This window comes from Drosophila persimilis, unplaced genomic scaffold, assembly GCF_003286085.1.
Source record: "Drosophila persimilis strain 14011-0111.01,24,50 unplaced genomic scaffold, DperRS2 tig00000652-arrow-arrow-pilon, whole genome shotgun sequence".
In the NCBI taxonomy this organism is placed as follows: domain Eukaryota; kingdom Metazoa; phylum Arthropoda; class Insecta; order Diptera; family Drosophilidae; genus Drosophila; species Drosophila persimilis.
This window is the reverse complement of record NW_020825329.1, coordinates 627,102-688,049: the sequence shown is the minus strand read 5'-3', so window position 1 is coordinate 688,049 and position 60,948 is coordinate 627,102. Positions and strand designations below refer to the sequence as shown.

The window sequence follows — 60,948 nt, the reverse complement described above, 5'->3', positions numbered from 1 at the left end:
GAGGACTTGCCAGTTAATAGTTCCATTTCTGTAGTTCGAAAAAGAAAGGTCAGGAGCGGAGAATTGAGATGGGCTCCTGGAGAAGGTTGGCGAACCGTCGTTTAGGCAGATAAATCCGGCCTCCCGGGTGGAATTCTCAACGCTGCGGCCCTTGCGATCACAGATCGGACTTCCCCAGATAGAAGACCTAGCGTTGAAGTCCCCGCCCACTATTGAGGGTATGTCAAGCGAAGCCGCGAATTCGAAAAACTTTTTTGTGCCCGATTTAAACTGTGAAACTGTTGTTGATGGCGGTGCATATATGCTAAAAATATTGAAATTGCTCTTGAGGTTTAATGTTTTTATTCCTAAAATTTCCAAATCGTTCTCTATTTTTAAAATGCTGAATTGAATGTTTTTCCTGACGTAGATGCCAACCCCGCCGTAGCCGTCCACTCTGGGCCTGCAGAAAAAGTTATATTCTAAAATGCTGCAGTCCGCGTTGTTCAACACCCAAATCTCTGAGAGGATGGCAATATCTATTGCGTTGTTGTCTAGGAACATTGAGAGGAGCTGTTTGTTGTTGTTGTGTGTCAGACTTTGAATATTTAGCTGAAGAATCTTCATTGTTTTGAGAACCAACTGCCATCCCTTGGGCAATCTGACGCCTATCTAGTTCTGCGTTGGAAGCATTGACAAATTCTCTAATTTCCTTAATAAATTTATTCGCTAAAGAATCCCCTTTAATGATGTTGTTTGGATCAATCAGGAACGCTGTGAGTTTGGCTCCTAGTGCGTTTAGCTTATCCTGGGCCAGAGAAGATGCCACATATGAAGATCTCACAAATTTCTCGCTCAATTGGACGTATTCTGAGTTTATTGAGTTCTTCCACTCTGCCATGTTGGCTGCTGCCTTGGCCGCCACTGCGTTCCGGGCGGCAACCCTATTGGATTTGGTCACTTCCGCGAAAGATGTGACAGAATGAATTTCCCTGGCGGACTCTAAGCTGTTATTCAAGGATTCAGGGGGGCGGTTAGATTGCCAACTGGGTCTAGGAAATTCCCTTTGATCCCTTGGGTTGGGGGCAGTTCTATCAAAAAGGATCGGATATCTAGCCCTGAACTCAGCTCTAGTTAGGTTTTCCAGTGTCATACACTTTTGAATGGCGAACGCTTTTTTCCTGGCCTCACACTGCGGGTGGGTGGCAGCATGTTCCCCCTTCCAGTTAGCACAGACCAGCCCTGAGCAGATAACATCTTTGCTGTGATCTTGTCCGCATTTGAAACATTTCGCTCCACTCTTGCAATGCTGCGCCAGATGGCCAAACCTAAAACACCTGAAACATTGATTAAGCTGAACAAAAGGTTTCACTTCTACTTTAGAATATAGAAAATTGATTTTGGTTGGTAACTGCTCTCCTCTGAACCAGAGTTTCACCCTGCCAGTAGGTACACGTTCTCCCGATGCTCTATCCCTTCGCGTAATCCGAACTATCTCCTCAATTGGGATATCTGAGGTTACAAGCTCCGCTAGCTGTTCCTCCGAGTAGTGCCCGGGGATCCCAAAAATTAGTCCTGCTTTTTGGACGAAGTGCCTAAAGATTCGGGTTGAGTACCCTTGAGCAGCGAAAACACTGTTTTCCACTAGCCCGTTTGCACACTCCGCCGACCCGCACACAATCTTGCACCTGCCATAGCCCATTCTAGCAACCTCCTCGATATCGCTAATGCCTTGTTTCAGCAGCAGATCGGATAGATCAAACTGGTTTATAGCAATTCTGGCATTATTCGCACTCATTTTGTCGATACAAACAATGTATGGACCTTTATGCCCCTCATAATACTTGTTAACGATGATTTTGCGGTTACTTCCGTTATTCGTACTCACAGAAGCCACACAAACCGCGTCAGTCTTCTCTCTCTCTTTCGTCGTAGAGATGTTTGATGTCATGCTTGTTGTCGTGTTCGTGGACATGTTTGTCGACACGTTCGTCGACAAGTTTGGTTTCTTGCACAACGGTGCAGAAGCCAAAAGCTGCGGAGCCGTTTTTGCCGCCATTTTTACTCCTACCCGCATGGCGGATTTAGCTTCTCCTTCCCTTTTCTTCAGCGTTTCCGTGCGAATTTTAACTCCAGTCGCCTTCTCCGTGGCCATCCTTGTCTTTCCTCTGTTTGCCATGCTTCTCAGGATCCAGGTGCTTAAACTGATTTCATGAAAATGCCGACTACAGATTTTGTTTGTGCTGCTGCGTTCCCGCGTTTTTTGTTGTTTTTGTTCGCCGAGGGCGATTTGTATTTTTTGGTGGTTTGTTGTTTATTTCGAGATATTTCCACGCAAAACGCGATATGACATACGTCTGATCGGTGGTATTTTGCTATTATTATCAAGTGCAATTATTATTAAACTTTTGGTTGATATTTTTAATAATGAATTTATTATTTAAAAATCAGGAGCGCACGAGTCGGTGCCAGTGTGACCGTGAAATGTACAAGATGATTCTTAAAATGAATTTAAAAAAAAAAACTTTACAAACAAAATTCTTTGTTTTAGCCTTTTATCATTTTTTTTTCCAATTTTTAGCAAGTGTGATACCGTTTGCTTTCGTTGGGAAAAATCCCAAATTCCCAAAAGTCCTCAAGCCCAAAACAACACTACCACCCCACAAGCTAGGACAATCTATTAAATTTTATTTTCAACGGTATATAGAAATCCAATAAAAGCAAGTATTAAGAATACACCAGTTAAATAGAAAATTGATCCATCAATCGTATAAAATTGTGTGGGCATGGCTAAATGTTCTATCTGGCTTATTACGAAACATTAAAATTAAGCAATATAAGTTTCCAATCCTTGATGGAGAACGATTAACCTATTATAAGGGGATATTTAAATTTTCCACCGAAAATAATGAAAATTTAATCATTTTAGCGTAGTTCAGGTAGAGTTCGTGGGGTTTTTTGCAAGTTAAAGGGAAAGATAGGGTGGATCTACAAGAAGAATTTACAATCGTCAATAGTTTTCGCCATTTGTCTCAAGTAGCTGAACTATTTAAATAGAGGGGGCATAAGTGGGATAATTTCGGTTTTTCAGCATACGAGACGGTATATTGTAGTTGAAAAGCATAAACAGCAATTGCCGTAGCAAGAAAACAAATCAAGTATTTAAAACAAACCAGTCAAGTAGAAAATTGATTCCTTAATCGGATAAAATTATGTGGGCAGTGCTAAATGTTCGTTTTAGATAGTAATATTCGACGGAATATCAAAAACGAGGAATATGTAAAATAGAACTGGAATTCGTCAGTATATTTACGGTATATTTTTAAAATGAGACGGTATATTTTGGTATATTTCTGAGGGTCGGACGGTATATTTTACACTGCACCCCACAAGCTAGCACACAATTTTCTAGTTCTCGCCCGAAAAATGTTCGCGTTACGTGCTGCCGCTAAAGCCGATAAGAATTTGCTTCCATTTTTGGGGCAATTGTGTAAGTACCTATTATAATCATGGATATTATGTACTAAACTTGGATCGGGCCACAGTGGTGACGAAGAAAGCAACATAAAAGAATGTGTAACATAACGTAACATTAATGCGAGATGGACATAACCTTAATTTGCGATTTTTCTCTTACGATTGAATGGAAAAAAATGATTGCATAATAACTGAATGTTTGAAATGTTTCCTGAGAGACAATTGTCGTAGTTTGGATTAGAGCAATCATTTCATTATCATGTTAGATTGTCAATCTTTTTGGTATTTCACATATACAGTTATATCCAGTTTTATAAATTTGTAGTGCAGTTAAAATACATACTTCAAATTAAATGAGAATTTTGCTTCATGGAATTTCTTAAATGAAAAAGGTTTGAATTATTGATATATTAAAAATTATTTAAATTTAATCGTTCTTGAAGAAAGTCGTGACGTAATCTTACACATCCATGTACATATGTATATATATATATGTATATATTCCTTGCGAATATTTCATCCAAACTATCGTTCATAATAAATAATAGTAAATAATTCATACATATCCTGAAGAGATTTAATTTTTGAAACCATCTTTTTTAGCTCGCAGCCATGCCGCTAAGGCAGCTGTCAAGGCAGCCTCAGTTGCTAACGGAAAGATTGTTGCGGTAATTGGTGCTGTCGTTGATGTTCAGTTCGATGATGACTTGCCACCAATTTTGAATGCTTTGGAAGTTGACAACCGCTCCCCACGTTTGGTGCTCGAAGTGGCTCAGCACTTGGGCGAAAACACTGTGCGCACTATTGCCATGGATGGTACTGAGGGGTTGGTTCGTGGACAGAAGGTTCTCGATACTGGCTATCCGATCCGTATACCAGTTGGTGCTGAAACTTTGGGTCGCATTATGAACGTTATTGGTATGTTTCAAATAAGTCACTCATAGTTTATAGATCGAACAATGTAATGTTGAATGTTTTTTTTATTTTAGGCGAACCTATCGATGAACGTGGGCCGATTCCAACTGATAAGACCGCCCCCATTCACGCAGAAGCTCCAGAGTTTATTGAAATGTCCGTTGAGCAAGAGATTCTCGTCACCGGCATTAAAGTGGTCGATCTTCTGGCACCCTATGCCAAGGGCGGTAAGATTGGTCTGTTTGGTGGCGCTGGAGTCGGCAAGACTGTGCTGATTATGGAGCTGATCAACAACGTAGCAAAAGCCCACGGCGGTTACTCTGTTTTCGCCGGAGTAGGCGAGCGCACCCGCGAGGGAAATGACTTGTACAATGAAATGATTGAAGGTGGTGTCATTTCCCTCAAGGATAAGACATCTAAGGTGGCTCTTGTCTATGGGCAAATGAACGAGCCCCCAGGCGCCCGAGCTCGTGTGGCTCTTACTGGTCTCACTGTGGCCGAGTATTTCCGTGATCAGGAGGGACAGGATGTGTTGCTTTTTATTGACAACATTTTCCGGTTTACTCAAGCTGGCTCTGAAGTGTCCGCCTTGTTGGGTCGTATTCCATCGGCCGTCGGCTACCAGCCCACTTTGGCTACTGACATGGGTTCTATGCAGGAGCGTATTACCACCACTAAGAAGGGATCTATCACCTCTGTACAGGCTATTTATGTACCAGCTGATGATTTAACTGATCCCGCTCCAGCTACAACTTTCGCTCATTTGGACGCCACTACTGTACTGTCACGTGCTATTGCTGAATTAGGTATATATCCTGCAGTCGATCCGCTTGATTCCACTTCTCGTATTATGGACCCTAACATCATTGGACAAGAACACTACAACGTTGCTCGTGGTGTGCAAAAGATCTTGCAAGATTATAAATCTCTTCAGGATATTATTGCCATCTTAGGCATGGATGAACTTTCTGAGGAAGACAAACTAACAGTCGCGCGTGCACGCAAGATCCAACGCTTCTTGTCGCAGCCATTCCAGGTCGCTGAAGTCTTTACCGGACATGCTGGTAAACTGGTTCCATTGGAACAAACCATTAAGGGCTTCTCACAGATTCTGGCTGGCGAATATGATCATCTGCCGGAAGTTGCTTTCTACATGGTTGGCCCAATTGAAGAAGTAGTTGAGAAGGCTGATCGTCTGGCAAAGGAAGCTGCCTAAGTAATTACACTGGAATACGAATAATAAAGTGAATTATGCATTGAAGTTTTAATAGACACTGTAACATCAACTTAAATTCTATAAACGAGAAGAACTCAATAAAACGTATTTAAATCATAGTCATTTCCTTATACTGGTGCAAGTTCCTATAATTTTGATCAGGTGTTTTCAGCACACGCAAGGAAGCACCGACTATACTAAAAGGAGAAATGTAGATTTCAAGGGGTTCTAGCTATATTGTGGGTGCGACACATTATGTTGAGACCCATCTGAATTTTCCATTGCGGTCTTGGTCTCGCCCTCTTGCTCCCTCAAATCGGCAAAATGGTCATATCTATGTTACTAGATTGCAGAGATACTTTGCGATCGGAGAGAAGAAAACCATTTCCCTCGGCTGACTACTACCAAAGACTATACAATACCAAGATGTTGCATGAGGAACAAATTCTTTTTCAATTTTCGTTTGACGCTCATTGGTACGGGCGCGCGGGGCTATTACTTCAATTCTCTTTTACGCTACCTTCGCCTCCGAAATGCTACTCGGCTTCGTCAATGCCTCGGTCAGCGTCGAGTCGGTGTGTCTCGAGAGAAAGAATACAAAAACAAAATATGAATCGTCTGCGTGCCGAAAGCGTAGGGCAGCGTGGTCGCTGATGTCTTTGGCGCGGCACAGTGGGGACTCAGCAGAAATAGTAAAAAAATTGTATGAGTGCTTTAGATAAATTTTCAAATAGTTTTAGTTTAGAAGATATAAGCACTCAAAGTTTAACATTTTTTCAGTGTGCAAATATTTATTGAACTCATATTCACTAACTAATTTAGCAAGCTGAGACGGCCAAAGGTCCCTGTGCCGCTCCAAAGATATCGGCGATCCGCGACCACCGCCTCGACGGTGCTGAGGCTCGAGAGTCCAGAATTGCCGAACAGACGAAACCGATGGGCAGCGGGGTCGCGGTAGAGACGAAGTACAGGCGAAAAGGGAATTGAAACCCCGCGCGCTCCCTCGTGCCAATTGGGTTCTAATGTTAGGACCCGCCATAGAACAGCTTTTTGGTCGCTCATGCAACATCTTAGTATTGTATAGTCTTTGCTACTACCTTGTCTCTATATCTTTCTCTCCATCGTTGAGTGTGGCGACCCCTGACATGCATTCATATGTACTGTAAGAAGTTACCCCATCTCATCCTTATAATGCTCTCATAACATTTTTTGTCTTCCTGGGTCATGTTTTGAAAATTACTTATAAATCGACCATGAAGGATATCATAGTTTTCTTCTGTAAGAGCTACCGTCTCGTTCTCATCTCTATAACTACGGCAGAAATTATTGTAGTCGTTAAATTGTTTGAGTGTAAAACACTTCTGTCTAAATCTTTGAACCCTGTTGTAATCGATCGTTCTGGATATGTATATATTACAAACGACTTTCAGTAAAAAACTACATCATCATATATAGAATTACATATGTGTTTTCCGCGTTATGTCATCAATTTAAAGATCCACGAAGGTATTTGGTATAATTTTTATTAAATATGCATGTGTATTTTATAAATCATAATTATGGAATAATTTATTAATATTAAGAATTATTACTGTTAAATTTTCATTATGGGTTGGCTCTAATTGTTTTTAAATATTGGGGACATCGACGTCCGCGAAAAATGTATAAAGGCAATTTTTATTTATCATATCTCTTTACGGGTTTCGAGAGACGCATTCCATCAATTTTTGTAATTGGTAAACATTACTGGGTTTACCTTAGGAGCTTTTCGATAAATTTAAAGTTTCAAGAATTATAATAGATTTTCCTTTTATATAAGTATATATTATATATATTATTTATTATTTAAGAAGACGTTTAAGTCCTAGAAAAATTGATCATACAAACAGCATTTATTTGTTGAAATATATTCTTTTTTGATTAAAACTGATAACCATGAGTGATTTTTGGAGAAATAGGAAAAGTAGTGGTATTAGTAATCTATTTAACCCATGATGTAAAATCAATCGAAAATAATAATGTGAATAGTAGTAATAATATTTGAAACTCTTTTACTTTTCTTTCAAAATTTCATAATGTATTAACTCCTGTCTTTTAAAAGCATTTACCTATAATTTGTTTAATTTGTTTTCGTGGACAAATACTTTAGCAGAGGAGGGATCAAAATGTAAGTACACATCCATACATACATACTTATGTATATCCAAAGTATACGTCCCGATTTTATGAGCCAAGAACATATGCTCTTGTCCTAAACAAATGTGCATACATACTAAAGAATCCATATCCCACAAAATATGACAATGTAATAGGTGGTTTCCAAAAAATTAAGAGGATTGGATCAGGGAAAATTATTTTTATCATTATGTGTGGATGCAGTCTCAGAACATACAATTACTCTACTCCTGCCCTGCTCACAATAAAAGATACACTTACACATGATATACATACATATTTAGAGGCTTAACCTAAAACACTTAATTTGATCTAAATTCTGAACTGGAAAAAATCTGAAAATTATCTCATAATATTATCTGTAATGTAATTATCGTAGGATAAATAATCTCGTCGCTCTGCTTTTTAAATTGTGTTGTAACTTTTTTAAAATTTTTTATGATATTGAAATTTGCATATAAAATTTAGATAAATCATATTACTTATTAGAAGACCATTATTTTCATTTATGTAATAATAAAACCTCTATTTAATTCTTGTCTTGTCGAAGATGCACTGCATCCCCAGACGCATGAATCATTAATTCATATGTATAAGGTACATATGAAATGGCTAGGATGCGGACAGACAGGCGATGTATGATGTATGTACGTAATGGTGATGTAATGAATCATGAAAAGCATCGCCAAATCATTTCCATCTAAATTTTTTATAACAATTAGCTAATTTATTTGGATTTAAATTTATATATATTTCTTTTCTAATTTTTAAATGCTATTTTGTAATTATCTAATGCTTTACACTTTCGTGATACATTTTATATTAAATTGTGTTATTAATTTTTGGTTTTATTCACACATTTATTTGCGATTACATATAATCATACTTATGTATGCTATATATTTGTGTTTATGTATTTTACGAACGTGAATAATTAAGTGCTTATGCAGATAAACAAATGATTATAAGTATTCAGATACATACATTAACAATGTTTGCAGGCATTTTTAGAAGAGTAAGTAAAGATTTATTAGGTTTTTATAGTTTTCGTATTTTTTTTGTTTTTTGCCAAAGTCTCTGATGGTCAGTACGACTTTGCATAGGCAAACCAGGCCATTCTAGAAACACATTCCCACATTAAGATTTACAAACATGATGTTCTCCAGTTACATATTTTACTCCCACAGATATGTTGGCTACGAAACGTAGTTTTCATTATATACTGTTTTTTATGTTTAATCTTTAACTTTCTGTGGAATTTATAAGCCTTGACTTGGACTTTCACTTTTCTTCGACTTAGATTGTATTTATAAGAATATAAATATAAACATAAAATAAATATTAAATATAATTTAGACAAATTATCAACTTTACAATAAACTTTTGTATATGTAAGACACCATTTTTGTGTCAACTGCAAATGAATGTAGCACATTCAACTGCTTGAACTGCACAACTAGACTTTTTATCTTTGGTGAGATGAATGCAATCCATATTGATGCAACTTATTTCTGTGGTATAAAATCGAATGTAGTAGCTCCACTTATTTTTCCTGATGCGCTTCGGTGAAAGTGAACATTTTGCCATTTGTTATCGCGTTTATGCCAGACGCGCGTCTCCTCTGACTGATGGGTATGAGCATGTCCTTGTCTGTGATTATAAGTGCAGAAAAAGACAATTAGTCTGTGAATACTTAGTGTAAAAATTCAGCTATACTTACTTATCAATGTACTGTGTTAGCCTGACGTATGCGATGCAAGCGGCCTCTTCACCCAATAAGTGTACATGGGGATTCAATATTGTTGTGTTAATGGCTTTACAATTCTTACCAAGAACTGAAAGTAAAAATGGTGTCATGTAATATTGTTAAATGTGTTCCCACTTATGCTTACCGTTTTCAAAGTAAAATTTGTGGAAATCAATTCCTTCGACTAGGTTACCTAATGCTTCTGGCTCGAAGGCAGTTAGATGAGGGTCACAAATTTTACTGAAAGTAATTTATAAAAATAATAATCATGTCATGGTCATTGTAATCCAGTACAATTATTAAACAAAAATCATAAACTTACGTGTATCCATCAAAGTCACCACTATTTATTGCTTCAATCAGCTGTTCAGTGATCTTTATTATCTCTTGTCGTCTAGCTGCTTTGTATATAGTTGAAAGGTAAATTTGCAATTATTTTGTATCATACATTTACTTATTTTATTTATTGTTTTTAAAATGTATTTAAAAAAAAGACCTGTAAACTGACTGACTGACTCTCGATTAGGTTCGTTAATTCTTTCGATTCTTTTCTTTGCTTTCTATGAATATTATAGATATTCGATAGGATGAAATTAAAACTGGATTGCTTTAAAAGTGTATATCATACTATTTAATAATATTTTTTCTCAGGAATAAATGAACGCAACTAAAGCCATAAAATGCATACAAACTTTCGCATATTAATGGTGCAGAGGACTTTTTTAGGGAAAATGTAAGGTTAATCCCGACTTAAAAGAAAACTTAAACATTATGAAACCAGAATAATTGATTATACAAAACAGTTTTTCTTGCTGGTTTGTTTAAAAAACACAAAATAGTTAGTTATTATCAGATTTTTCACATTGATAGTGCCAGTTTGTTTCCTTTAGGGGCAATTCGATTAGATGACCCGACAACAAGTAAAGACTCACGACATTTGTATATTTCATGCATTTCCTTTTAAAATGTTTTGAAAACTTTAAAAATATATCGAAATAGTTGTATTTTTTACGCATGCAATACCCTATAAGATATAGAAAACTTATATACTCAATTATACCTATTCTATATGCATATAAGTGGTTTGTACATTATAAAATATTATCTGCCTTCTTTAAAACTACCATCCTTGTAGCAATTATACTGCGTGTCAGACACCAGAGTCCATAAATATACATAATAAAAGTTCAAAAAATATCTTACACATTATCTACATATACGGTTTCGTTGTATTGTATTCTTTTTTTTAACATTAGCTACGTACTTTAAATAACCTTGCCGGAATGCTTACCTTTGCCTGTTACATGCATATTTATACTATACATGACTCTACATTTATACCCGACACTCAGTCTCACTCAGTATGACTACCGCCCACCCACCAAAGGGCGCAAACATTCACCACGAAGAGTGTGTTAGAGAGACAGAAAATAAGTTAGCACGTGGACGACGTTGCGTAACCACTGAAATTTGATTTTTTTCTCTGGCTATAATAATAAATTGAACAGATTATAAAATAGTCTGCTAGATAGCTTGTTCTCTACGATTCTGCGTTTTTGGGTTTTTCGTATCTTTAAAGTTGTGGATTCCACATATTTTCATCTTTTGGGTTGAAAGAATCTTGATTCAGTATGACATCACACGAGTCTGGGTACAAAATTTCGTTGCTCTAGAACAAGATGGATGGACAGACAGACAGACATGGCTCTATCGACTCAGCAATTGTAATATCAGTTATTTTACAAGGTCACTGTAGAGAATTAGAAAAACTTACATTCCGGCAAATTTTATGCAATTTTGAAGCTACTTATCTGAAGCTGTATCTGGGTGCGGTTTAATCTTGAAGCGGACAAAGAACCTTTTCCCATATTTGCTCTTTGGGAAGAGGGCTTAGTTTTCAAGATATTTCAACCAAAAGAAACATCTCTAGTTTTATGTTACTAATGGTATCACAATCGAATGACTAGATGGCATAGTTACGTTCGATCACCACAAAGTCCAAGATAAGATCTAGCTAAACCATCTCCCATTAAAAAGGTAAACGAAATAATAGGACGAAATTTGTTCGAACCTTTTCAGTACGCCAGCACAAACCTCTCGAGATAAACATCCAGATTAAATACCGAAATTAAAATATTCCAGGGTAGCGAAAGATTGTTTTTAATTCTTTGGATAATTTACATAGTATTACAAATTTTGTCTCGTTAACAATAGCATTATTACTTGCCATTTGTTTTACCCAATATGTATGTATGTACGAGGATCTATGTAGGTTCAGGATAAGATTAGATAAAGGAAAGCAAAAAACATTTTTTGTTGAAGATATTCGAATCTAAATGTTTGCTTGACTTGATGTGTAGTCAAAATTTGGGGGTTTTTTACAAACTTAATTTTCGATCAGATCTGCTCTTTGAATATATTATTTTACTCATCCTGCTTAAAGTTTTATTTTAAATAAATTAAATATTTTTTCACATGCATTTATACAAGCATAATGTCTATTAAGAATTATGTATATCTTAAATCATTGATTGTTTTTACGGAATATTTATAGGTGTGGAACCAGTCAGCTTACGTACTCATTGAAAAAGCGAGTGGTGGCTGGCTTTAACATTTTGGGCATACACATGTACGTACCTGAGGAGCACTGTGAGTTTCCAGAAATTTGCTGGCAAGTTTTAGCAGGACACACTATCCTTATTTCTAAAACACACATTTGTATTGTTTCCGTGAAACACGTAAAAGTCAATATTTCATAACATATTTATTTTTAGAAAATGAAATCATAAAAAAATTATTTAGGGTGTCATTTTTTAACAATGATTTGTAGAATATAAATGGAATCTCCTAGCCTAATAGTACATGTATTAGAATGGTACCCCCTACGAGCTGCCAATGTTTTTGGTATATAAAATCCACTTACAAATCTATGTGTGTATTCGCTGTGTACTTTCAAAGAAAGTTGACCCCTAGTAGAACAAATAATGTCTGAAAGAAATTCGAGTAGACGGACTCGATGCAAACTCGTAAGTCCCAACCTTAATCGGCATAAACCCCAAAAACTAAGCATTGATTTGCAGAGTGATAGCAATTATTAAAAAAATTTGAATGGACGATTCAATTCCCTCAAAGGTTTGCACTGTTTCTAATCTTGACGTTTAAAAAAGCTGGCATAAAATGGTATGCACACTAACACTGATTGGACTTATCGTATAGTTGGTCCTGGTGTGGCGGACAAAAAACCACTCTGCGAAAATCCTTTTTGTTTTGCTGATCGAACTGCTTGGGTATCGAAAGCTTGGGATCCTAAGGTTAATCGTTCCTTCTTATTAATTCTCGTATTCCACCTCACTTCAAGTACAATCCAGACTGCAAGACAGGGATAGCATGACATAAAACGGTAAACTAGTATTGGGAGCCGTCCCGTATCCACAGTGCTATCAGTTGAAGAGCTCTGGCACTCTTTGTGCCAAAACGATGTTCTAGCCAAATTATACTTTCCCCGACTTTCCCGACTTCAAAGTCAAATACATATGTCTATCGCTATAGATTGAAGTCTGGTGGAATACGACAAACAACACCGCGAGCCCAAAAACACCGTAAAAAGTGTATGCGGTAGTGTTATTACAAATGGAGTACATGTAAGTATTTATTTGTATACTCTTTCAGATGGTTTTATAATTCAAAATATTCTTTCAGTTTTTAAGCTAATACTTTCCACTCGCATTTTATTTCACTGCACGAAAAATAACAAAAAAGGACTAAAAGAAATATTTTTTTTGTATCTGAAGATAATTTATCACAAAAGTGAAATAACAAATTCATATAAACATCTCAATATCGACAAGGACTGATATAGGTATTGATTAAAAGCGTCGACCCAAAGATAATTTTTTTGTAATGAGTTACATATGTTATACGTAAGCATTACTTTTAGACATTATTTTTTCTGCGTTCACCTTTCCATCATTTTTTGTAGGTACATTTTGCACATTTTTACGTAAATTCATGTAATTAATTTCTATTCTAGTAAGTACTTTCCGAAGAAAAAATATTGTTTCCGATACAAACTCCGACCCATCTTTACCAAATTCTTTTCTTAGTGTGCCTCCGCTCAACACTACTATTTGGACCATTGATTTGTCAGCCTCTTTGTCCATATGTCGATCAGAGAAGACCGTAAATTACGCAAGTTCGTAATTCTGGTAATTTGTATGTACATACCATACACTAGGTGCAATATTTAGTGTCAACAGGTCAACCCCAACAGCCATAATAGTGTAAAATTAGTTTGAGTCGGAGTATTTTAATATGATAAACCGACATAACTTGATTGCGAAATGACTAACGACCGGGGTAGCCTTTACCGAGGTTTAGTGGTAGAATCGACGGAGTTAATTGTGTTCTTTATATTTAAACTGATATTTACAAATGTCTGGAGTATTCGAGACGGTGCCATTTTGCTAAATTTCGAATACAAAGTTCTTCGATTTTTTTTGACTCTCGACTCTTGAATATCTGCAATGTTATACAAATTGAATTTTTATGTAATATTTTTCAAAATGTTTTTAATATACATATGTATGTTTTTAGTTGATAGATTGCTTGGTGGAGTTTCATACACAATACAAGTCATAAGATCGTAGGGGGTAACACGATTACGGGTAGGACACGCGCAAAAGGAATACTCGTATATGGGCATTTCATGAAAGGACGGAAAATATAGTTCGGCAAGCCAAAATAATTACATATTACACAAGTATATTTATATGAACATTTTTTGGTTTACTATCCTTAGTATTGAGTCCAAAAATGTGGATTCTGCCCAAGTCAGTACCGTTCAGTTGAATTATTTAGATTGACGTACTTCACATGTACGGTATGAGTACGCTTATCACGTTCTGTAAATAACTGATTTAAGTATCTCTGATATTTAAATAAGAGTCTAATCGACTCGGCGACTAATGTATGTAGTTATTTAAGACGTGTAATTAAGATATGTTTGTATTTAGTTGCATTCAAACTTCAATCCAAATGCAGAAGATACATTGCTGAAATAAAAATCAATATCAGACCATTTGGGATTGATAAAAAATTCTTGCGTTTGAATTTACATATTATATGTACGTCTGTACAACATATGTACATATGGAATAACATCTGAGCATGTTGAAAGGTTTCATTCTACAGTTTTATTATACACTGGCAAGAAAGGATCTTCAACACTAAATACATATTATTTCCCTATTGACAATACATACGAGTAGTTGAAGCTCTACGAGACATGCCGATGCATGGCTTCCTAACAAATTAGCCTAAGCCTAAGCCTTGATTAATGCGAAATAAACATATGATGATGAAATTATTAATTGTACATATGTATGTGTCAAAATTTTTGAAAAATATTTGAAAAACCCAAAAAATGTGTGTTAACATTTACCTTCGGGCTCTTTCGATATGACTGTGGTACTGCGATCAACGATTCCTTTTTTATCTTCTAGGAAAAACAAAAAAAAAACGAACAAATTTCATATTTGAAAATGCAACTTGATTTGTTCCAATATTATGTAATTTATGTGAATGAGTTTGATGTGTGTTTTAGATTTTATTGTGATTGATTCTAGCTAATTATTACAAGTGGATTCGAGTTTCGATGAAAAGCAATAGCTAAACAAATTTAGATAAAACGATATTTTAAATTATTATTAGTTTATACTCATTAAGTATCACAAGTTTTTTAGTTAAACAAATATAATCGTTTGATAAAACTTTTGCAAAAATTTAATCATACCGAATAGTGACAGAAGTTTTCAAGGTTAAGAAGAACAGGTGCTCCAAATCACCAATTGATTTTTAATTATTTTAAATAATGAATGACGATACATGCATAGTTTAAATTAAAAAAGATCGGTTCGATTTTATAGGAAGACAAAATAGTTTTGTACCAACTCTTATTTATGTATTTATCTAGCTAAATTTTCAATATCAGCTGCAATTTGTTTTCTAAATGAAAGTGACATTCAATCTGAATGTCATACCGCTAGTTTCCCTTATTATTTAAGAATGTAAAAAATTACGTTGAATATGGTGAAATATTAAAAAAAGTTGTTATATTGATATCAAATTTGAATAAAACCATTTTGTATAACAACATAAAAACTTGCGAAAATATGCAACCAAAAAAAAAAAAAACAATCCATACACATCTAATTTTGGGAAAACTGAAATAATTGAAAGTGGATATACACTTTTGTCAGATTCTGCACCAAACACATATGTATACCATATACTATTTCAGAGATTTATTATTTGTTAGCTCCCCTGATAAAATTTGTACATGTAAGAAATTCTATGTAAAGGATTATATGTATATCTATATAATTCGTTTTTCTATAGTTTACACTATGTTTAGCCTTGAGTAATGCACTAGCGATTTACCAAAACCTATTATGCTAAACGAGATATCATGTGGCTTTCATTCACAACATTCATCGCGTTATATGTAAAAACAAAGTAAATCTAAGTTTTAATAGTTACCCTTTATGTCGTCGTCTTCAAGGGTGGTGCTAGAGGAGTCAGTTGATTCCTTGACTTGAGATCCGTCACCCTTTTTGGTTATCATGCTTCTGCCTGTAAATAATAATAGTATAATACTAGTATTCTTCCGGAAAAACCCTACTCTCTACAGTTGGCCCTATGTTGAATGCCTCTCGAGTCTCTAGGACACTATGCGAAAATGGCAGCTATATGTTAAAGTTGGACATCATCAATTCCTACTTCCTTATGTGAAAATATAAAGGGTCACAGTTTACTTTTATAACTGTTTGTGCCCATAATTTTAGATATTTTAAATTCAATTGCAGCGCCACTGCGTGACAAAAAGCAAATCAATTTTTACCGAAAAAATCTAAAAACTTCGGGGCGATGAAAATTGTGTTCGTATTTTTATACCCGATACTCAAAATGAGTATTGGGGTATATTAGATTTGTGGTAAAAGTGGATGTGTGTAACGTCCAGAAGGAATCGTTTCCGACAGCATAAAGTATATATATTCTTGATCAGCATCAATAGCCGAGTCGATTGAGCCCTGTCTGTCCGTCCGTCCGTCCCCTTCAGCGCCTAGTGCTCAAAGACTATAAGAGGTAGAGCAACGATGTTTTGGATCCAGACTTCTGTGATATGTCACTGCTACAAAAATATTTCAAAACTTTGCCCCGCCCACTTCCGCCCCCACAAAGGGCGAAAATCTGTGGCATCCTCAATTTCGATGATACGAGTAAACTAAAAACGCAGAATCGTAGAGGATGACTATGAGTTCAAGGATCTCAGAACCTATAAGAGCCAAGGCAACCAAATTTGGTATCCACACTCCTGTGATATCGGACCTTGACCATTTTGTGTCAAAATTTCGCCACACCCCCTTCCGCCCCCGAAAAGGACGAAAATCTGGGGCATCCACAAATCTCAGATCCGCACTTTTGTTAGATATATATGTATATAATATAATATAATATAAAATATATATCTCAGAATTTCGCCCCACCCCCTTCCGCCCCCACAAAGGACGAAAATCTGCTGCATCCACAATATTGCAGATTCGAGAAAACTAAAAACGCAGAATCATAGATAATGACCATATCTATCAGATTGCTGAATCTGGATCAGATCAGATCATTTTTATAGCCAAAACCGACGTCACGCTCAGACTGATTTTCTGTCTCTCTCGCACGAACTCTTTGTCGTGTCGTTTAATATTAGAGGCGTCTGCCGGAGGAGAGCCATACTGACTTAGTATCGGGTGTAACTGTAGAGTTGCAGTGTCCGCAGCAACTCACAACGTTCCCCCTCGTTTTTTTTTTTTTATAAAATTACTTACTAGAAAAATTTCTAGTAGCCAGCATTGTCGTAAGTATAGCTCCTTTAAGCTTGCGACGTGCATTAAATTTCTTGAGACAGTCCACGGTTTCTTGACGATGCACAACAGATGCCACACGTTCCCTTTGCTGAAAATACGGAGATGATATAATATATAAAATATAGATACGTATGGGCGGCCACTTACACAAATCCATGGGTGCTTCAGAGCCTCGGATGCGGTTATTCGTTTATTTGGATTCACAGTTAGCATTTGATTAATTAAATTTTTTGCTTCTGGTGTTACTGTATCCCATTCTGGCGAGGGATACTAAAGATATTAATAATAATTAAAATTTATTGACATGAGATAAGTAAAAAAAAAGGTACTTACATCGTAGGCTCCTGCTTTTATCTGGGAGTATAATCTATGTTGGTCTTCATCCCAAAATGGTGGATAGCCCACCAACAGTATGTAAAGAATTACTCCTAAGGAGAAATAAAAATTAGTTACTGGACTTTGTAAAACAACTTATTGTTAATCTTGTCATGATGCTTATACGAGTATGCATGCGTAATTAGCTTCAGAAGAAATTCCATTGCTTACCACATGCCCATATATCTACCGATTTTCCGTAGGGCTCCTTTTTTAATACCTCCGGCGATAGGTAACCCGGTGTGCCAGCAAATCCAAACCAGGCCTGATGGTCGCCTTGAACTTCAATGGCTAGACCAAAGTCAGCGAGTTTCACAGCTGCACCCTTTGCCTTACTAGCTAATAGTAAATTCTCAGGTTTCAGATCTCGATGCACCACACCGTTTTGGTGACAGTGATTGACCGATTCCAATATTTGTTGAATACAATGTGATGCATCAGCCTCTGAATAAAATTCGCGTGCAACAATGTCTTCGAAAAGTTCACCACCAGTTACACTGAAAATGTATGTATGCACAGTCAATTTTGTTGATTTCTTGGCTTTTATATTATTTTTAAATTTTAATTAAATTACTTATACGAATTATAGTAATTAATAGAGCTTAAAGCTCCTACATCAATACAAATATTTTTGCGTTCACTGTTTACATATTCATACATAAATGAACGTAGAACTCGGAGGGGAAAGGATGAAGTATGAATCTCAATAAACAATAGTCAAGTCATTTCTTGAGAGATCCGAAAACATCTACATATCATACGAAAAATGTTACAATACAATAGTTTTCGGTAATAGACAACGGTAAAAAATTTGGAAATTGTTTTAAGTTTGAACTTTAATAATGCTTACAGATCAAAAACAAGATAATGATAGTTCTCCTCCTGGATACTGTCATGCAATCTCACTGAAATATATAGTTAAATTATAATACACAACTAACATTAATTATAACATGAGACATACCAATATTTGGATGGTGTAATTTTCGGCAGATCCTAGCTTCACGTTCTAGTTTTTGAAAATCTTAAAAAAAAAAAATATTTTATTTATTAATATATATTAACCTTGTGAACATAAGAACAGTCTGCTCGGTACTCTTTACTCCATGACCACATGGATGGCTGAGATAAATGTACATATTCTTACCTCTTGCTGTCAACTTTTTGGTATTTATAATCTTTGCAGCAAATTCAAATCCAGTTGATTTTTGGACACATCTTTTTACTATTGAGAAGGCACCCCTACAAAATCGAATAATTTTGTGTACAAGTGCAACATTACAATAGTCAAATGAACTTACTTTCCTAGCTCTTCTTTGATGTCGTAATTGTCCGAAAAACGCGTACAGGCTGCTGGAGCAGCCATCGCGATGGCACACTTAAGAAAATCTATTTCGGCAATAAATTGTCAGCAAGGCGTTGTATAAAATTGCCTCAATCTCTGTGATTTTGCAGTTTGGCTATATTCCACTTTCAAAGTTGTTAATTTTTGCCTTTGTAGTGATTAGAAAATATAAATACATTAATGGAATTAAAGTTCGAGTTTAATACAACAAATAAAGTACAAATCAACGTACATATGTATATGTATGTATAAACAAATTTATAATAATAAGACAGGTTAGACTACCGGCACAGATCTCAGCTCTCGTTAGTGTTTTGTGTTTCCGCTCTATGACGAACATATGTATATATTTATATACATCAGTACATTCATAGACCGGTTCGGTTCCTTTTGAATAATAGAACAATGGATAACAAAAATTTAAGTAAATTCTTTAATAGTTTTATGCAAAAGATATTTTTTATGCAATCTTTGACTTGTTATTGTTATCGGAACTATACAATTTTCTCTCCCATCACTAGAAGTAGAACCTCAATGAACGCAAGAAACAAATAATTAGTTTTCCTACGTTTTGATTTGGAGGCGGCATCGTTTGTAAAAATAAAAATTAAACTGTTTTTTTTTTTTGTTTAGACTAGTGACAATTATTATTTTTAAATAAATAATTGCTCCGCTCACATGTATTTGCATACACTACTAAAAATATGTATATGTATATTCATAAAGTTACATATGTATGGATTTGTTCTTTCAGGCACAATGAGACTATTGTTTTAATAATTCAACTTTTTTTGGACCATCGAAGTTCGATTAGAATTACATACATATGTACATACATATATGAAAATATGTCTTCGGTAGCAATGAAATATCACGTACATGTACATGTATACATATATGTATGTGCATACGTTTGCATATTGGGTCCTAAGGTGCATTGCGAGCTTTTGGTCAAAATCAATATGCCGATTCGAGAATAGAATACATGGCGATAAAATTACTAACCAAGCTTAAGATATAAACAAAACCTTCTACATCCAACTAGAAAAGTTTTATATTTTCGACCTCGCATATGTACATATGTTCTGCATGCTTACATGCATAAACACGTGTATTATATGTACATATGTTCCTTTGATAGCTGGTTTCCAGGCACTAGGAAAATATAAATCAATATTCAAGTCCCAGAAAACTTTTAAATAAAAATAAACCGGTGCAGATTTCACATCAATTTAAAATACACTGGTTCTTATACATATACATACATATGTACATCTAAGAAATGTATCATCTATAATTAAAAAGTATTAACTGTGCAATGCTTGTGCGTATTGCTATATAAAGTAATATCTCTGAATAGCACATATTATATATGAATATATTGAATATTTAATGTATCAAATTTACCACTGAAGCGACAGGTGTCTTAGAGCAATGTTGATCCATTACTGAAAAACGGCACCGCATCATGTCAGAATAGCTACAATTCGGTTCATAGTAATGCACATCCATACATATGTATGTATGCATGTGCATACTGCCCAAGAGTTGATATTCGGGAGCAAGTTTATGTATCCTGATTTTCTTGCACGGGAGCTTTTTGATTGAGCTTAATTTTAAGACGCCCCGCCCCCAATAAGGATGCCACATGGATATCTGTGAGGACATTAAATAAAACTTGTTGCGATTCATCTAATTTTTTAAATTTTGTTTACCACAAGGGTTTTTACCAATGAACATACATATGTATGTATGTATATAAATATACGGTATTTTAGGCCTTTAATCATGTTTAAGAATATTCCATCGTGAGTTTAATTTGTGTACAAAAGTACATATTTAAAGATGTTGCTATACACACACACACAAACCAGTGTATATAAGGCTGTTTCCTTGTGACAAATGTCCATATTGCTTGCGCATGAATATTCCAAATTTTCCAACCTCCGTTGCATTTATATTTCTAAGCAATTCTATTTATTACATTTTGTTCTATACAGGCCTGTGCCAGGTTTAAATAAACATATTTTAAATTGAACTCACTGGCATATGTATGAAATATGCAATTAATTTACATATATGTACGAGTATACATACATACGTACATAGATACATAAGTATCCTTTAAAATATAGGGGCGAGGCAACTAAAGTTGTGTCAACCGAATTGTAACTTGGTGGACAAACACGGTTATATACGTTTCACATGTATACCATAAATATATATAAATATATTTATATTTTAGCCTAAAATAAAACATATAAATATATGTACCTACATATTTGCATATGGTTATATTTTTGAATTTGAGATGTCTTATATATATATGTCGGTAGATGAGAATAAAGCACATAAAAATGTGTGTGTGTATAAATGTATGTACACATGTTCAAATCTGTATAAATATTATATTTAAAATATACCTTATAAATGAACGTTATGATGTATTAATTTGGTTCACTAAAAACAATGTATTACGAATACATATATTAGTGAATCGGGGAATCAGAAAATGTTAATTATGACAATAGTTAAATGTCAATACGAAAAATAAAAGTTCCGATATGCGAACATACATATGTATGTCTATGTATAAGTTTGTATGATATAGCGAACTGAGAACACACGACGAGTAAAAATAGATATAGAAATTTAAAGAACGTCCGTTTGCTTGAAATTCGAATTCAATACTGAATGACGAGACTTTACAGTCTCGTTTGGTTCGATTAAAGTAGAAGTGCCGAGCAGAAAAGCTTCGTGCTGAATTTTTTCCCTGACTTTCGTGTAGCAAAATTAAGACTTACGGCCACGAAGGCCATATTTGCTGCAGACATACAATGCTAGGAGTATGCGCAGTGATGTTTCCATATTCCAAACTTTCTTTACGTCGAATGCAGTCGCTTGGTTCTAACAAATTCAAATTGGTGTCGAAAGCTATTTTTTTGACCAGACAGAAACAAGACGTGGGCCGGTAAAGCCTCTTTATCGGGATAAAATTAAAACAGGAATTTTGATTAAGATGGATAGATAATATATTTGTATTAACGAGAACTCATTAAAAATGCCAAAACAAATTTTGTGATATTTTTTTTTTTTAAAACAATAATTGCGGTATTAATTTTTATATACATATTTGGTAGTTGGTACTGACTGGTGTCACAGCTTTCAAACGAAATAATTTGAAATGAACTGGAATGTTATGGTACTTAGTCAGCATATATGCGAGCTTATGATATATGTAATTTATACAATATTTTTTATATGTAATCATCTATCGCTGTTCGCAAAAGGGAAAAATTGATTTTTTGGCAAAAATAAATTCGTACAAATCGATCGATGGGAGATTGGGAGATTTAAAAATGTGTTATGTGTTTGATTTTATCTGTTTCCATTTTTCTTTACATTTTTTTACATCTGTCTCTTTTTTTCTATTCTCACACCAACATAGCGTTTTATCCCACTCCTTCAAAATTGTGGATCCCACAGATTTTTGTCCTTTGTGTGTGGGCAGAAGGCGCCGGGGCGAAATTTTTAAATACAATACAATACAATAAAATTAAAAGACCAAGCGACGCGATGGTCATACGCGCGGAACCCAGATCCCAAATATCGATATCAGATTGAAGGGAGCAGACGCAAAACGCGCGTCGGTTAAACTGCGGTGGAAAACCAAACCAAGTTGTGGAATTGGCGCCAATATTAGTGTGGAAATGCGAAATTTCCCAAAAAACATTTGGCAGCCCCGATACAAAATCCTAACACATTCTTGCAATAGGCAAGTGTGCTCAAATCTATTGCATCAAGCAAAAACGCAAGAAAAGATCCGGACTTACTTCCGACTTACACATATACACAATCAATATATTCAGCAAAAGAAGTTAGACACTAGACAAAGTAAGAAACGTTTGAAACTTGATTGAAAAGTTGGTATAGAATCAGATAAGGCTAAAATCGTGTATTCATATTTTATCGGGTTGAAAATGATACCTTCATTCAAGAAAATATAAAATACCAAAAAAAATAAATATATATATATGTTTGCTATGCCCATTAACGCAAGAAAATTGTTTAAAAGAAAACTTTAATTTTAGAATCACAATTGAACCATTTTACCTTTTTTTTTAAGTTAAATTTTTGTTACAGGGATCGGACGTATAAAAATTAAACTTCAGCACGTTTCCCTTCTTTCGTAAACGGATTAGGTTTGAATCGGAAAAATTGATTGGAAAAGTAAAATATTTGTGTTTTTTTTAGCCACTCAGGTCAGAAACTGAAATAGCGTAGACAGAGCGTAATGAATCTGCTAATATCTGATAGCGCCGTAATGCTTCCCTCCCCACCTTCACTTAACATACAAAAATTCGTTTTAGTTTAGTAAAAAAAGGCATCGAACTTAAGATATTGTTATATTTATTTAAATAATTGCACATGGACAAAGTTGCGGCGGGTTTAATTAGTAGGTATATACGCCTTTATGAATAAGTACGAATATTTTTGGCTTTATAGCTTTGCGATACAATAATAACGAATAAGTAATGCGCATGGAATGTAATAAAATTCGACTATTTGTGTATCAGTGCATAAGACATATTTCTCTAGACTTAATGGTCCGTTGTCATCCGATTGGTTAAAACTTGGACACGTTGTGCATTGCAGCTCTTACAAAGGATATGATCATCTAAGGGGTAGCATCCCCGACCATCAGCTTCGGATGATAATAAGAGCCCACAGTCCTTTTTGAATATACACACTATTAATATTTCATTACGAGTATGCATCATTAAAACATTTTACCTCGCATTTATAGCATTCCAAGTGAAAACTACGGTCCAGAGCCACCACTCGTACAGTTTCTTCTTGCCCTGGGTCAGGCATAATTGGTTCCTTGCAAACGCAGCAACGCGGTGCAAATTTTCTATATTTAGCAATAAAATAAAGAATCAGTAATGAGAAGTGCCCTTAAATCATATCTCATACTTATGGAAATCGGTAATGCAATAATTTTGATTAGTGGCATCAACGGTGAACAATAAACCATCCAAACTTTTCCCACATACAACACATGTAAAGCATTGCGGATGGTACGGCTTTCCTGTAGCTCTGAGAATTCTCTCCAAAATTGGCTTCATGCAAACTGAACATTTCTCAAGAGTTTGCAAATAGTCATACTCGCAGTATGGTTTACCCTCCAGGGCATAAAATGGTTTACCCTGCAGGTTTATTTGACAGTTTGTGCATGTGAAACAGGATATATGGTAAATTTGCTCCATTGCCGTGCAACCACTGCTTTCTCCTAACACTCGCTCATTGCATTTAACGCACCGACCTAGGTGCAGAATCAATAGTTATTATTTTATTAGTTTAAAATAAGTATTTGAACATTTTTGACGTACCATAATTTTCAAATTCATGTGTTTGGTGAGTGGGATTGACAGCACAGTGTCCTAAACCCCCATCATTCTTATTTTTATTTTGATAAGTATTTTGGTCTTCGTAACCTTCAGCCAGAGCACCGCCTCTGATATATAGCCCATTGTGCGAATCAATTGCTATCAAAGAATTGACATCACCGGATCTACTCGCAATATTGTTATCATTAACGTATGTGTCATACATATTATAACTTGCACGGGACAGCAAATCTCCAGGTGAACGAGGATTTATAGGCTCATATATTGAATCATATGTCGATGAACTCTGCAAAAAAACAAAATATATTATACATTTATTTAGACCTATTTGGTCTGAAAGTCCCAACTGTTCTTGCTCAAACATCAAAACAGATCTATTACACAGCCACCCACCTAAGACTCCGATGACAAAGCTTTTCCGTCTCTCGAAAGTCGATAGGGAATGGTGCTTAACATGAACATGTCGTCGGGCATTTCGTGGCCACTGCAAATTGATTTCTTACTTTTGGCTATAAAAATGATCCGATCTGATTCAGATTCGGCAAACTGGTAGATATAGTCAATCTTTATGATTGTGCGTTTTTAGTTTTCTTGTGTCTTTAATAGTGTGGATGCCACAGATTTGTGTCAGATATCAGAGAGGTCCGGATACAAAGTGTCGTTGCTCTAGCTCTTATAGTCTCTGAGCACTAGGCGCTCATATGGATGGACAGACAGACAGGTCTCAATCGACTCGGCTATTGATGCTGATCAAGAATATTATATGCATATAAATTATGGGGCCGGAAACACTTCCTTCTGGACGTCACAAACATCCACTTTCACTACAAATCTAGTATACCCCTATACTCATTTTGAGTATCGGGTATAAAAATGTGTTCGCCAACGTACGCGAAATAGAAATCTACTTTGGCTTAATCTAGCAAAATGGTAAAATCTGTGAAAGGAAGATTAATGTAGGTTTCTACCGAGGTTTCTACACACAAAATTGTCTCTATTGTTACTTGTAGGCGAATACCAGGCTCGCTCAGAGCCCGCCACACTTAGGTCGGTTTCGGCCCGTTATGATACCGCTTGGGATCATTTCCTTCCTGCGATGTGGGACTTCATGTCAGCAATTGTGCCAACCAGATGCTCTTACAAAGTAAGCGATCTTCCTGGGACATAGTGTAGACATCTCCGAAATGTCAGTTAGAAAGGCTGAGCCTAAGTGTTGTAGCCTTCTTCTGCTGAGAGCTGGACAGGGGCAGAACAGGTGTTTTACTGTCTCCTCCTCTTCATCGCCTCTGCAGCTGTGGAAATCATTGTGAAATAATTAAAATCATTATGTGGGGAACCTAGCCTGTTAGCGTGGGCCAATGTCCCGTGAGGGAACGTACGACTGCGCTGCAACTTTTCCTGCCTAGTTTGCATAGCTCAGAGGTGCGCTTCCTGTCTATGGTCGACCATGTTAACCGAGTTATGCGACATCGTGGCATTATTTGCCACATATCGTCAGTCAGTCGCTTGTATTTCTCTTTTATGATAAGCTTGGAAGCTTATCTTGGAGAAAGGGGGTTGTCGTGCCAGATGTAGTGGCTAACTCGTCCGTTATATTTTGTTATATTTTGTTCACTAGTTCATTTTTGCTTACTTGTTCGCTAATCAAAGTTCTCAAAAGGGCATTTTGCGATCTGGAAGTTGTTGCTCATAATTACTTCACACTGTCTGTATTACCGGCAAAGCTGCTTACTCTTTTAAAAATTCAGTATTTTTTTATACCCGATACTCAAAATGAGTATTGGGGTATATTAGATTTGTGGTAAAAGTGGATGTGTGTAACGTCCAGAAGGAATCGTTTCCGACCCCATAAAGTATATATATTCTTGATCAGCATCAATAGCCGAGTCGATTGAGCCCTGTCTGTCTGTCCGTCTGTCCGTCCGTCCGTCTGTCCGTCCCCTTCAGCGCCTAATGCTCAAAGACTATAAGAGCTAGAGCAACGATGTTTTGGATCCAGACTTCTGTGATATGTCACTGCTACAAAAATATTTCAAAACTTTGCCCCGCCCACTTCCGCCCCCACAAAGGGAGAAAATCTGTGGCATCCACAATCTCGACGATACGAAAAAACTAAAAACGCAGAATCGTCGAAGATGACTATATCTTACAGAGTGCAAAATCTGAACCAGATCGTATAATTATTATAGCCAGAATCACGAAAACAATTTCACTCTTTCTCGCTCTGTCTCACTCTAACACACAGGTTTAATGGTCGGTTTTGCCAATTGCAAAATATGTGTTCAAGGATCTCAGAACCCATAAGAGCTAGAGCAACCAAATTTGGTATTCACACTCCTGTGATATCGGACCTTGACCGTTTTGTGTCAAAATTTCGCGCACCCCCTTCCGCCCCCACAAAGGACGAAAATCTGGGGCAACCACAAATCTCAGAGACTTTAAGGCTAGAGTAACCAAATTTGGTATCCGCACTTCTGTTAGATCCCACTATAAAACGTACATCTCAGAATTTCGCCCCACCCCCTTCCGCCCCCACAAAGGACGAGAATCTGTTGCATCCACAATATTGCAGATTCGAGAAAACTAAAAACGCAGAATCATAGAGAATGACCATATCTATCAGATTGCTGAGTCTGGATCAGATCGGATCATTTTATATAGTTAATAGGAACAAATCAATTTGCACTAGCTACGCAGCGCCCGACGTCATGCACAGACTGATTTTCTGTCTCTCTCGCACGCACTCTTTGTCGTGTCGTTTAATATTAGCGCCGTCTGCCGGAGGAGAGCCATACTGACTTAGTATCGGGTATAACTGTAGAGTTGCGGTGTCCGCAGCAACTCACAACGTTCCACCTCGTTTTTTATTTGTGTGCGAAGACAACTGGTATGAAGGCACACTAAAAAACATTAATTTGAAATATTGCACAGAAATTTTTTTGCAGCCAACAAAAGAAACAAATATTTGTTAAACATTTGCTAATCATAAGAGATTATTATTATAATGTATTTATGTATGCAGATTCTTGATCAGTATCAATAGCCGAGTCGATATAGCGATGTCGGACGGCCTGACCGACAGCGTCTAGATCTCAGAGACCATAAGAGGACAACAGCCGCCCCACAGTGGTCGACTTTGCAATTTGGCAGAAAATAAACAAATTAATATTTATTTCCCGCTGATAATTATTCCGATTTTTATATATTTTTCCCTTTGATAGTCAAACCGCGCGAGGGTAAATACCAAAATAAAAATGCCGTTTTAAGGTTTGTTGTTCAGCTAAGTCAATCTTAATGTTTTGCGTTTTGTATTGAAATAACTGTTTAACTTGATCATACTTGGTATGTATTAAAATAAAAGACATGTGTGTATATTAGTGGTAAATCGTTGTAGAACTTAAAATTTCCTATGGAGAGCTTTTACTTACATACCAGAGACCTTCGTGGAATAGAACTTTTGACATCCGTCCCCATCCGCCTTCTACCTTTTTTTTGTTTGAAAATAGTCATTGTGAATCGTCCGTGTTACAATGAACTACGACATGAATGATTTCATAGGTACAAAACCACGGTCGAGAATCACGCTTTTCTCAATATGGCACAATGGCACTGTGCAAAAAAAAGTTTAAGTGTCAAAAGTTGAAAAGTCATCAGTATTAACTGATTAATTAAAATTAATTAAAAACAACGAACAATTTTTGAAAGAAACACTAATATTAACTCAAACAGCAGCAAGTACTTCTCGGCGCCCAGAAAAACTATTCTCTGACTGCAGAAATCAACCAAACTCCTTGCGAAGAATTGTTGATGCATGGTAAACTGCATGGATCAAAATTGTTTCCATGTTACGTTTTATCTAAAAGGCATACAAATTTGATGCAGCATTAGAGCTCAAAATTCAGCCCTACATTGAAAGACTAATTTAAATTTGGCTGTGATGGGAGCAGTGGCCATTTAAATTACCGTCAGCGCTTTAGTGATCCTGAGATTTAAATGGTTGATAAAATGGTTCCATTTACCTTATTCCACTGCAAATACTAGATACTAATGCAGTAATTTGGCAAAATTTCATCAATTTGGCTTAGTCCGCACATAAGTTGCAAATATAAAGCAGAAAATTCAACAGATTCTTCATACAACCTTTAATGTTTTTCAAATAAATCATGAATTTTATTTGATAATGATTGATGGAAAGGTCTTAAGCTCGAGTGAAAAATCATCTTCGTAGGTCGGAGGAATTTGCAATGCAATTCCATCAATATTAAAAAATGTGGAACTAGTTCAAAACTACATAGATCCGCTGTTTTGAGTGCATCATTCATATATCACATCGGCTTCCAATAAAAAAGTGACAGGTTCGGACGGAATGTAGAAATATATTTTATAATTTACATTAATAATAAAATCATAGATTAGCAACTGTTTTGAAATTTTGTGTATGTTAAAATTATCAGTCATTAAAAAGAGTGAACAAAATGATACGAATGCTTGTGTAATTAACCTCGGCCGTTCACTCAAATGTCGCCAGGGAAACATTATAAATTTGTTGCAACAAACCCACAGACCGCAGAGTCTAAGCTAATTTCAGACGGCCAACGGGTTCGTTTCAAGGTCAATAAGGAACAATACCTTGAAAACACAAAATAGGCAGATTTGTGGCATTACATTCTTTTTCATAACATATTGTAAAAATTGGACCACCGTATAATATAGACGGCATATGGCAGCGTAACAAGATGAGATTGAAAACATCCACCACCAGGCCATTGTGAATTGTTTATTTATACATTTACCTTAAGCATTGCGTTATGTTGCACCGAATATTGACTTGAACAGTTTTTTGTAGCACTGATGAATGTTTTGGGCGGTGGCAGAAGTTTTAAATTATTTTCCACCAGGTCCATTGGCTTGTTGAACAAATTCGTAGCACGTCTTAGCTCGCTATATGAAGAGCTAACAGCACTTACAGGGCTAGGTGGCGGCATATCTTCTTCTCTTTCCTTCTCTGACAATGAGTTAGTACAGACGGAAAGCATTCTAGGTAAAGAACGCAACGATGACACAATATCATTAGTGTTTGCATCTGAAAGGTTAAATTCAGTAAGTACTGTCATTCAGAAGGGCAAGTGAATTTTACCTGTTGAATGTACATTGGAGTAAAGTGTGGAGGGTTCGGTAGACGTGCGCCCAAATATTGACGGTATATTTTCTGTTTGTAGGGTACTATCAGACGGGGTTTTTATATTGCTGTAGATTATACTGTTGCCCAAAGAGTTAGATGACAACTTTGGAACATTTATGTTAGATTTTGCCGATTGCATTTGCAGTCCTAAGAGGCCTTTTTTTTCCATTTGAAGCTTGTGATACGCCAGAGCCTCTAATTGCTGTTCCAAAACAGCCGGATTGTCCAAAGTTGATTTACTATTACTGGGTTTTCCGGAAACTTCACAGTCAAAGTTTTGGTGCTTACGAAAAAGAACGGACGCGCCAAATGGTTTCTCCGAACCAAGTAGGGGCTGTGAATAAAGCGGTTCCCGTGAACAAGTAACTTGCTTACTTAATGGAACCTTTAATTTGTTTAAGAAGCAAATTACTTTAGAAATAAATACAAGTAGGCAGTCATATTAGTGCATAATATAAATACAAAATAAAAGCTAGTTGGAACGTTTTTTTCGAGCCTCATACACTATATACATACATATGCATTTATTTATGTATGAATTGAAAAATTAAATTCAAAATATGTTAATATTCCAGAAGAAACGTAAGAACGGAAGACAAAAAAGGCCGAGATCGTGGTCCATAGAACGGAAATTATCGCAGGAACAAGGCATATCAAAAATATTGGACTAGACTAGACCTTTGAGACAGATTTGTTAAACTTTAACGAGTCGGCACAGAGGGGCAAGGGCTAATACGAAGGCACATCCTACGAGCTGTCCCACAATTCTCGTTTCCCAGTTGGAGCGAATATCGAAGAACGTTGTGGATGTAACCGAGCTGTTACTAAGTTTGGACACAGGTGCATCTCATTCTGTAATCAAGAGAATGGTGGTGAAGAAGTGGTGGAGAAGCACGAACAGCAGATGCAGCAAGTGGAGCATCAACTATCTGAGGTTAGACAATTGACGAACCAATAGAATCAATAAGTCTGACGACCAACAAACAACTCGAACAGGACAAATCCTCTATGGAAGAGCGGGTGGCCGTCCCAGCTCAAGGAAAGCAGCCAACTCAATGCCCAAAAGAATCTCCAGCTGAGCGAATCATTCGCATTACTGAGGAAAAGCCACTTGACCGTCGAGCAATAGGAACAGAAACTGCCAGATGTCCAAGTGCATTCGGAATGAAGCAAAAATGCCCAACAGACTATCGAAGACGAACTGAAGCGCCTGCAACAGCAGATGGCTGACTCCGATGAGGAGGGCAGCATACAGTTTGCCAAGCTGGAGGAGAAGATTGCTGAACTGATTGTCCAGACAAGAAAAACTGCAGCAGCTCTCGTCTCCAGCCAGGCGAAAGTGGAGTGAAAGAATCTATCGTGGACGTTGACATGCAATGACTGCATCTTTCAAGAGGCGATGCAATTACTGCACCGTCAAGTGGCCCGTGTGACACCAGCAGAAGGCTGTTACGCGAGCATGCAGGAAAGAAAGCTGTTAGACTAATATTCGAGGAAGATTAGCACTAAAGTTCCTAAGAGAACTAGGCATGCATTCAAAATATAAAAATCATAAAAAAAATACCACTACAATTACTAATTACTAATTACTAGGAAGGTGTGTAAGGATTAGTAATTTAACAAGAGGAAGAGAATTTGAGGTGGATATGATATGGTAGAGGGAATTATAGTCCGAGCATAAGACCCTAAACGGTTTATGCAAGGAATAATTCGATATACAATGTGGAAGGAACAACGATATAAAATTTCTAGTAAGTCTAATATGAATCATGAAGTTTATGCGGCACAATAGATCAGGGGTGACATAGACAGCCCTGATAAAAATCACACCAAGCATTTTTCTACGGTTAACTAAGGATGGGAGGTTTACTAACACACCTTTATTCCAGTTAAGGCCACGCAGAGCAAAGAGTAAAAAGTTTTTCTGTACTGATTCTATACGGTCCTGGTGTACTTTGTACTGAGGATACCATACACAGGAGCCGTATTCTAAGATCGGATGAACAACCGAGGTATAGAGAGTCTTTGTTATATAGGGGTCGTCAAATTCCTTTGGCCACCTCTTTATAAACCCAAGCACGCCCATGGCCTTATTTACCATGGTAGAAATGTGTTCGGAAAACTTTAACTTTGCATTTCGAGGCATTAAGATGTAACAAGTTTGCACAACACCATGACTGAAAGTTATTGAGATCGGATTGCAAGCGAGAATGAAATGAAATGTCCTTATACTGGACACAGTGTTTAACATCATCCGCATACATTAGTACTCGAGAATATGTCAATACCGAAGGCAAGTCATTAATAAAGAATGAGAAGAGTAAGGGGCCTAGATGGCTGCCCTGTGGTACTCCCAAAGAAACCTTGACTGGTGAAGAGAGCGAGTTTTTGAAGAGGACTCTTAGAGACCTGGAACAAAGGTAGCTAGAAATCCATCTCAGGAGGTTGGGCGGAAACCCTAAAAGGTCTAGTTTATGCGCTTGAAGGGAATGGTTTACAGAGTCGAATGCTTTACAAAAGTCGGTGTAAATGACATCCGTCTGTAAGTTACCTTGTAAGGTACCTTTAACAATGAAAGAGGTAAACTCTAACAAATTCGTGGTGGTTGATCGCCGCCTTATAAATCCATGCTGAGTGGGAGATATAAGTGACTTGGAGAGATGTTGCAAGTGCGGAGTTAATACCTTCTCAAACATTTTGGGGATAGCGGATAACTTTGCTATAACTATAGTTTTTTACGTCAGACTTGCTACCTTTTTTATGGAGAGGAATTATAAACGATTCTTTCCAGATGGGGGAAGCAAGAAGAATCGATGGACAGGGTGAATAGTTTAAGCAAGGGTCCACACAGAGCCTCGGCGCAGTACCTGAGTACACAACCTGGAACCCTGTCTGGACCCGGTGAAAACACCGGCTTAACTAGTCAAAGATCATGATGTAAAGAACATTCATTTAACCGTATGGGTCGGATGACCAGAGTAGCTTTCCCTTAGAATAGGCGGTGTGGAAAAATTGGGCAAAAAGATCCGCAATTGCCTGATTATCATTTGCCGGCGTATTACAAAATGATAGCGAGGATTGTTGTGCGGACGTTTTACGCTTACTGTTTACGAAGCAGTAAAACTGTTTAGGGTCCTGAGAAAAACGTATCCTGCATCGAGATAGGGAGTTCTTATAGCATTGTGCATTAAGAACTGAAAAGTTTGACCGAGCTATTTCATAGCGAGAGGAGAGTGAGAAGTAGGAGAACCAACTTCCTGAAATTTTTTATAAAGTCTTGATTTTAAATTTTTTAGGCTGGATAACTCTTTGGTAAACCCAGGGGCTTTTCCAGATCTAATCGGACAAGAAATGTGCCAAGAGCATTGCAAAAAATGTTTGTGCCTTTTATGACATCAGTGCACAAGTACAAAGCGGACCAATCAAAATCCCTAATTAGATTATTAAGCCCCAAGGAATTTTTCACATGGTTGACTTGAGACAGGGACAGGTCAAGCAAGCCGTCAACAAAGTCATGTCGTGACATGGGCACTAGGATACTAGACTCGTTTACCGAAGACCAAACAGTTCCTGGCAAGTTGAAGTCACCTAGAACTATCATATGATCTTTATCTGATAGCGAGGAAGAAACAACGGTTAATGCGGACAAGTGCGGCTCATAAATTGAAATATCCGAAGAAGGTGGGATATATGAGCAAGTAATGAATATAGCGAAAGCGGGAAGAATCAGTTTTATACACAGGAATTCCAGTTCCTGTTGAACTTGGACTGTGAAGTGTTCCGACGTGAAGTAAGAGTCCAGTGCAATTAAAACCCCCCCTGCACGTTGAGACGAACGGTCCTTTGTAAAAGTTGTGGACCGACCTGCCAAAACCTCGGAGCTAAGAATGTCCGGCTTTAACCAGGTTTCAGTAAACACAATAACGTGGGAAGGAAGTGCAACACTATCCCGGAAAAGAATGCTGAGCTTACTACGCAAGCCTCTTACATTCTGATAGGTTACTAAACGAGAAGTTAGTTTTTTGGAAAGGTGGAAGCAAGACGGGAAGTTGAGGAAGAGGAAGTTGAGGTTGAGGGTGGCACACTGGAAAGATTTGGAAAGGATATGGGGGGCCTATTCTTCTTCTTAGCCTTAAGCTCCTTCACCACCAAATGCTCCGGCCAAAATTTGGTGTCAAATTGAGTTGGGGAGATGCTTACTTAAACGAGGCTATCTCCCTGGCATAAGAGAAGTTAAATTTCTCCACCTTTAAACCCACGGCTTTTATTTTGCTTTGAATAAAAGCAATTACATCATTAGATGTGAGGTCAGGGGCCAGCCGTGAAACAAAAACATGTCGTTTTTGTGGGACTCATACCAGTGGTTTAGTCACCACAGGCCCAGTAGCCTCGGAGACTCATTCAGCAGTTGCAGACTGCCAAATTGAGACTCCATGGCTAGGAGCCGATCGTATTGCTTTTGCTAAAGCCAACGGTCAGCTCCTTAAAGCCCTTCCGCGTCTGCCCCATAAAAGCCACCATGTCATTCTCCACCGCACGGCATGCCTCGCAACTGTAATGCAACCCATTACGTTTGGCTATAGCATCACTCACGACGCCAGAAAATCCAGCGCATTTTGCGTGCACTACGCTGTCGCAGAGCCAGCAGGGGACATTCGGCTGATCGTGGGTGATCTGCTTCTTAAAGGTTTTTTTGGCGCAGACCACAGCGTATTCCATTTTTATTATTTATTTATTAACTAAAGAAAATTGGCGAAAAAAATAAATTTCCAAAAGAAATTGGTATTAGACCAATGTGCCAGACAACGCTCAAAGCGGAATTGGTAAACAAAAGAGAGCAGAGTGGAGAGCGGTTATAGCGAGAGGTACTAAGCCGAGAGAGCTATTGCTCAGAAAGTTTAAAGGGCAAGAGAGAAAGAACAGTTATTGAAGCGAGAGAGTGGTAAAACAACAAAAGCTACAAGACGAGAGACGAGAGCTGTAATGCAATGTAATGTACTCACGGCAACAACACAAACACAACAAGCCAACGCCGAAAAATTGTAAGTTCAATAAATAATAATTCAACACAAATCAAAATGGCATGCACTCGCGGAATAGAATAGATTTCCAGATAGGAGGTTGGATTAGGAAGGTGTTTAAAACAAAAACGCGTCTGATCTACGACAAAGAACGAACGATTCTTGAATAGAATGGAACCACAAATGCGGCACTTGAGAAGATCAACAAGTAGTATGCAGAATCTCGAATAGAGTTGGAGGAACGACTCCAACAAATCTCAGAGCAGCTCCAGAACTCTTTGAGGAACCCTCACATCAAAATGACCAAATTCAGCGATCAAATGACAAGCAGCCAGAAGGAGCTGACCAGCAAAGCCGATACCTGAGTCCAGGAGCACTGTTGCCATTTTAGCTTATTTTAATCTAGATTTGGCATATTTTAAAATAAAATATAAAATCTAGCTTATTTCAAATTTCATTTCATTACTTTGGGTTGAACAAATATAGCACAAAACAGCTTTTGTTTTTTGCTTGTATTGTAATATTTGTTGTAACCATATTTTTTGGTCGTATTTTGTCATATAATAAAATTTTTTGAATAAATGTATGTTCATTTTTCGATGATAAATTTCAGTCACACTACAGTATTGCCTCCGAATTAACTCACAACGTTCCCCCTCGTTTTTATTTTTGACTGTGGTATAAGTTGCTCTAACAGTTACAGCAAACAACATAATTAGTATGAGTGATATAATTTTATAATCAAAAATACAAAATACAATCTTAAAAGAAAACTACAGGTTTTCACATTTATAGGCTATTCACACTAACGACCATCCACCATCCATTTCGGGGATTTAGGTAAGGTTTTGCCGTTCCGAAAATTTCCCAGTTAGTCCGCCATCCATTTTGGATGTTCTTAAACGTCACAATGATTGTGATAAAATAAACAAAAAACGAGGGGGAACGTTGTGAGTTTCTGCGATACCCGATACTAAGTCAGTATGGGTCTCCTCCGGCAGACGCCGCTAATATTAAACGACACGACAAAGAGTGCGTGCGAGAGAGACAGAAAATCAGTCTGAGCGTGACGTCGGCGCTGCGTAGCCAGTGCACATTGATTTGTTCCTTTTGGTTATAAAAATGATCTGATCTGATCCAGATTCAGCAATCTGATAGATATGGTCAATATCTATGATTCTGCGTTTTTAGTTTTCTCGAATCTGCAATATTGTGGATTCAACAGATTTTCGTCCTTTGTGGGGGCCGACATCTTAGTGACATCTTAAAGGAGTGTGTACCAAATTTGGTTACTCTAGCCTTAATAGTCTCTGAGATTTGTGGATGCCTCAGATTTTCGTCCTTTGGGGGGCGGAAGGGGGTGTGGCGAAATTTTGACACAAAATGGTCAAGGTCCGATATCACAGGAATGTGGATACCAAATTTGGTTGCTCTGGCTCTTATAGGATCTGAGATCCTTGAACTCATATTTTGCAATTGGCGAAAAATACCATGAAACCTGTGTGTTAGAGAAACAGAGCGAGAAAGAATGAAATTGTTTTATTGATTCTGGCTATGATAATTATACGAAGTGGTTCAGATTTTACACTCTAGAACATATAGTCATCCTCTATGATTCTGCGTTTTTAGTTTTCTCGTATCGTCGAAATTGTGAATGCCACAGATTTTCGCCCTTTGTGGGGGCGGAAGTGGGCGGGGCAAAGTTTTGAAATATTCTTGTAGCAGTGACATATCACAGAAGTCTGGATCCAAAACATCGTTACTCTAGCTCTTATAGTCTTTGAGCACTAGGCGCTGAAGGGGACGGACAGACGGACGGACAGACAGACATGGCTCAATCGACTCGGCTATTGATGCTGATCAAGAATATATATACTTTATGAGGTCGGAAACGATTCCTTCTGGACGTTACATTTTGAGTATCGGGTATAACAACAACAATCATGCCCAATGGCTCGGATGCATTCAAGGCTGGCGATGAGATTGAATGCGGCATGGCCGAGTCTGCCAGGCTGCATTTGCAAGTGTGTGGCGAATTAATGGGAGACGACTGCCAACATAGAACAAATATTTGTATGCTCTGTAAATGCTTTATGTTATGCATAATTTATTCTTTAATAATGATTTTTTTCGAACATTATCGAGTTGGATCTGGACGGATCATGCAGCTCCAGCACCTTTTCTGGCAACAAAGGCCCTCGCCAAAGCGAACCAAAAAAGTCGACACTTCTTGGATGACAGAGATCGCCAGAGAGCGATTCGAAGAGCAGGACCTTCGCAGGAAGAAGAACGCAAAAACAATTCCACAATGACTTATTGGAAGTGCTGAGAAATTTAAATAAATAAGTTTGAAACTTTCATTTTGGTCTAAACAATATTTTGCGATTGCAGATCGTATCTGTCCTGATGACTGATTAAAATCACCAGAGCTGTTGCTGCTATCGGGCTGTTCGCATATTTTGCTGTTGAAACACGGCCGAAATAATTGCTACATCTTCATCATCCATTATAAGAAAAAAAAAAAAGGTTAAATCTTCCGCCCAAATATAATGTACTTGTTATTGGCATCAGCTGTTTTTGACGGATGGTGGATGGTGAGTGTGAATCGGAGTTTCACATCTGGCAAAAAATCCCACCATTCCCCAGGGATGGGCTCAGTGTGCAGAACCTATTACATTCAAAACGAAGGGAAACCCGATACATAGTGGATATACCCGATATATAGTCAGTATGGCTACATTGAGCGAGAATGTTTGCGGGCGAATTGCAAATGCGAATGAAACTGAAAACTGCAAATTGATTTGCTACTTTTGGCTATATAAATGATCCGATCTGATTCAGATTCGGCAAACTCGTAGATATGGTCACTCTTAATGATTATGCGTTTTTAGTTTTCTCGTATCTTTAATAGTGTGGATGCCACAGATTTTTGTCCTTTGTGTGGGTGGAAGGGGGTTGGGCGAAATTTTGAAATACACATGAAACAGTGAGATCTAACAGGAGTGTGGATACCAAATAATAGGGATACCGCTAATAGGGACGGACAGACGGAAACGCTTCCTTCTGGACGTTACACACATCCATTTTCCCCACTAATCTAACATAACCCTATACTCATTTTGGGTATAAAAATGCCAAATGTCTTATAAACAAAGTTTCCACAATTTCTAGTTAAATTTCGAGGAATTTAGGGAGTGGCTAACTGACCCTGACCCCAACTGCCAACTGACCCTACAAAATAGTACGGCTGAGAGACTTGGACTTGTTGGGGACGAACAAGATTAGGCTGAGGGCAGTGTAACGAATGGCGATTAATTAGGCTGCAATAGTCAGCACAAAGTCGAAGAAATGTTGAACATCAAGAGGCAACTTATAACTTACTATAACGGAGGTTTGTTCATCGACCCTCAGCTCCATAATTGAACTTAAACGTAGCCAAGGTCAGTTCCAGAAGAGTCTTGGCAAGCAGGAAGGTACTAGACACCCTAAGCACGACAAGGTTAGTGCGGATATTTTGGTTTCCCAGGTTTGCCTGTCTCCCTTAGAACGCTTTAAAGCAATTTGGAGTTTCGAAAACCACAGCAAAGAACGCAATGAAAAACTCAGCCACTACTTACTGCAACTATCATGGTAGGACTGCAGAAGGTTAGTGGGATTACTCACAGGTCGGGCAAGAAGATACCGGCGCCCCGGTACTGGTTTCAGTGAAAGATGCCACCAAGAGGACGCCGAAGGAGCTTGCCTTTGCTAAGAATAAAAACAAATCTCCATATGGATAACTAAGGGCCCTACTGGCCTATGCGGGGCCCCTCTGAGGGTCTTCTGGGTTAACCTAACCTTGGGTCAGACAGACAAAACCTATTGGCAACGCGATATGGATTATTTACTAACCATAAACTAGAAAAACTGCGCCTTGTCGATGTTACAACAGATTGCAAGGTATAATAAGGACAAACATCAAAATATTACGCCCAAAACAATGTTCTCAAAGACCTTAGATTTAACCCTCAGAGCGAAAATTGTACTGTTAACGTATGTAAATGTTAGCTGTAATTATGTATTGGTATTTTGTTGACCATAACTAGTGAGGAAAAAAGTTCCTATACATAGATATGTACGATGCCTATGAAGGTTATGGTTTACAGACATGGCGTCGTTGGCTATATGGTTGTATAAGCAACTGCAAAGTGAGGTATATGTGTAGTTTGGTTTCATCAGTAGTGAATGCATACCTGAGGCATCTCATTATGCTTCTTTGGCGGCTTTGGTGGAACAGATGGAGCCATTTTCTTATAGAGAGTATCATCTTGTACAGCATATGGATTTTGCTGTAAATTTCCAACTAATTCTGCGACTTTTCCTTGTCTTACATACTCGACGGCAAACCCTTTCGGCGGCAACGGCTGAACGTTATTCAATACCGACAACTCCCTAAGTTGCAATTCCAAAGATTCCATGCCGACAGACTTAGACTGATGTTAATCTGAGCATAATGTAATAAAAGTAATTAGAATACGTTTATTAAAATTTTTAGTTTTGTCACTATATATATTGGGTATAACAGTAAATTTAAGCAATAGTGGATACGAATCTGGATACAAAATTTCGTTGCCTAGCTCTTATAGTCTCTGAGAACTAGGCGTCAAACAAGACGGATAGACAGACATGGCTCAATTGTCTCGCTTTTGATGCTGATCAAGAATACACGTATATACTTTATGGGGTCGGAAACACAAATCCATCGGGTATAATAAGCTATTCTCGAAGATTTTTTTGTAGTTAGGGAAAATTCTGGGGTTTTGATATAATTTTCTTTGATAAGGAAACCCTTAATTGGATCACACAGTAACAATATAAACGATCCGTAAACCTGATTTATATATATATATACATATATATATGTAAATGCTTACCTGTTTACAGGTTGCATTTATCACTTGCATTTATCAGTTGCTATTATCACTTATCTCATGCCCAGAAGTAAATTTAGAAACTTGAAATATAACTTTTTTAATTTTCCTGGCTTCGATTCTAACAAGCAAAAATAAGCATAAACATATGAACATATGTATGCAGGGCATGCCCTAAGCTGTGAGCCACTTTATGTACATATTACAGCAAAAACGATGTCTATGCGTTGGTATCCATGATACCTGATAGTTATTCCGATTTCAATAAATATAATTCAAATAATAGAAAAGCAGATTGGTCTATTCCAATAATTAACTACATCCTTTCCTTTTGTTGATACATTAGCTGCAGCACACAAAAATATTTTGTACATACATAAATAAAACAAAAATTTAACTCACCGCAAACAACAGATTTTAAAAATCAATATTAGTAGTTTAACTGTCGATTATTTTTTTCGAGTATCTTAATCTTAAAAAAATGCTGGAGCGTATCTGTTACACTGTTACTGTTGTTGTATATACATACATGTATAGATATATGCATATACACACACACATTTTCAGTCCGTTCGAGTTTAAATATTGGGCCAACTCTGAGTTACGATGGGCAGCAACGAAAGTAAAGTAAAAACTTTTGTTTAATGCGGCGACGAGACATTACATAGATTATATTATTAATATTATTTATTTAATCTGTATTTATTCCATGCGCCTGGCCAGTTCTATATCGGTGATAAGGTATACGGTCTGACCCTCAGAAATATACCGAAATACGTCACAATTTTTAAAATATACCGAAAATTTGCTGACAAATTATTTGCATTCAAGTTGAATCATATTACTCGTTTTTGATATTCGGTTGAATATTACTAGATAGCTAGGACCCTCAGCTCTGAGCTCATAATTTTATCCGATTATTATTTATAGTCTAGCACTAGATGACCACTTACCGAGCTCCTCGAACTGTTCGCCTATATGGAAGGACAATTCACGTGAGGGCGGTAGCACCAGCGTGAAATACCGTTGCAGGCTCTCCAGTAGCGCATTCAAAATGGGCAGGGCAAAGGCTCCCGTCTTTCCAGAGCCGGTTTTTGCCAGGCCGATCACATCCTTGCCTTGAAGTGCCACTGGTATCGCCTCTCTTTGGATTTTGGATACTGTCTTCCATTTCTTATGTGTGCTGGCAGTAGAGAATTATGTTAGTGAAATTTTATTAATAGGTTTCTTGGGGTACTTACGTCGTGCTTCTATAGGAGTATAATTTAAAAATAAAATCCTAATTCAAACTTAAATTAAAAAAAAAAAACTTAATTTAAATCTAAATTTACTAGCCTCTCGGCTAATCCTTCTGTTTTTAGAGCTGCTGGGGAGGGATTTGGTAGGGTTGGAGCTGCCTGGGAGGGATCTGGTGGGGTTCGAGCTTCTGAGCAGGGATCTGGTGCGGTTGGAGCCTGGCAATTAACATTTTTGTTTAAATGATTTTTTTACAGCATTGCACTGTTTTATGGGCACAGTTAGCTCCAATCGATCTTTTGTCCTCCTTGCCCGTCAGTCGTCTTTTTTCCGCGATCATGGCTTCCTTCATCATGGCTCCATCTGCGTCGTATCTCCGTATACTCTATGTGCGCCGTACACTCTATCTGCGCCGTCAGTTCCATCGCCTCTATCGCCTCCATCGCCAACATTCAAACGGGTGAAGACGGTGTCGATTGTTGGGATTTCATTGACCAACAGAAGGAACCTTTTGTTGAGTAAGGCTGGAACCGAAGCGGAACTGACGGACAGCGGACAGACAGGCTTATAATTAAAGGCGACATTTGTGATTTTTACGAAAGTATGAATTTAACATTGATTGCTTCAAAGAGCAGAACTCATACAGACGAAGTTGAAAAATTGTTCCCCAAGGAGATTAAGGAGAAATGGTTTGCAGGGAATGGCTGTAGTGGAAGCGCAGACAATCTACAATCCTACAATCCTACAATCCTCTACAAGCCGACCGACTATCCGGCCTTCTGCTGCGATGCAGAATCTTGCAAGAAATGCGGCAAATTTTGCGCCTAGTGCAACACATTAACATACTACATGACTTTCCGTTTCATTTCTAATTTTGATCAAATTTTTGTCTTTCACAGGCAATTTTTCACCCAATGATCGGCGACAAATGCGGCTATAACACATAAGAGGCCAACTATCAAACAAAATATGATTTCATAATTGTAAATTAAAATATATTTCATATAATCCAAGGGGAATATATGTAATTTAATTGTTATACAATTCGGAATAAAGAAATTCTATTTCTATATAGATATGTAAATATAAATTTATCCGGCTGATAAATTGATTCGACGACCCATACAATCTTGTGGAATTTGACGAGGTCAAGGTCTTCGTGATGGAACAGAGCAGCTCTATCTCCATCTCTTTCTTTCAACTCGCCTTGAAAAAGTGCAACTAAATCTGACTTTCTTCTTCTCAGAAATACGACATCTTCTTCTTCCCGAAATAGAACATGTAAAATGCATTTTACATCTGACGTTTGCTACATGTTAACTACGTCGCGTCGCCAATAAATAAATGCCGCAATTGAAAAACGAGAGCTTCTAATTAAGTTTAAAGCCTTTGCCGACCGATTTGACGCGTATCGTCGAACCCATATTTGTGTGCAAATATATATAAAATTATTTAGCATCTAGAATGTTAAACGAGGGGGAACGTTGTGAGTTGCTGCGGACACCGCAACTCTACGGTTATACCCGATACTAAGTCAGTATGGCTCTCCTCCGGCAGACGCCGCTAATATTTAACGACACGACAAAGAGTGCGTGCGAGAGAGACAGAAAATCAGTCTGAGCGTGACGTCGGGCGCTGCGTAGCCACTGCAATTTGATTTGTTCCTTTTGGCTATAAAAATGATCTGATCTGATCCAGATTCAGCAATCTAATAGATATCGTCATTATCTATGATTCTGCGTTTTTAGTTTTCTCAAATCTGCAATATTGTGGATGCAACAGATTTTCGTCCTTTGTGGGGGCGGATGGGGGTGGGGCGAAATTCTGAGATATACGTTTTATAGTGACATCTTAAAGGAGTGTGTGCACCAAATTTGGTTACTCTAGCCTTAATAGTCTCTGAGATTTGTGGTTGCCTCAGATTTTCGTCCTTTGCGGGGGCGGAAGGGGGTGTGGCGAAATTTGGACAGGAAACGGTCAAGGTCCGATATCACAGGAGTGTGGATACCAAATTTGGTTGCTCTGGCTTTTATAGGTTCTGAGATCCTTGAACTCATATTTTGCAATTGGCAAAACCGACCATGAAACCTGTGTGTTAGAGTGAGACAGAGCGAGAAAGAGTGAAATTGTTTTCGTGATTCTGGCTGTAATAATTATACGATCTGGTTCAGATTTTGCACTCTAGAAGATATAGTCATCTTCTACGATTCTGCGTTTTTAGTTTTCTCGTATCGTCGAAATTGTGGATGCCACAGATTTTCGCCCTTTGTGGGGGCGGAAGTGGGCGGGGTAAAGTTTTGAAATATTTTTGGAGCAGTGACATATCACAGAAGTCTGGATCCAAAACATCGTTGCTCTAGCTCTTATAGTCTTTGAGCATTAGGCGCTGAAGGGGACGGACAGACGGACAGACGGACGGACGGACAGACAGACAGGGCTCAATCGACTCGGCTATTGATGCTGATCAAGAATATATATACTTTATAGGGTCGGAAACGATTCCTTCTGGACGTTACACACATCCACTTTTACCACAAATCTAATATACCCCAATACTCATTTTGAGTATCGGGTATAAAAAAATGTTCTTAAAAGGTACAGAATTTGGTAGGTGCACGGGTCTTCCTTCGGGGTCGGTCGTCGTTCGGGGTGGCCGCACGCTGCGGATAGCTGCGTGCTGTCCTGATTATCGTCCGGACGGTGTTGGTCGATGTCGCGGAGGATTAACGGCGCTCCGAGGGGAAGATTTGTTGTGGCGAGTTGTGGCGGAGGTTTAAGTGCGCTCCGTGGAAAAGAAATGTTGCGGCGGTTTAAGTGCGCTACGAGAGAAGGTGGGATGCGGAGGTTTAAGTGCGCTCCGAGAGGGATGGGAGGATCGCTGGGGGTGTTGGTGGTTGCTGCTGATGCTAACCTCTCCACTGGCCGGAGCCGAACTGATGCTGATCGCTCCGGCGGTGCCCCTTTTATTCCCGAAAAGCAGCTGATCCGTATGGAATGTTCCCAACGTTTTGTGCGGATCAGCTGATAGTCTACCCGTGGGTGCTTGGGTATCACTTGGTATGCTCAGTTGTGGGTTGTGTTGTGGTTGTGTGACCGTGGGTGGCTGTGCTCATGGTGGCTTTATTTTTCTTTCGGGTTTTCTTATTGTTTGTTCTTTTTCTGTTTATTTCATTTGTACTTATATGGCAAGTGAATGAATTTTGTCTCTTATGTGCTACTTATCCTTATTGCTACTAATACTTTTGACTTAGTCTGCATGGTGTTATTGGTGTTTCTAGTGTACTTAGACTTCATGGTTTCTTCTTGGTGTTTCTAATGTTTGTGTTGGTGTTTGTAGTACCGGCGCTTGGTTTTCCTGGCGCTGGGCGTCACAATGTTTCCTTTAATTGATGTTAAAATTCTCTGTTCAACGCTGTTTTAAAACCCAAGATAACGACTTTTTTCGTATGGACATGTTTTTTACCTATTTGTGCATTTAATTAGATTCCTGAATATATATCTCTATCCTGATACATATTCTGGGTATCAATAAGAAGACCAGAAGCTGAACAATTTCGTTAAGATAGCTGTTAAGCTATTAAGCGTTTTTAATAACTGTTGCGAGTTTTAAATTAAATGAATGTCGGGAGTTTAAACAACAGTCACAATTTATTGGCATATGTAAACCGACTTATTGCGTATAAACATATGTAAGTAAGTGGGTAAACGATCGAAGTGGGTATGTTGATCTGATAGCTGCGACGATTAGCTCAAGATTAAAATGCAAGATCGGCCAAATTGCCGGGCGCTATGCAGCAGGCTTAGACGCGAGCGAGAGAGTTCGATAGACTGAGAACGTTAGAGCTGCTGGGTCTGCTAAACCGAGAACGAAGGATTGATAGTGGCGATATAAAGAGACGAACGATTTCGCTGCCGTGCGTAAGCATATGCGATAACAAATGATTTTTACAGTGGGCATTGCAAATAACAAACGACAACAAAGTAATTTCATTTGGGCCGCAACACTGGCTGCTTGACCACTACTACAGTATACTGTATGGTTAGTGATGCTATGCAATGCATTGCTTTTTAGGTTTGCACTTGAAAACCATCGGCTAACTATCGCATAGAAACGTGCGGCGTAGGAACAGACAAGATGGATGGTGGTATATCTGGGAAATTTTTGGAACAGCTAAACCTTTCGGATAGTCCTCGAAATGGATGGTGGATGGTCGTCAGTGGGAATAGCCTATTAATGATATGTATATAAAGCTGTTTGACTTTTAAGAACAGCGTTCATTCTAAAATTAATTCATTGGCTATGAAATTTCCAAAATGATCCCTTAAGCAAGAAATGGATCCATAAAACTAGTTTTAGTTAATCAAGTACTTCTCTTTTATACCTTTCCTTTCATTGAAAATAAAATCCTTCTTGAGTACATTTTTAATAACTTATTTTTTTATTTACATTCTATAGTTTACGTAAAAATTATAAACGTATTTATGGGCGAACGCGAAATCGACGTTTTATGCGGCCTTTGGCTTCTTATTCGGGATAAAGCTTGACGATTTGATGATACATTTATGCTGGCCGTGTAGTCCATGAACCGGAAGGCAGCGGCAATCACTAACGACCTCGGTCTTGAAGAGAGTATCTGCGATAGACGATGTAATTTGGTTCAGGAATTTCCTTTGCTCTGGTGCCTTTAAATTGTCAAAGTTTTGAGTGGCAAACACCCATCCTCCGTTGTTGAGAACAAAATCAATACCCATGTCACTTTCAAATTGGAGTTTGGTACGCTTCTTGTTATCTTTACCATCTAAAGTGGCAATTAAGCGAGAATTAAAGCCTGTAATAAACATTTTGTAAATATGTGTTAAGGTCAGGTAACTTTTATATATTTACCAACTAATTTTTCGGCTGGAACTCCATCCAATGAAAGCGCCTTTACTGGTGCTATGAGATGGAGAAGGGCACCATCAAACTTAGTAACGCCTTCAGTAATTTGAGCTCGTACAAACTTCCACTATTGGCAAAAAAGTATACATGTTTCTATTAATGTATTTCAAAATGAAGAAAAACAATGCTTACCCAATTTTTATATTCTAGTGAGTCACTGCGCACTCCAATAATGCTCTTTGCAGCGCCAGCTCGGAAGGGATAGTCTAGGGCCAGATGGAAGGCCTTTTCATCCGACTGGGGAACAAGACCTTTCACCAGACGCTCTAGCGCATTGTAAATGTCAAGAACTTTCTTCTCGGTAATTATTTGCTCCACACAATTGTCACAGAATCGTTTAGGTCCGTTTAGCTGAACATTTGCAACATTTCCCTTGTAGTTAATTTTTCCGCTATCACTTGTGAGCAAAGCTGGGTATCGTTTTGATTCGTCAAATATAATAACGCCAATTTGCACATCTGTAAAGCCGCGGCTCTTGAGTGACTCGCGAATCTCGGTGATTGCTGGTGATATAAGACTGCCTAGAACTGCGGGCGTTACATTGATGTCAACGACAAACACGAGGTCAGCCTTGGTATTTGGTAACTTGACTGTGAACTCATCAGCGAGTTCGCGTTGGCCAGGTGCACCAGCACACTTGAGGCAGCGTGGTGGCAACAATACCCACTTGTTAATCTGTTTGATGGCGGAGCCGTATGCCAAAGCAAATGTGCACGCAGCTGCCTCCTTTTCCTTTTCGACAACTTTCTCAAGAGCAATATCGCATGCCCTGCGGTATGGCTTAGAGTCTAGTGTCAAATAATTGAGCGCCAAAGGAGACTCTATTCCGAATATCTCATCACATATTTCATCACGTCTTTGGCTATCTATTTGTTCATTGTTGAATGCAACAGCTGCACATTTTCCAACGCCATAATCGTTGCCCAACAGAGCGGAGTTGGCTGCTAGGGTACCATCAACTTGCAGGTAGTCATCGTATGGCTCAGCGTTCCCATTGCCAAGCAGACCTCGTGTTTTTCCTGTATAGAAACCGTTCACGTTAACGTGGCAAACCTTTAGGTCAGTAGTGCACACAACGTTGACGCCATATTCAGAATATAGGTGTATAGTATAGAATCGGCGCCATACGTGAATTCCGGGAAAATGTTGCGGGTATTCTACTGCCTTACCATTTACCTTTAGGGCAACAGTATCAGCGACTTCGATATAGTTTCCATCCCGATCAACAACTGTTATACCCTTAAGTTTTCCATTCGTAAGCTGGCCAATGACGGTGAAATTATTGTCCACACTGTCCTGAGCCAATATATATTTGCAGTTACCAGGGTACATATAATGTTGTCCATCGAAGGTAAACAAGTGCTGCCCATCCACGACATGGCCACGTAATTCAAAGTCATTGAAGAAGACCCATGATTTTAGTAAGTCTTTTGTAAATACATGTTCCCAGTTTTCATTTAGTAAATAGTTTATGGAACTGGAGCGGAATGAGAGTAAGGCTGGAAGCTTAAATAGCGTGTCTACGGAGTGAGGAAGTGAAGCAAACCATGTCTGCACATCAACCACTGGAGCGGCAGCACCTGGAGCGCTGCTTTCGATCGAGGCCCAAATTGAGCGGATGGCTTTAATTAAAAGTTTGCTTAGTTCATCTAGCAACTTTTCATCATTAACAGATTTTTGTTTTAGTTTCGCCTCCAAATAATCGTGCAACTTCTGCAAAAATTCTGAAGTTTCTTGTGTTTGTGGTAAGATGTGCAACTGATCAAACAGATTGTTAACGAGCTCCAAAGTCTTTTCGACCAGTTTCAAAGTTTTGATTTTTTCACTGAACTCGGTGCGTATGCTTTCGAACGTGGGAAGTTTCGAAGCATACTGTTTAAGTTCTTCAACGATTTCTTCGGTCGCATGCACGAGCACCTTGGTTAATTCTTGAGCTGCCTCGTTGATTGGTTTCAGGAATTCGGAGACAGCTTTGCCATAATTTTTCAGGGCTGGTCCATACTTTTCAAGGAGATCCAGAAGATCCTGGAATGCTTTCGTGTAAACATTGATTATCTCAACTCGCAATTGACCAATCAATTCAGTGGCAGTTACTACAAAGTCTTCCCAAGCTTTCGAAAGTGAGTCATTCCAAAGAGCCTGCAACTTTTCATAAATCTCAGTTAATGACTTCTGAACCTTCTCGTACAACTCTGATGTTGTCTTGGCCAACTCATCAGTAATGGTCGCGATTTTTTTAAATATGGTGCGGCTGGAAAAAATTGCAATAATTAATTACTTTTATCAGGCGCTTGTTCTGTATAGAACTTACATGCCATCTATGATAGGTGCTAAGGAGGGATCGGTTTCCAGCTCTTGAATAATTGCTTTTAGATTGTCGTCAATTTTAGTCTTCAGTTTCGAGAAATCTGGATGCGCTTCCTTCGCAATTTTTACAATCTGTTCCGATTCTTGTCTTAATTTTTCGAAGCGCTGCTTTAGCTTTTCCGTAATATCTTTTGTGTGCTTTTTTACTTCCGCTTCAACAATCAGCTGTATTGAATAATTATTCATTATAAAATATAAATATATTCGTATGCATAAATAAACAGGTTCTTACCAAAAAGGCTTTCACATCATCATCATTGGACTTGTAAGTGGTTTGAAGGAAGTTTGAAGCGTCTAAAGCTACTCGTCCATTAAAAAGCGGTTTTCCACGACCAGAAATATCGAATTTAAGCTCCTTTCCCAATTTTATTTCTGTATTTGCATCAATTAGATCTTGGCTTTTCAGAGAAACTTTAGCAAACGAAGGCTGGAGCTCGCTTACAATTTCAATTGGTACTTTATCAAAAACTTGAAGCTTAGAGTTGAATTTGGCAGTACGTTTTTGCTTGTTGAAGTCGCCAACGATTCGAAGAATTTGCTCGTTTAATGCGTCCAAAGATATCTCTAGTTTTTCTTTATTGGCAAATGCATATGCCCCCGCCTTTACATCACCGTTGCCGCTTTGAAGGTCTACTCCAAAACTAAACTCTTGGGCCTCGGTGTTGACGGCAGTGTGACCATTTAGGTCATACTGGAACTTCAGTCCACTGGACTTAACCTGTTGTGTGGTTGTAATGTTGAAACCTTGTTGCGCTCGAGTATTCTTTATGACACTGGATACAATGATCTTTTGTTCTGGCAAGTGGAAGATATCAAATATGAGTTCGCCATTAGCTATTTGCTGCTCGCGATTAGCATCAGCGTGTCCCGATATACTGAGTGGACGAATAGTGGGATGTTCAACTTGAAGCTGACCCTTGGCATTAAGGGCGACGTGCTCGACCCCCGATATGTCTAGAATAGCTGAAACTCGAACAACTTCCTCGGGACGTTGCAGCTTATCGATGTAGAATGCTGCCGATTGTTCGTAATGACCAAAAATGCTACCTTCAGGAATTTTTCGTAAGGTTTCAAGCAATATCTGGCGCTTGGGAAGTGATAGCTTGACGGTGGACGATGTGGGTTGGACGTTTGCGGTTAGTTGGTACTTCAGATTATTTCCCGAAATAATAAAACTGTCTAGATGATATTGGTACTTGAATCCTTGCCGTGTGTTTTGTGACTTTAACTCAAACTCATATGGGTAGCCCAACTCACGTAGATCAACCAGAACAAGGGTGGAGTGTTGTACAGAATCCACTTGCTGATCCTCTATGTTTACAATAGACTGAAGTTGAACATTTGCGCACTGTTTCTTTTCCTCGCATAGAGAGAACTTTGTGTTAAATTCCTTGTTGGTTATCTTCAGCGTAGACACGCCATTTTTGGGTCCAAAATTACCATTGAAGGTGTAAGAAAACCCAATTTCCTTATCATTGTTTAAGTCAAAGTGCTGGCGGGTCAGCTTGAAATTTCCAGAATGTGATTTTCCTTGATACTGAACCTGGCCTTGGCCCTCAATGATGGCCTTGCTCTGTTCCTTTTTAAGGGCATAGGTGGCTGTGCCTAAAAATACCAGTCCTTGTATATTTTTCAGTTGTGCTTTAATGCTTTTCCCCTGGGCTCGTACATCCAATTCGTAGTCGTCAAGTTTTAACTTCTTGGACCTCCAGCTCCCAACAATATAAAAGTCGTCGACGTTAACGTATGAAGCTTCGCTGTTTAATTTAAAGTCTAGATCGACTAAGTTTTCTATTTCCAGACTCACTTTTCCCTTTCGCTCGCCCAAAACTTCCACTATGCTTGTTAGAATAATGGGCGGCCCATTCGACAAGTCAACACGAATATCAACTCCTTTCTTGTGCGCCGACCGATATAATTTCATGTCTAATCCATAGGATTTCTCTGCCTGCTTTGCTTGCACGGCCACAACGTAGGAATCCTCTACAGACTTCTGACTACGTATGTTTATTTCGATGTTCTTAGCAGCTTCGTAGCTCGAATCTAACGTATAAGCTAGCGTTGCTGTCTCAGAGTTGTAGGTAAGGGCAGCATCGGTTTTTAAGTACTTGTCTCCATATAGTGCATTGAATCCGTACTTTTGCTTGCCGCTTGCATCGCTATCCTTCAAGCTGCCAGATTGTTCACGATGGTAGTTACCATTCAATTTTAGGGGCGAGGCCATGTTGTTACTTTGTGCCTCGAAGTCGTAACTTCCTTCTTGTGGGGTGCCCTTCCAGTCGCTGTTGACTCGAGCGAATTGTCCGTCACCCGTCTTCGCATCTACGAAGAACTCAACATTGAAGGGACCATTAGTGGCTGCTGGCCTTAACAGCCTTCCATGGCTGTTAATGGTCACTGACTTCAGGTTGGATTTTGGTACTTGAATGTTAGCCTGGAACTCATATGTGGCTGGTACATTGTTCTGTGCACAATTATAATTACCGTTCAGATTAGCCGACAGAAGCTCGCCATATTTACCATCAATGCGTCCAGTAGCGTGCTGAGTACTGTACTCATCCGCAACAACAGAGATCTCTATGGGTTGGCTGAGTGGATTACCGTTTGCAGAAATAATTAGGTCAAAGCTCTTGCCATCGCCCTTGGGTTGTTGCTTGATCTTATAGCTCAGTTCCGACTTTTGTCCATCCAACGATGTGTAAGCAATTTGGCTATTAGCAGAAAATTCTTTAGTCCGGATGTTCAGTCGATCCAGCTTTCCCTTTAGTGTCACCGAACGTTTATTACTGCTGCCAGACGGCTGGTCATTAATCTGGGCGTCCATGGTTCCTTGGGTTATTCCTGTCTTAACGTTGGCGGTCACTTTACGATGGATGCTACCGTCGACAACTCGACCATCGGGAGTAGTCAAGGCAAAGGTACCTTGAACTTCACCATTTGTTCGCCAGTCACCCTTCAGATTTCCATTGGCCTCAAAGACGAGTTTCTTGTCGCTCGCTTCCGCAGAATTTTTAGTGGAGAACTTTACCTTATCCAGGTTATTTTCCGATTTGAAGTGTACTTTCTTGTCTCCATCGAGTGTAAAGCTAGTGTCGATATCGTACTTAGGAGCTTGTATATGGAACTTGGACTCTAGCTCCAGTTTGTGCTTGGGTTCACTTTTTTGGGACTCAATAGTGGCTGATAGCTCCCCCTTGCCATTTTTGGCTATCTTAAACTCGCTTTTGGCGGTCAAGAGATTCCTTACAATAAGATTGACCTTTGCTGCAGATACTTTGTCCTGAGGATGTTGGGACTCAGAGGTCAATTTGAGGAGCTCTGCGGCTTCTCGACTAACCCGGAACTCGCTGTTTGTTTTATCTGGCGTACCGATTACCTTGAGTGTCCATTGAGTCGGCTTGTCCTTTCCACTGAATTGAACGTTACCTTGAAGATCGATGCGAACATCTTGGGGAGTGTAGCGTTGGCCTAGTTCACCCTTCGCAGTCAGAGAAGTACCCCAACTAGTAGTAATAATATTGTCCACAATATAATGGTTTCCGTTCAAATCGCACTTCGATAAAAGATCAACGGAGTGCTTGTTCAGCTTTCCATTTACCTCCAGGGCGTAATCGTTAACCGATCGCTGGTTGCTCTGATATTTGATGGTCACCGATCCTACCTTTTGGTCACCGGTGACTTCTGCAGCGAAATCAAATTTATTCACGTCAAAAGTGGACTTTACGCTCAGTGAACTCACTGGCTTATTTTTGTGCTGAACTAATAGATTCTGCGAAAATGTACCAGTTCGTACGGAATTAGAGTTGTCAACTTTTTCGAACTCAAAACCGGTATCACTATCAATGCTCCACGCTGCGGCTTTGCCAGTTACTGTAAGGGCATAAGAATGATCCTTTACTGTCAATTGTGCGGAGCTACCAAATACATTTTCAGGAGAGTGTTCATCGTTTACGAAAAGTCCCGCAGCATACAAACCATTTTCCAGTTTGAAATTACCCTTTACTAGGTATGACTGCTGTGCGGAAGCGATGTGAAGTTCTCCATTAACTGAGCTTGGGCCGACATCAGTCCAGCCGTTTAGAATAATGCGTTCGTTATTTGTATTTGATACTTGGAAGTTTTCAAAGTTATACCGAGCTTGTTTGTCACTGGTTTTTTGAACGACAATTTTTCCCTCTGCCTGGTATCCGTTAATGCTGTTCGTGACGCCATTCTTGTCTTGTATTTCAATCAAAGGCTTGTATTCGTTTCCGCTCTTGCTAAACCCGATTTTACTTTTTTTTATGTCCTTATCCTGCTCGTACTGTCCGTAGACCACCAATTCTTTATTGTCATTGGTTATTCCTGTTTCTATTCCAAAGTGGTATTGAGAATTATCAAAAGATAACCGCCCATATATGCGTGGCTTCGATCCAAGCTCGAAGGATACGCTGGTATCGTGGGAAACTTTGGAGCCTGGAGTGCTGTAGTCCAGTTTCCACTGCTGGCTACCGGATGGCTGTACTGAGTGCAAACCCTTAAAATTAAATTTCCGCTCTGTCGTTAAATAGATTCCGAAACTAAACGGTCGTGATAAATAGAATTGGTCAATTAAGGTCTGACCCCTTCCGGAACGGCTAGAGGATCCAGCTTGGATTTCGCTGAGGCTAGTGGAGCTTTCGATGCACACATTAAAGCCAACGATTTCCAATTGATTAAAGCATAGTTCACTGGGCTGTGAGTTCTTATTTGTTTTGGTAGCCTTCAATGCAACTGACTTTTGCTTGTCTTGTTCTGCTACAAAGAATTCAGTGTTTATTTTGACATCAATTATTTCTAGTTTCTCCCTTGGCAGCTCAACATCAACATTAAAACCCTCGCCGTCGTTAATAAGGGCTACTGTAACATCATTTCCAGTAGCTGAGTGTGCTGTAGACGCAACGCGAAGTCCAGTGGATAGTACTTGCGCATTGAACCCTATTTGAACATTCACATTAACATCAATACTTGGTACAAATTTCAGACGGTATTTGACTCTCTGCCAGTTTTGCTCCAAAATTGCATTTACATCAATATTGACGGCGAAGTCAATTTTGTTAGCAGCGAAACCTTGAGCTGTAAGTTCAAGAGGCACGCCTACGCCGGTTGGGTACGAAAACTCTGTATCGAGGAATAGGTGGTGACTAGCAAATTGTTTTTCGAAGGAAGATAAGTCATTCTTGGCCTTATCAAATGCCTCAGAGAAGTGCCTTATGATATCATCCATTGTACTTGGCATGTTGTCGCCTAAACTTAGGAACGCCAGCTCCGATCCGAAAAGTTTCAGTGATAAATCTAAATTAAGATCTTGCTTATTTTTACTGCCATATGTTTTATATTTTTTCGAAGTCTTAGCAGCATCATCGGCAATTGAGCGCCTGGCACGACCTCCAGCTCCTGCTCCAGCTCCGGTAACTTCAATGAGCTTTACAATTTCGTCAAAGTCTTTGTTAAGCAAACCCTTGGGTCCTAAATAGTACTCCAAAATGTTTTCTAAATTTTCTTGGCGCACGCTCGCCTCGAACACGTTGAAACTGGTTCCAAAGATTTCAGTGGTTACATTTATGCGGGATGAGCGAGGAAGGAATCCATTCTGGGAATATATTAGCTTGTAGTCTGAACTAGCGCTCAAGCCTAGTGCATCCAGTTTGTAGGAAAGCTCATTGTTAAAACTGTATCGCCTGTAGTTCCTCGGAAATTTCTTAGTCACACGAATGTTGGCCAAATGGTATTTTTGTTGCTCCCGTGTGGGATCTGTGGAATCTCGAATCGCCTTTAAACTGGATGAAATAAAGCCACCGACTTGATACACATTTTCGGAGTTCACAACTTGCGATACTTCGTTAGCTACTTCAGCATTAGGGCACGATATTGCTGACAGGTAGGCTTCAATGCGCAGCTCTGAATCCTCATTGTGGTCTTTTAGTAGTTCCAAGGATTTTTTTTGAAGCGTCGGGTCGCAGGTGACTGCTGAAAAGGCTTGCAAAGCTGCAACACGAATACGATTCGATCGCCCTGTAGAGGCGCACTCACTTAGAGCGGCCGCAGTAGTGCCGGCCAAGGCTTGCGCATTACCAATGCCTTTTAAAATGTATACAATGCGTTCCTCTTCCTTTTTGGTGTTTGGCTTGCACTGCTTAAGACTATCGGTAAACTTTTTGGATATAAGGTCAATTTCTCCTGCCTGGCAGCCATGTTGGGCACAGTATTTAGCAACCAAACTACCAACTGATAGGTACAGCTCCTTATGCGCACTGGGTGACAATTGAGAAGCAGCTTGATTAAGCGTATTTTTGTCAACAGACTCCACTAAGTTTAGTGATAGTATAGCTATAACTTGCTCCTTATCACCCAATTTTGAGAGCTGTTTAAGAATCGCCACAGCTGACTCGGCGGTATTTGTGCGGAAAAGTCCATCTAGGTAAACCTTGCGAGCCAATACCTTGTTTGGGTGGGGAAATGCGCCAAGCTCTAGCAGGGTGTCACTGTCCGATTGTCGGAGCAATCGAATAAACTCAACAAACTTTTTGGCACTGTCCTTTTTCACATATTCGGTGGTTGAGTCGACAAGATCAGATAGTATAGTTTTTAGAGAGTTAATGTTCTTGGATGTATATGTTTCGGGTTTTTGGAATAGTAAGCTTCTGGCAGTGGCCCCTGTCGCCGGTGCATTAGCCTTTGTACCTGCAGGATTTTTCAGTTTAAGGCTGGTGATAGCCTTGGCACTGATTTCAGAGTTTCCTCTGGCAGAGCCAATAAATCTATATGTCTCAACCAGTTGTACATTTTCTATAACGCCTCCTCCAATCTTCAATTCCTTAATGTAATTTGCCTCCAGAAGCAAGCTGGATGTGATGCCAGCTTTCTCATTGACAACTCCCGAGACCAGTCCGCTATTTATCTGCTCACGGTAGGCGCAGTTGTTCAGATTGCGCACCTTTGTGATAACTTCCGCATTACCGGCTTTGGAAGAAGATGTGTGCGTTTGGCACTGGCCAAATACATCAATTTCATGATCTGAATCGGTTCCCGATTGCAGTAGTGAAATAATGGCTCGCTTAATGTTCAGAGAGTAAGCTGCGTCATTGGAGTCTGAACAAATTTCCGGTTCCAGCTGGCCACTAACGAGGGTGAAGTGAACTGGCTTTTGAATGTTATTCAGAATTTTTTTTTCCACAGACTCCTTGGTGTTGGTAACTTTCACAGAGCCCACCTGCAGCGTGTACCCACAGTTTCCCTCAGCGAATACTTTAGCCGAACCTGTCACCTTGAGGCTGGTGTCATCGGCTTCACTAACAGCACCGGAACTTAATCCAATCGTTAAAATGCTATCGAAAGCATATTCATAGTAATTGCCGGGTATATACTTCAACAGGCCACTGTCAGCTATAAAAAATGATCAAGAAAACAGTTAAATATATATTTCCAATTCTAAAGAAAACTGCTTACATTTTGGGCATCCTTTTTTGCAACCGTTACCTGTAATTTTAAGCATACATGGGTTTCATTAGTTATGTAAATATCAAGGACAAATTTCGCAAAGAATATACGTCACTTGCCATTATCTATCATCTATAAAATATTAGAGACTATAAGAGTAGACCTTTAGGTCATCACATAAATTTGTTGTATTTACCCCGTAAAATGTCAGTTATTTGTTTGACGATTCACATTACCCTACCCTCTCTAGTTAAGGCGCCTATAGACCCTCTAGGAAAGAGTCACTTAGTATTTGGCTATCATACATACAAAATTCCGATAGGTTATAATTCCAACCTACTGTTTAATATCATCTTTTGAGAAAATAACAGCAACTACACTGATGGAGCTAATTTATTTGGAAAAAACGGGCTATTTCCTAAGCTTAGACGATTTTAATACCCAGAAGGAAGTGTTTTTGACCCCATAAAGTATATGTATATATTCATGTTCCGGGAGTAAAATTTATTCATGTTCCGAAATGTGCAGTGAAGCGGAAGTTGTGGGAGCAAAGCCGAAATGTGCAGTGAAGCGGAAGTTGTGAGAGCAAAGCCTCGGGTGCAGCCTTGGCGCTAATTTTAAAATTTGCGATAGTCACTTCAAAGCTTCCCAGTGGAAGTCTGCACCAAACAAAGGGCAGACTTATAAAAGGAGAAGATTGATTGATGACGCCGTTCCGGAAATAGAGGAAGAAAGTTTAAAGGAAGGTTTCGTCAATGCGAGCACGCAAACAGAGTAAGTTTACCGTGTAAAAATATATAAATAAATGTAAATAATAATGCAACTTCTCTGTAGGGACGAAATGATAAATCATGCAATGTTCAAGAAAAATGAGTGCCTGAGGTAAAATATTTCTGCTATGAAGGTGGAAATGCATCGCATAAGCCAACAGCTTGAGGACTCGCGCCAATTAGAAAAGTCTCTTAACGAAAAATTTACGGATAATCAAATCAAAATATTAAAGAGTGGTGGAAAACGACAAAAAAATGGTTGAGGCCGACGAGCTTTGCGTCTTGGCTTTCGACGAAATGAAGGTTACTGCTGCTTTTGAGTACGAATGGACTCGGATACTCTGTATACCATTATAAAAAAACTACACCAAAGAGGATATCCTGATATCCTGGCAATTGTCTCTGATTTGGGTCCTGGAAACCAAAGACTATGGAGAGAGCTTGGTATATCAGAAAGTAAGTGTGTTACAAGAAATATAAAAAAAGTGATTTTAGTTTAATTTTTTTTTTTTTTTTTTAGCAGAAACCTGGTTTAGCCATCCATCGGACGAGGAACTAAACATTTTTGTTTTTTCAGATACACCACATCTGATTAAGTTGGTCCGTAACCACTATGTGGATTCCGGATTAGTCATTAACGGGAAAAAATTAACTAAGACGACAATCCAACAGACAATCAGTCACTGTGCTAAGTCAGATGAGGTAATATTGTTTAAGATTACCGAAAATCACATCAATGTTCGATCGCTTGCTAAACAAAAGGTAAAATTGGCAATGCAGTTGTTTTCGAATACAACCGCCAGCTCTATCAGACCCTGCTATTCGTTGGGGTATAATGTCGAGAATGCGGATCTCTTTAAAATTCTTAATTCGACGTTTTTAATTCAAAACTGTCCACGTCAAGTTCCATTGCATCAGCTCAGGCTTATGGAAAACAACTTGAATCCAACAAGACATTTTGAAAAAAATTTCTGAGATATGTGGCAAGTCCAATAGGCTCCCTTTCCAAAAAGGTATACTTGTAAATAACGCATCCCTTAATGGACTATATAGCTATATCCATGAAAAATATAAAATGGAATTTATAATAACAAGTCGTCTTAACCAAGACATTGTGGAACATTTTTTTGGTGCCATGCGATCGAGGGGTGGACAGTTTGACCATCCGACGCCACTTCAATTTAAGTATAGATTAAGAAAATATATAACAGGTATGACAAAATTCAAACAATCAACAAATAATTCATTTTAATAATAATAATTGTCAAATGTTTAGCTTTATGTTTCAGAAAAGTTTTGATCGTGATTGATGGTAGTTATGTTCTGTGCTTTATGTTTTTCTTTAATTATTATCATTTATTAATAATCCTTATTTTTTATTCAGCCAAAAATACAGAAATGCTATCAAATAATGGAAATGTTGAAAATGACAATTACGATAGTTGGTTAAACTTAGATCTTAATTCTCAAAATTCAAAATTAGAATTTATTTTAGAATTAATAACCTTGGCTTGCAAATTCAAAATTGTTAAAAATAAAACTATAAAAAAAACTTCACCTCTTTGTATTATAGTAGGAAATTTTAAACCCCACGGGCCTGTTAAGGGTTAATCAACATCAACATATGCCGTCTCACTTACACTCACTATACTATGTGCCTTTCACTCGCACTTATTGCTAGCATACGTTAAGGGACTGAATTTTGGCGACGAGACCACCATGTATAATTGCATCATGATTCAGGGTTTCCTGAGGTTACTTACCATCTTTTGCCGCTACCGTTAATATTAAAGCCAAAAGGAGTGCGATGAAACGCCAGAAATATGTTGTCCTGGCCATCGTGCGGATCCCCTTAGGGTTTTCCTAGAGTAAGTGGAAATTTCTCTGAGCACAATTGACATACGATTGTGGAGACGAAACTATATAATACGAATTGTCAATTTTTTGTAACTGTCTTTTTTTATAAGAGCACAATACGAGAATATTTTAATCAGCTCGAGCTGACAATCTCACTTTAATACCTTAAACACCAATAAAATTTGCACTTTCTTTCTAAATTGATAAACACATGTAGACACGACCGTAATGATTTCGATACGGATCCGATGGCGACTGACTTCGAATTAAGCCGGATTTCTTGACAACACTCACTTTAAATACCTCACTAAATCGAGAGCTCACACATCCGGAGAGCTACATATGTACATAATGCACGTACGCTCACATGAGTAGGCTTAGTGAATAGCATGTACATATTTACATATGTACATTTGTACATACAGAGAAAGGAAAGATGAGCACTGTTGGAGGGCTCTCTGTGTAATCTCTGTGGGTAATTCTCCCCTGCCTTCCCGAGCAGTCTCATGTAGCTACATACTATGTATGTATGCTCTCATGCACAGAAAAATTCTTTATCATCAGCTCAGGCTGAAAACGAGTACTTTCTATTATCTCACAATAGTCGGACTTCGACATATTCGACCCCGCTAAGTACCTTTACATTTGTTCTATCTTCAATAAAGATAATAGATTGAGCGTAGGTATGTATATGTATATTTGTATGTATATTTATATGTTGTATATATTTATTAATGGAGGCTGTATAATTGTACTTTTTTCCTCTAATAATGATGAAACAATATTATTGTTTTATAAAAACGGATTAATGATATGTATGTTCGACTCATCTCATTCATGATGTAGATTTAGGCTTTCTACTAGTAACAGGATCGTAATAGTTTTTAAGATTCGATTTTATGTTATCACATTAAACCAATTGTATTGTAAGGAAAATTAATATAAACAAACTTTAAATTTATCTAATTTAAAATTTATTTCAGTAATATACATACTAGATATGTATATTTTACATATTATGTATGTTTATACTATATATACAAACATATTTTTCAACATGTACTGGAAAAGTACTCTCAGTAGTGTACGTGCATATGTCTGGATTGGGATCGTTTTTATGCGATGTATGTATGTACATATGTACATGAATTGCAGTTATTGCCTGATAAGAAACTTTAATCTTTAATTAAAAGTTGCTTGAAAGCAAAATGCTGCTCGATAAGCCCGCAAAATGACCGACTGTTTGTACCTGACAGAAAAAATTACAGTTCGGAAAAATGTTACTTCTAGAATGGTGTATTTTGTATATTTATATTTCACCTACAATATCTTTCTTTTTGATAACCTTCTATCTGGTGCATCAAAATCTTGGAAAATTTGTGAAAAAAATGTTCAGTTAAGCTTGAAAGTACAAACACCTCGAAAACACACATATCGTACATCCAACGTATTTTAGAAAAAAACGAAAATAATTGGTGCTGTCCAATAGGTCGTAAAATTTGATAAAATTTGATCTAAAATTTTTATATTTTGTTCAACCTAGAGCATTCAAAAAATATACATTTTTATATAAAAATTTCGCCATTTGCAACAATATATCTTAGGTTGTTAATGTTGCCTACTAGATTATTAGAAGAGAGTTTTTTAAGATAATTTTTTTTTTTGTTAATTTGATGCTTTGTTTATTTAAAGGCGTATTTATATATTGTGGTATAAATTGATGTCTGTTAAGAATTTGATTATTTTTGTTGCATTAATATTGTTAAATAAACTCAGCATGGGTTTATATTTATACTTACCAAAGATTTTAGTTCTGCCTTGTTTTAGTGCTGGGCACAGTTTGAGAGTATGGGCTCGATGCTGACACTTGGATTAAAGTTCCAAATGTGACAAGAAGGTGGTGAAATATTTGACCTATGTACATATATAGGGCTAGTATGTTTGATGTTGTTTTAATATTAGCGTCCGCTTATGTATGTCCTGTGTATCAGTGTCCGTTCTGGTTGTGAGGTATTTTTTGCCTCACATGTTCATTACAGATGGTGTTTAAATATTCCGGCATCCACAGAAGTAATCTTATTGATATGGACGTTGACATGCAATGACTGCATCTTTCAAGAGGCGATGCAATTACTGCACCGACAAGTGGCCCGTGTGACACCAGCAGAAGGCTGTTATGCACGGATCCCAGGCAAAACGCAGCCTTCTTTTCACCCAACCGACCGATGGGCGCTGCCGCATGACGCGCGGTGCGTAGGCATTCCGAATACAAATATGAGCAAAATACATTTACGAATACCACTACATATACTAATTACTAGAAAGGTGAGTGAGGATTAGTAATTTAATAAGAGGAAGAAAATTAGTGGTATATATAATATGTTAGAGGGAATTATAATCCGAGCATAAGACCTTAAACGGTTCATGCAAGAAATTCTAGTGAATCTAATAGGAATCGTATAGTTTATGCGGCTCAACAGAGCAGGACTATCTACGTCACCCTTGATCAAGTTGTGCATAAAAATCACACCAAGCATTTTTCTACGGTTAGCTAAGGATGGGAGGTTTACTAACACACCTTTATTCCAGTTAAGGCCACGCAGAGCAAAGAGTAAAAAGTTTTTCTGTACTGATTCTATACGGTCCTGGTGT

At 38.2% G+C, this 60,948-nt stretch overlaps 4 protein-coding genes across 17 annotated transcripts; 1 reads left to right on the top strand and 3 right to left on the bottom strand.

Annotated features, from left to right (window-relative positions):
- Window positions 1–3,390: 3,390 nt before the first annotated feature.
- Window positions 3,391–5,706, top strand: LOC6602544 (ATP synthase subunit beta, mitochondrial). The gene is made up of 3 exons (XM_002027537.2): window positions 3,391–3,469; window positions 4,060–4,374; window positions 4,446–5,706. Exons 1-3 carry the CDS (start codon window positions 3,406–3,408, stop codon window positions 5,585–5,587), a joined length of 1,521 nt encoding a protein of 506 aa, XP_002027573.1. The 5' UTR covers window positions 3,391–3,405; the 3' UTR covers window positions 5,588–5,706.
- A 2,883-nt stretch (window positions 5,707–8,589) lies between these two features.
- LOC6602545 (calcium/calmodulin-dependent protein kinase type II alpha chain) lies at window positions 8,590–21,645 on the bottom strand. 11 transcript variants are annotated; one of them, XM_026990965.1, is made up of 16 exons: window positions 21,569–21,632; window positions 19,102–19,293; window positions 18,948–19,042; window positions 18,765–18,824; window positions 18,651–18,705; window positions 17,972–18,297; window positions 17,759–17,853; window positions 17,573–17,695; window positions 17,387–17,513; window positions 16,047–16,139; window positions 14,950–15,006; window positions 12,147–12,212; window positions 9,832–9,910; window positions 9,655–9,749; window positions 9,483–9,597; window positions 8,590–9,412 (listed from the first exon to the last, which is right to left on the bottom strand). In XM_026990965.1, the coding sequence occupies exons 2-16, from the start codon at window positions 19,164–19,166 to the stop codon at window positions 9,268–9,270; spliced, it is 1,596 nt and encodes a 531-aa protein (XP_026846766.1). In that variant the 5' UTR covers window positions 19,167–19,293; window positions 21,569–21,632; the 3' UTR covers window positions 8,590–9,267. The 11 variants fall into 11 exon arrangements, with proteins under 11 accessions (XP_026846766.1, XP_002027574.1, XP_026846767.1 ...); XM_002027538.2 differs by having other exon boundaries at window positions 9,832–9,907; XM_026990966.1 differs by lacking the exon at window positions 14,950–15,006.
- A 1,893-nt stretch (window positions 21,646–23,538) lies between these two features.
- LOC6602546 (lipoma-preferred partner homolog) lies at window positions 23,539–39,242 on the bottom strand. 3 transcript variants are annotated; one of them, XM_026991015.1, is made up of 7 exons: window positions 38,992–39,242; window positions 29,694–30,123; window positions 29,350–29,639; window positions 24,539–24,842; window positions 24,123–24,471; window positions 23,940–24,060; window positions 23,539–23,878 (listed from the first exon to the last, which is right to left on the bottom strand). In XM_026991015.1, exons 1-7 carry the CDS (start codon window positions 39,214–39,216, stop codon window positions 23,747–23,749), a joined length of 1,851 nt encoding a protein of 616 aa, XP_026846816.1. In that variant the 5' UTR covers window positions 39,217–39,242; the 3' UTR covers window positions 23,539–23,746. The 3 variants fall into 3 exon arrangements, with proteins under 3 accessions (XP_026846816.1, XP_026846817.1, XP_026846818.1); XM_026991016.1 differs by having other exon boundaries at window positions 29,694–30,072; XM_026991017.1 differs by lacking the exons at window positions 29,350–29,639; window positions 29,694–30,123.
- Window positions 39,243–45,321: 6,079 nt separating this feature from the next.
- On the bottom strand, window positions 45,322–58,509 carry LOC6602555 (apolipophorins). 2 transcript variants are annotated; one of them, XM_026991102.1, is made up of 8 exons: window positions 58,461–58,509; window positions 58,203–58,302; window positions 55,679–55,708; window positions 48,444–55,615; window positions 48,156–48,376; window positions 45,977–48,095; window positions 45,791–45,911; window positions 45,322–45,734 (listed from the first exon to the last, which is right to left on the bottom strand). In XM_026991102.1, exons 2-8 carry the CDS (start codon window positions 58,276–58,278, stop codon window positions 45,412–45,414), a joined length of 10,062 nt encoding a protein of 3,353 aa, XP_026846903.1. In that variant the 5' UTR covers window positions 58,279–58,302; window positions 58,461–58,509; the 3' UTR covers window positions 45,322–45,411. The 2 variants fall into 2 exon arrangements, with proteins under 2 accessions (XP_026846903.1, XP_002027576.2); XM_002027540.2 differs by lacking the exon at window positions 58,461–58,509 and having other exon boundaries at window positions 58,203–58,313.
- Window positions 58,510–60,948: the final 2,439 nt, after the last annotated feature.

Coding starts and splice junctions, on each gene's coding strand:
- LOC6602545 (XM_026990965.1), bottom strand. CDS start 19,166: ATGGCTGCTCCAGCAGCCTGTACGCGTTTTTCGGACAATTACGACATC. Junction 9,911..12,146: donor AAACTCACAGTGCTCCTCAG/GTACGTACATGT, acceptor CTATATACAAAG/CAGCTAGACGACAAGAGATA. Junction 9,598..9,654: donor CAAATTTTACTTTGAAAACG/GTAAGCATAAGT, acceptor TTTTACTTTCAG/TTCTTGGTAAGAATTGTAAA.
- LOC6602546 (XM_026991015.1), bottom strand. CDS start 39,216: ATGGAATCTTTGGAATTGCAACTTAGGGAGTTGTCGGTATTGAATAAC. Junction 24,472..24,538: donor ACATGAATTTGAAAATTATG/GTACGTCAAAAA, acceptor TTCTGCACCTAG/GTCGGTGCGTTAAATGCAAT. Junction 24,061..24,122: donor TGCATTACCGATTTCCATAA/GTATGAGATATG, acceptor TGCTAAATATAG/AAAATTTGCACCGCGTTGCT.
- LOC6602544 (XM_002027537.2), top strand. CDS start 3,406: ATGTTCGCGTTACGTGCTGCCGCTAAAGCCGATAAGAATTTGCTTCCA. Junction 3,470..4,059: donor TCCATTTTTGGGGCAATTGT/GTAAGTACCTAT, acceptor CATCTTTTTTAG/CTCGCAGCCATGCCGCTAAG. Junction 4,375..4,445: donor TCGCATTATGAACGTTATTG/GTATGTTTCAAA, acceptor TTTTTATTTTAG/GCGAACCTATCGATGAACGT.
- LOC6602555 (XM_026991102.1), bottom strand. CDS start 58,278: ATGGCCAGGACAACATATTTCTGGCGTTTCATCGCACTCCTTTTGGCT. Junction 55,616..55,678: donor CAAAAAAGGATGCCCAAAAT/GTAAGCAGTTTT, acceptor CATTTTTTATAG/CTGACAGTGGCCTGTTGAAG. Junction 45,735..45,790: donor TCCAGCCGAAAAATTAGTTG/GTAAATATATAA, acceptor TGTTTATTACAG/GCTTTAATTCTCGCTTAATT.